Below are 72,089 nucleotides of genomic sequence, written 5' to 3' on the forward strand. Positions count from 1 at the left end.
CCTATATAGAGTATTTGATAGTAAAGCACTGAGGAATTCCATAAAGGGTAAAAACCAAGACACCCAAGGAAGGAAATCTGTGTTTATTTAAATTACAAACTATCCAGGTACGGTCCTGTCTTCCTACATCTCTAAAGCTCCTCACCCTTTTGGGTGTTATATAAATGATAATAGCAATACTATAAGCAATATTTAATAGGTGCAGTCAAGTGAAGACATGAAGCAGTGCTTTATTAACAGCCCTCATGAAGACCCAAAACCTGCCAATTGCCATCAGAAATATTGCCATGTGCCTGTCTATACCCACGCTGGTGAATCCCCAAACTGGAAGTTTCTCATAGCTAATACTGAAGAGTTGGTAGAAGTATGTCATTCACACCGGTTCACTGAGTTATGGAAACAGCTGAGCAAGGTGTGCAACCAGTGTCTTATGAAAGCTAAGCTACTGTCACTAACAGTTTAAAACAGAGTTTGGGGAAGCAAATCTTTAGTCACATCAGAGGCAGTATTTTTGTATAAGACAAACACAATCATTTCCATCCCTAATGAATTTTTGGAGATATGCCCAAACTAGAAGAGTAAATCAGAACCCTATTGAACTCTAGGACATTTCAGATTTTGATCTAGATCCAAACCTTCCCACACAGGTGTATCTCTACTAGATGGATCTAAAAAGGAACCCCTGGAAATCTGGGGAATTTGAGGCCTTGCTCTGACTCGCTATCTGAATTTCATGACTTTACACTCAGCTTTAAAGAACGTTAAAAGGCACGTTGATCACTTTGGTTAATAGAAGTCTGCAAACAGAGATTTTAGTGTGTACCTATTGCATTAGATTTCTAAGGCAGATGTTAGACATCAGTACAGCAGGCATTCTGGTTAAGAGTTATCTTTATTCTCAATAACATCCGTAAGTAACCTCTTGTATTCCTGACTTGAATGCTCTGCACTTCAGTTTGTGTTTTCTTGCTATAGAGTAGTTTGTTTCCAGATGCAAGGTTTTCTTTCAAAACATCCGTTTGAAGGCTGATGTGCCTCAGAGATCTGTCCCTTTGAGCTATTCCTACTTTGCATGTATATCTTTTGCCCCTTGTTCTGGATATTCAAAGACACAATGTCAGTTTTGCTGTTATGCTGATACAACACAAATACATGGCTTTTTAGCTATTGTCTCTTTAGGTTTCAGAGTTGGAAAGGGCAGGTTTGGTGTCTGCATGTGAGGTCTTTCCTCCGAGCTTTGTTAGAGCCATTCTCAGGGGATGAGTCCTACTGCAAGAGTCAGGACCAGGTTGTAGTCCCAAATCCATCTGAAGATGGATCTACCTCTGCCCGTATCCATTGCTGTTGATGACTCAACAAGTAGAGCAAAGAACTAATGAATGCAGCCCTGAAACCCAATGGGACCACTCATGAGCTTCAGTTAAGCACATGCATAAATTGAGGTAGAATGGGGGCCCAAGACAGCCACTGTCAATGATCCGGCTGTTGTGCATAGCCAGGTCTGTATTGCAGAGTCATTTACTAGAGTCGAGGTCAATTCACTGGGATGGATTTGGCCTTTTGCCATCATTTTTCATTCCATGCTGGAGGAGAGAGGCCTGAGTAGGAGGATGTAATAAAAATTCAGGGCAAAACACTCTACGTGAGGCTGAAACTTTCATAGCATAGGTCAACGCTATGAAAGAACAGCCCTTCTGCTGGAGTTGTACTAGCTAGCACCTTCTAACAGGAAGGGCTGATATGTCACACCACATTGAGTTATACAAACAGTTTTCACCTCAGCTCAGTAAGTTCTTGGCATCAATCACAACCGCCTCCTTCTTCACCTGAAGTGGTTTACACAAAACTGCCCATAATTCACACTTTGAGGCTCAGCAGCTCAGTGAACCAAATCAAACCAACCCTGTGCATTCCAGGAGGGAGTTATTGTTCCCTTCCTGGCTCAAAAGTGCAAGTGGAGAGGTAAGTGGGAAGTATACTGGACAGATGCAAGGTGCATATTTGAACTGAATATGTTCTTGATTTGACATTAAGTTCCTGGGTTCTCCTTTTTGTTGATCTCCTCCTCCTCCACTAGGCAGAAATCAGGGTCAGCTTTCCTTCCAGCAGGGCACAACAGATGTTGATGTGCTGCTTGCTTTTACAATGGTACCTCTACTACCCGCTGCACAAAGGGGATGAGGGCAGTGGTCCTAGTGTGTTTTTTATTCCAATCAAGACTTTCTTCCTATCTTTTTTCTCTGTGCAATTTAGTCTTCCCCTACCCCACCGTGCATATACCCACAGTGTGAAAGCCATCACAGTCTATAGATTAAATCCTGAAGTCCTCACTCAGGCTTTAAAACTCCTATAAAAATCAGAGTGAGGAATGAGTAAAGACCTCAGGATCAGGCCCTTGGAATGGTTTGCATAAGAAGTGAATTGCTGAACTGGCCAGGCATTTGCACGGTGAGGATTACAACTGACAGCTGCTGCAGGCAGGCATGAGAGAGCTCCAGAAAGCCCTATCGAGCCTCTCCCTTCAGTTGGGCTGCAAGTGGAGAAGCGTGGCACGTGGAATGGCTAAATCTGGGTCCTGATGCTTTCCAGCAATTGAACAAGATTTTCCGGAGCAAATTTAAAACTGAGAGGATCTAGCCGCAATGTAAGGGAGTGCAGAATAGTAAGACATTCTCTTCCTTTCTCCCTGCTGATGAGCTTTTAGTTGAATTGTAAAGTACTGAAATAACAGAAAACTATTTCAATTTGATGACTACCTTGGCCAGTACAATCAGCTTGGTGAGTAGAGTGGCAGGTACCTTCCGGCCTGAGAGGCAGCTTGAGGAGATCCATAGCAATTATCTTGACAAATTCTGGGGAAAGTAGGCTTTGACTCAGGGAGTACCAACATTCTTGTTCAGAGAGAAGTTCCCATTTCTTATCCCCCTCGCCCCCCGAAGACTCTCTTTGTGTATCTGGCTCTCAATAGGCAAAGCTTAGTAGCTCCCTGGGCTATTTCCCCACGGCCTCCTCCCAACACCTTCTTTATCTTCACCATAGGACCTTCCTCCTGGTGTCTGATAATGCTTGTACACCTCAGTCCTCCAACAGTCTGCATTCTCACACTCAGCAATTAGTGCCTCTTGCTCCCAGCTCCTTACACACACACCACAAAGTGAAGTGAGCTCCTTTTTAAAACCCAAGTGCCCTGATTAGCCTGCCTTAATTGATTCTAGCAGCTTCTTAATTGGCTGCAGGTGTTCTAATCAGCTGGTCTGTCTTAATTGTCTCCAGAAGGTTCCTGATTGTTCTGGAACCTTCCCTGTTACCTTACCCAAGGAAAAGGGACCTACTTAGCCTGGGGCTAATATATCTGCCTTCTATTACTCTCCTGTAGACACCTGGCCCGACCCTGTCACACAGGATAAAGGAGTTTTATACCTTTCCTTTGGACCATCTTCTTGCAAAAATTAGGCAACTCATTTCTTGAATGGGTACAGACTTTACATTTTGTTTTCTCTCATTATTTGACCCAAACGGCTAGATTCTGGCAGGGGCTACAGACTTGCACAAGGAGTAACAACCTCCCTTACATCTGATGTAGGCTACCCCGACTTTAGGTACAGGCACACAGAAGAAGGTGGGCAGGGAGGGGTTGGAGTCTTGGGTCCACCCCTCTACTCAGAGTATTCTTAGCTGCTATGGGAGGTATAATTTGCTGCTGCTATAGGGCACTAAATTCCTGTCTCCATTGGAAAGGAAGAAGTAGGGGAGGAACTGGCCCTCCAAAGGGTGTATGAAGCAAAATGCCATCTGTGGCCATTCCTCAGCTGATGCAGCTTCCATGCCACCCCTTTCTCAGGGGCTATGGCTAAGGTAAAAAACCAGTACAAACTAAATTGTGTGCATGCATAGCCTTAACGTTTGTCATCACCAACTCCCACATCAGTGAAACTTGATTGACCCAAATGGTTACAGAAAGCGATGATGAAAAAGGGACATGAGCACAGACCATGTTTCTCTTGAATGTGAACATGAGTTTGCAAGGGACATTCCTCCCCCCCCCCCCAGTACTCACCCAGCTCTAAACAAAATTTTGCAGGGCTAGACTTAAGGCTACTGCCAGAAATATGTTGCAAGAGCACTGAAAGGGTTGAAGAGGTGCTTGGGAGAGCTGTCTTGAGAAGACTGCACAGCACCTGAGTCTAGGGCTCTATAGTCAGGATAGTTCTATTAGGCTTAACTTTACATGAAATCCAAATTTAGCAGTCTAAACAATATGATAAAAGCATATGGAAAATCCTCAGCGGCCAGACACATGTAACATTATGCCCCAAGTGTGGTATTTTGAGGCAGCTGTTAGATATATGGGGTATGATATGCATGAAAATCCTTGAAGAACGTTTTATGGTGAGGAACACGTGCTCTATTTTTGCAGTTTCACCCTTTTGTCAAATTTTATTTCTTCCAGCCCTTCAGTTTCCAAAGAAAGCAAACATGTCCCATTTCCAGTTAAATGCTTATTCAGTGCCCATCTTCCCCACACTAATGACTTTCTCAGATGGAAGATATCGTGCTAGACAGAAACCAAATAAAAAATCCCAGCAATTAATGGGCAGGATTCATTGGGGTTGGTTTCCCCCCCCCTTCTTCATATTTAGCTCTCCAGATTGGCAGCACCAGGGGAAACCCTGCACTTGGATGAAGAGTGATGCAGATGGTGAACACAGTGGAATGAAGCTGTAAGTCAGGTAAGTGAGAGCTGAGCTCTTTTTTTTCTCTCCCCTTTCCTTGCCTCTTCTACCCACCCTTTTTCTGGCAGTGATTTTAAAGTACAGATCAGAGTATTAACACAGCCTCAGTGCTGGTGTTTTCCACCTGTGACACTCAGACTTAACAAATTGCATTTTAAAATCTTAGTTGTACAGATACAAGACCTCCATGTTTCCCTTGTGGACAAGTTTATTAAAACATTTAAAATATTTCTAATGAGTTATGAGTAAAAAACACCCATCAGCTGAAGGACTTAAAAAAAACAACCAAAAAACTGACCCCTAACTTTGCACCCAATTTTAATTATGAGCACAATTCATAGTAGCACAGATGCTATTAGTTTGCTTCTGAGGACATCACTGTAAGATCAGGGCCTAAATTTCTAACTACTTCACTGAGTCTGCAAATCAGGCATTTAAATGTCTAAATGCTACTGGTGTATGCAGTGTTGTGGTAGCCTTGTCGGTCCCAGGATGCTAGAGGTACCAGATGGATGAGGCAGTATCTTTTATTGGACCAACTTCTGTTGGTGAAAAGTTCAGGGTGGCTCGAAAGCTTGTCTCTCACCAACAGAGATATTATCTCACCCACCTTCTCTCTAGATGCTACTGTAGCATTTGTACCCATCAATTACCACTAGTTTTGGATCCACAACATTGGAGGGTAGGTTATGACCTCTTTAAAAAGGTCACCCTGAATAATTAAAATAAGAGCAGCTTAATTCCACAGTAGCATAGATTGGAAAGCTCCCTTCCAGCGGTTCCCAAAGTAGGTCACGACCCCATTTTAGTGGGTCTCCAGGGCAGGCATTAGACTTGCTGGGGCCCAAGGCTCAAGCCAAAGTCTGAGCCCCATTGCCCAGGACTGAAGCTGATGCCTAAGGGTTTCAGCCTTGGGCAGCCGGATTCAGGTTACAACCACTCCCCCAGTCCTGAAGCCCTCAAGCTTTGGCCCCACTCCAGGGTGGTGGGGCTGGGGCTTCAGCCTCTGCCAGGGCAGTGGGGCTCAGGCTTCAATCCCTCTTCACAGGGTTGTGTATTCATTTTTGTGATCTGAAGGGGGTCATAGTGCAATGAAGTTTGAGAAACCTGATCTAGCTTATCCTGCTGCCAGCACAGGATGGTTTCCTAAGCTATGGCATACAACAAGACAGTCCCAGTGAAGTCAGTGGCAAAAGTGCTACTGAATTTAATGCAAGAAGGAATGAGCCCTGTATTACCTTGCTTTGGCCAGTCCAATTTTAAAATGCCCAGCAATTAAACATGTGCTACTTCCAGTGAATTCTTCTACCCTCTAATAGACCTGATTATAATTTAGTTAATAAATCTTTGTTAAATATTAATTACTTACCCACTGCTAAATGCAATTTGAGGATTAACAAGTATCTAATAATGGATCCACATTTTATCACTGTAAAACATCAGTACTTTTAAAACACTCAAGTGGTATTTAATTAGCAATGTGATAACTAGATAGTTCCCATCAGATTTAGTCAAATCATTATTATATATTTAATAAGAATATACACTTGAGGATTTCAAGTTCTTAACAATAATAAATTAAGACCAATCTTCCTACTGGGATGGACAAATGCTCATTTTTACAGACAAGGAGTCTGTAGTACACATGGGTTCAATCCTGTTGTGAAGTGCTGACCACTCAAATCCCCATTGAAATTAGTGGGAGTGGCTTAGCCCCTTGATCCATCAAGGTGACTTGGTCAAGGTCACTTAATAAATCAGTAGTAGTGCCAGCTGTAGAACTGAGAACTCCTGGCCAGATGCTCAAACCACTAGATAATGCTGCCTTGAAACAAACAAGGACTATTGGCAACCACAGTTAATGGTTAGTTATGTAGCAAGAAAGTGATCTTTACATGGGTGTTCTTGATCAGCTGGTTATTTAGGTAAACCAACATTTTCAAAGTGCCCACTGTTTTAAGGGCCTAAATTTGAGTTGTGGCCCCACAGTACCTCTCGGAAAAAAAAATATCAAGCCCTACATATCTGAAGATGGGCACCCAAATATTAGAGGATCCTTAATTTTAGCCTCTTGCTGGGATGTTCAAAGGCACCTAATGGATTTAAGCACATTATCCCCATTGAAATCCAGTGGGGTATGGTCCCTCACTCCCTGAAGCTCCCCTGGAAAGCCCACTGTCCAGCAACGGGGTTGACTTAAAGCATATCCTTGTGATCCAGGGTAGCTGCTCCAACAGAGCCTAACCCAGCAGCAGCCACTTAATGTTCTATGCAAAGGCTAGTAGAGGAAGGCGGGAGAAGCTAACTGGGTGAGGACAGGGAAGTGGATCATAGAACCTGGGGGGTTGGGAGGAAGCGATGGGAAGGGAGGGATCCCAAGGTTTTTGACTCACTCCTGTCCCAAGTAGCTATAATCTCTGTACCTCCTGCCACACCATCTATCATACCGCAAATAAAACCAGAGTGGGATTTCAGATGAAGTTGCTGCATCCCCCTGAACCCATTGCTATGGGGCTCACACCAACACACAGTTTTGTTTTCTCCTGTGGGGAAAAAAGGAGACAGATCTATTAACTCCATAAGAAGCTGTGCCATAAAATGAAGCCACCTCGTTTTGTTCTGTGTGAATTAAGACTAAAGAGTTTAGCAGTTGGTGGGAGTGAGCATTCTCCCTCGTTTCTCCTCCAGACTGTCTAACATGACAGACTTGCCTTGCCTCAGACAACGTTCCGCACTGTCAGTAAACAGCTAGGGATCCTGCAGCTTTAATCACCGGAACAGAGAGGGAGGAGGGGCCAGTGGAGAGAAGCAGAATAAGAAAAGAGCAAAACTGACTTAGATTGATTGCATGGCTTGAGCCAGGCCCAGACTGTACACCTCAATCCAGCGCCGACACTAAATAATGGCAAGCCCGGAGATTATCAATAGACCGCAGAGTATGGGGTCTGGATATGGACTTTATCAGACAGAGACCTGGAGATTAACCCCTGGCCTCCTAATCGGGATTGTGCTCGTACACCATTTATTACAATGGCTGGGCGTGGGCCAGGCTGCTAAACAGAAAACATGCCAGCTGAGTGCTTAGCCAGTCCAGTCCTGCAACGTGCCACTTTGTCTCATGCTGAATATCTTTGTTTTCTTCATCAGATTCTAGTGTAAATTCTTGAGCCTTTATTGATTGTCGAGAGGAGCCGTGTGGGTCCGGAAATAGCTGTCACCTAATTAAATCATCTAGAGAGGAGCTTTGGAAAGAGCTCCCAACTCAGGCGCTTAATTTAGGCCAGGCCCATGCACAGGGGCTCCGTCTTATTATTAAATGGAATTTTAATCATTACAGATCCCCCTCTGAGTTTCTCTCTAGCCCCATCTCCTAACAACCTGAATCTGGCACAATTCCCTTCCCCTTTAACCCTCTGGAGCTAAAAATAATATCCTCTTGGAACCAGCCAATTTTTATTTATTTTTTAAAAAGTGGGATGAACCAAAAGGTGTTTAATTAGCAGGAGTGAGCTGGAGATGGGATCAGCAATCACATTTTACAGCAGTCTCTCTGGAGACAGGCCAAGCATGTTATGAAAAATTCAGGGTCACGTGCTCTAAGAGGAAGGAAGGTGTTTTATTATCCACATTCAGGGCTTATACACCTCAGACTTAGCAACCCCATTCTAAGCCTTCACATGTAAAGGCTATGTCTTTGGTCACATGGTGTGAGTTCCAGAATGCAGGCTGCCCTGTGCTGGCAAAGGAGAGCATGGTCTGAGAGCACAGCACTTGTGGCGTGCATATCTACATGCAATTTACAACTCTGACACTGAACAGATCATGGAGTAAGACAGTCCAGCTTTGTGCCTCAGTTTCCCCATAAGTAAAATACCCACCTACCTCACAGGCCTGTTGTGTAATACAAGTGTTAATTCATATTCATAATGCCTTTTGAAAGCCGTGGCCAGAAGCCACTAAAGATGTTTACAGTGTATAGATGGAGCTCTTTAGAGCGAGTGTTGCCTTTTTAATGTGTCCAAGGCCTAGAATAATGGAGTTCTGACCTCTGATCCTGCCCCCTAGGCTCTAGTGTAATAGAAAAGTTATACTAGCACCTCTGGCTCATAATAAAAGAAAAGTGCATTTACTATATTCAGTGGAATTACTCTGGATTTACACCAGTGTAATTGATCTTGATCTGGCCCTGGGTATTTTACATTGGAAATTAAGTGAAATCCTGATGCTTTCATTTTGACAGCAAACAGGGCTGCTGTGTAATACTGTTTCACCAGCAACATTGGAAAAGCCAAGGAAAGTCCTGGTAAGAAGTAAACAAACCCCCTGCTAAACTACAATAAAGCATGTTATCTCCCCCTCTCTGTCTCTGCAGCCATGATGCTCACATGCAGACTATTTGAGCATTATGCTTCAGGAGAACATCTTAATGTAGATTATGCAGGGCACACTGAGATCCAGCTGATTTGGTGCTTCCTGTCGCAGCTGATACGAGAGAGTTAAGGTACAAAAGCATATAGTAGCTTAGTTCTGTGAGCCTGGTGACATGCTTTTGTACTGTACATTGAAGGAAGAGACTCCAGGCATGTAACTGAAATTTGAGATTTCCTTCTTTTGAATGAACTCAGTCACCCCTCTTCCTATCTCATCAGCAGGACTTAGTCTGAATCCCCAGGGGTTCTCTGTAAGCAGAGGAGAGAATTTCTAATCTAATCTGGGGCTCAACTTGTAGGCAAAACACACTACCAGGCTTCTATCACATATCAACACAGCTTTTAAATCCATCGAGGGGAGGGGCAGGACAGCAGGCTAACTTATTGGCTTCTGTCTGGCATAGATAGCATATTTTTACTTATCTGCTTCCCTCATCCTCACCTCCGAGAAGGCAAACGCATTCATACCTGGAGGTGGGTCTAAACTGAACTCTCAGGTCCAGATTTCAAACTGTGGTGAGCCAAACCACAACCCTATACCTGAACACCCCCAGACTTCAAAGCATGTAAAATCTAGATGGTGATTAGGGCTGAATTTTCTACCCAGCACCCCATCTTCAGTTGGATCCTAAGGACAGGCCTTTGGCCAAGAGGGTTTGCTCATTTTGAATGGTCGTATTTCACATTTGTGCCCACCAGACAAGAAAGCAGAACTGACACTGTTGACCTCCTGTAACTTTTGATTTGTTTTTTATTTGGCTGTGTTCAGTACTGGCTGGCTGGCCTGCCAAGCCCATTAACTATCGGCCATTCGTTGTATCATTAGTGCCAAAATGACTTTCTAATTAAGTTTGTAATTGCAGCTAAAAGCACCTTTAGCACTGCCTCAAAGAAGCCTTCCTAGAGGCCTCCCTGCTTCCTGTCTTCCATCTACTGTCATTGGAACCTTAATGGAGACGCTATGTCGGGCTAGGAAACAGTATCAAATAGATCCTTTGCTTGTGCAGGATGTTGGTTTATTTTGCATTGAGTTTTGTTTGCTCTTCTGTTGCAGGGTTTAGCAAGTGACTAGCTGATGTCTGCGTATTAAGAGATATTTGTCTGATAAGTGTCTGGCTGTAGCTAAAACATCCCAATAGCAACACAAGGAATATGTTGCTAGTATGCTATGAAAAGCTCAGATTCTTAATTCCTTGTGCCAGTTTTTCTTGGGCAGTTCAAAATCCTAGTCAAGCTTTAAAAATAAATAAAAATCATGAACAATTACTACAATTACTGTGAAAAAGCTGCTGCTTTTATTAATGTTAGGGCCATGCTATTTCCATCTCTGCTTACTGGGCCTGATTCTGCTCCTAGGAGCAGGGCAGCAAATCAAGACACACTCCATAGAGGCAACGGAGCTGCCCCAATGGAAAAGCAACATGAGCAAGTAGAATCATGTCTCCAAGCTGATAAGCCAGGCATTTACCGTTTGCTTCTATTGCTGCTACTGAAGTGGATTGAAACAGAAGGGGGAGCTGCAAGGGAGCTCAGCTTATCTAAACCAGAGATAGAAGGCCAGCTATCCCTCTGCTATTATCAGAGGAAGAGGGCTGGCACTTTCCCCTTAGGATTAACCCCTGCAAGTATGGAAGACAGACTGTGCAACTATACTAAAGCAGAGAGGAAATGAACTTGTGTGAAAATTACACGTTGCTACATCAAAGGAAGGCAGTTTGGGGATGACTGAAGACTAGAGCTAATTTATTAAAAGCCATTGATAGGTCCGATTACTTTTAGACTTGAGCAGTAAACAATCAAGGCACAGGGCTTTTCATGGGGATTAAGGGCTGACTTGGAGGGGCTGACATCCTGAGGTTCAGCTAGGGACTATTAACCCCCGCTAGTCATTAGTCCTCAAAAAAAAAACCCACCCTCTACTGAGATCATTATTGGTATCATCAGATGACCATAAAATAAATACACTATTGATTTTGTTTAAATGGGTGACACTCTTTCAGTTAGTATTTGCAGGGAATTAATGCTGCTATGTATTGGCCAATTAGATTTCTAAGGGCATTATCTTGACAGGTCTCATCAGCTTCTGCTGAATGCTGAAGTAGATAGTCAACCACCACATAATGCTGTAGACTTGGGTTTTACTGTATGCTCAGGAGTGTCTGGCAGGCACAACCCCAATCAGCTGATTTGTAGCTTGTGAGATTCTCCCATCCTGTGGCTGCACTTGTACACAAGTGAGAGAAAGTGGCTAGTTCACCCAGCCCATGGCTGTAGCTCAGAACCCATCAGGAGAGATGGAGCCCAATTCTCCATTGACTTAAATAAATAGAGCTAGTCTCAATTCACACTAGGATGAACGGAAATCATGTGTACACTTTCTCCCTTGACCTTCCCCCCACTTTTATACCAACAGCCGGTCTGCTGCCCTATGGTATTTATATTCATCAGAACATCTCAAAGCACTTCGCAGTCCTTAAAGCATTTCTCCTCACAGTGCCCTTTTGAGAGGAGGCTAATAGCTCTCCCCTATTTTACAGAAAGGGAAGTGAGGCACAGAGAAGCTAAGTGACTTATCCACAGTCACACAGGAAGCTGGTGGCAACCAAGGAACTGAACCTAGATCTCCCAAGTTCTAGGCTGGTGCCCTAGCCCCTGGACCATCCTTCCTCTATAAAAAAAAAAAAAAGGCAGTGAAAACTTCACCATTAACCATTACTCTGAATCCACACCGACGCAGGTGATAACAGCTTTCATGCGAATGTCAACAGCTACTTTTTCACATCAGCATCGTGTTGGAACTACAAATTAGATAAAGCCATTGGTCAATCCCTGCCTGGTAAGGATGTCATAGTTCAGCTCTGTTCAAGACAGGCTACAAATCAATAAGTGCTCCAGGAAGCACAAGAGATGAGAAAAAGATCTTGCCATTTGGTATACAGTCCTGTGGCCTGCAAATACCCAGACTCAAGGAACTGAGGTCCAACCTTTCCATATCACACCCAGCTCTTTAAGACCTTGTGGAAAAAATTGTGCCTTATAGGAACAGATGATCCATGTGTGAAGTATTGGAATAGGCCAGTCAAATCAACAGCTGCAACAGAACACCAAGCACTGTTTCCTCCAAGCCTCAATTCATGACACTTGTACGCACATATTGCAATAAAAGACAAAAGCTTTATCTAAGCAGAGACTTAAAAATGGGGAAAACTCCAGCTCAGGCTCAACACTCTGGCAACTTCTCTTTTGCTTCCCAAGGAGCTATTTATGTTTCCTTGGCTCCCGACTGGGTCTTCAGTCTCCAACCTTGCCTGATGACACCACCCTGTACACGTTGGTAAGAGCTAAGCAGGGAGCTAACTTCCTGTGCACTGTTGATTAGCAGACATATGCAGGACCCAGTTCTACAACAGGTGCCTTGTGGCCAGCCCCCTTGACCTGGGCTTACTGTGGTGGGTGGGATTTCATTTTGCAACATTCTTGCACCATGGTTTCATTTGTGGGCAAAGCCTGTTGGCAACAGCTACATCTAAAATCTGAGGGAATAAGGCAGAGCGATTCAGATAAGGAACCTATAGCTTTACTTACAGTGTGCTCTGCATTGAAAAAGAACTGCAATAACCATTTATCCAACAGCACCTGACTAAACATTCAGGTAATCAGAATTTATAGCACCATCATCTGGTGACACCCAGTAGCATGACAGAAGTCGGGGGGTGGGGGGGAGGAGGGAAGAGAGAAGGAAGGAGGAAGAAAAACCTTACCGCAGTAGAAGGGCCATGCGCCATTTAAATAGGAGTTGAAAGAGAACTACGATTGGCCACAGGCCTTCTGCAAAGGGCTATTTTACCCAGAATGATTTGTGCGGGCCTGCTGACATGTTTAACAGACAGACAATCTTCTGATTTCTTTCAGAAATTTAAATTATCCGAATCCAGCTTCCCCATTGCCTCTCACCAGACAGAATTCTAAGCAAGTACTTTCCTTTGTTGTTTGGTTGTTTTTAATTGTGACCATTAAAAAACCCTCCCATTTGTCTGGGTTTAAGTTTGAAATAGGTCATTAGAACTTGAGGGCTACTTTCTGAGGAATCAACCTGAACACCTTTGCAAGGGATGTGTGGGGAGCGGAGGGGAATCAAAATGTATGTTTTGGATTCTAACCTTTCTAGTATAGAACTTTAAGATGCCATTATCTGTTCTTATAAGCACACTGTTAGGTTTGACACTTCTACAATTTTTGAAAATTCAGATTTGAGTTTGCCAACTCTGGTGATTTTATTGAGAGTCATGATATTTGATGTTTCTTACAGCTCCAGATCCTGGTTTCATGTGAGAATCTCAGCTCAATGTCACATTAACTTCACTGGCTTAGCTCTGCAGAGGCAAAAGGATCGACCCACACAGAGCTCAATGGAGGATCAGGGCCTAGGTGATGATTAGTCCCTGATCCTGCAGTGTTACAAGCTCAGGTGGAAACATGCACCCACCTGGAGTCCTAAATGACTTCAATGGGATATCAGCACTGGTGCAGGATCCATGTGCATTCATTCCCTGAAGCTCAGTCCTGTAATGACTTATCTACACTACAAAATTAGGTCAACTTAATTTAGGGTGACCTACAGCCACCGCAGTAATTAAAATCAGCTGTTATCCACAGTAGCCTTGTTCTGCTGGTGGAGCCTGACCTTACCAGGAGCGCTTGCACTGACTGAAATGGGGCATTATGGGGCACTGACAGCCACACAGGGCTCACAACTGGAGCTCCCTGCCATCTGCCCCAGGATGACAGCCCCATCTGTGATCTGGGCACAGAGTTCACAGCAGGGAACCTACCAGCCTTTCTTATCAATTTCCAGCTGATGTAAGTGTAGACGCTGTATCACCCTAACTACACCAACATAAGCTGTAAGCCTCTCCTGGAAGTGGAGTGCCTATGTCGGTGTAGTATGGCACTTACATCAATGGGAGCAAGACTTTTGTGCCGACACTGACATAGTTAGGTCGACATAAGCTGCCTTATTTTGACCTAACTCTGTAGTTTAGGCCAAGCCTCAGTTAGGAGTAATTATTTGAATAGGCACCTGCTCTATCTCATCCTATGTCACCATAAGAGAACGCATGTATGCAATTATCTGCCCACATTCAGACTTTGTTACAGTATACCTTTAAAATAGGAAGACATTTCTAATAGCTGGATTCATGCAAATATTTGCCATTATGCAAATGAATAATGGACTGCTCTTTGGTTGAAGGGTGCTAGCAGTTAGCAGCTTGTGTGGCAGGGCACACAACAATATAAGGCATCTTCATTATGAATGGACATTCCATTACAGAATAAACATCTACCCCTTCCCACCGGTAGTGGTAAGTGTGAGCTAATCCTCCCCCACACTATCTTTTTCTAGGAGGATTTCACACAAATCAATCTCCAAAATGAAAGTTGGTGAGAGTTTTCCAGTTTAACAAACTGGAAACCAAAAATCACTCAAATTGTTAAAAAAAAAAAAAAAAAAAAAAAGTTTGGTTTTTCAAACATTTTGCTTTAAAAAGTTTTGAAAGTAAAATTTCAGTTTTTAGTTTCAGGTTTGTTTTTAAAAAGTTAGATCTCTTGGGAAAAAATAGGCATTTTTGGACTAGCTGTACTAAAAAGCAAACATGATAAAACTCAACAGCTGTTAGGAATTTAAATGTTCATGAACATTGTTTTAGCAGCATCCGATGAGTGCTGCTTCCTGAGCAGCACTTGGCTTCCCAGAGCAGATATATCTTCCTCTTACTGTGACATTAGCAGACCCTAAATTTTACAATGTATTTTCAAAGTGTTACTTGTGTATTAACAGCACAGCTTCTGTATTTGGGAATCAGACAGAATGGGAACTGGGCAGCTCAAACCCACACATAGGGAGGGTATACGTTCAAAGCTAAGTTCACAACAAAAAACAAACAAAAAAACCCAACAGAATGTAGCCGTATGTGGGGGAATTGCGCAACATACTGTAAGCAGAACCAGTGAATGCTAGAAAAGGAAAAGATCACTGTGGGCCAGAAATAGAACAGTGTGAAAAGGGGAGGCAAAGTAGCATTTCAGTCACCATTCCTGTATAAATGACAGCCTGAGAAAGTTCTAAAACAGTCAAAGCTAGCCCTAGAATTTTTGAGAGAGAGAAGAACTCAGCCAGACTCCGCTCTAGATCAGAGCGGACCTGGCAATCCAGAGCTGCAACCACACACGGGTCAGAGTCAATCCACCACCCTGATTCAAACCTTTGTCAAAACTGACCCATCAGTCCAGGGCTATAATCAGACTTGGGTCAAAGCCAACCTGTGATCCAGGGATGGAACCAGTTAGCCTGTGCTCCACAGCTGGTCTCAGACTCAGCACTCCAAAGTTAGAATGAGAACTTGTCAGAGGTTGGCAATCCAGACCCACAAAATGCCCATATTTGTACTGATTTGGGTTCTGGATTGCTGGGTCAGTACTAATCTCACAATCCAGAGCTGGAATTGGACCTAGGTCACAGCTGATCTGAAAGGCCAGAAGAGGGATCACACTTATTCCAGAATTGAATGGCCATCCAGACCTAGAGTGAGACCAGGGGCCAGATTTATAAAGGTATTTAGGGGACTAGTAGAATTTAGAAAAAAGCTTAAGGCCAGGTCTACACTTAAAATACGGCCACAGCACAGCTGCACCGGCACAGCGGTAGCGCTTCAGTAAAGATGCTACTACGCCAACAAGGGAGCATCTTCCATTGTTCTAGTTATCTGGGATAGAGCAGGCAGGCCAGCTGTGTGTTCAAACTCCATGCAGTGTTTCACAAAATGTGAAAGTTCCACTTAACAGGACCTTCATTTTCCTTTGAGCCAGCTGAAGGGAAAGTGTTGTTAAACTGTGTTTTGCCAGCCTGGGAGTTTACACAGATGGACCAGTTAGCACAGACCACAGAACAAACACCAGCCACCAACCAGTTTCACACTTCTAAAGAAGGAAAGAAAGGAATGGCTGAGGCAGGCCAAAGCAAACAGGCCTTGGAAAACTCGAACCCGCTGCCTGGATTTTTCAGCTGTTACTATTCTTTTTACATTCAGGCTTTTTTGGAGGTCTCTCTATTCAGCAAAGCAGAGAGAGGGCTTCTGCATTCATACCAGAAGATTTAAGCCTCCTTGAGGAGCACTGTAGTCGGTCCCAACAGCCACAAAACATACATTGTTTGAAATTTTTATAAGTGTGGTTTCACCGAGAGCCACATGTTTAAAAAATAGAGTCTCTTTCCAGCAAATATGTTTTTGAATCATGACTCATTGCAGCACTGGGCTGTGTGTCATTTACCTTTTTCAATCCAGGAGCTAGTCCTATGACCTCAATAAAGCCCAAACAGGCTCTTCATTTCTCCCCCCTTCTCCCAACGCTATCCAGGCAAGATGGGCTGGGCTCCCTTTGGGACCTACCCATCCTGCCCCTTTATTCAATCAGAAGCGTCACTGCTGAGTATCAGACTGAAACCTCTAGAACACTCTGAGCTGCTGTTAGCCCTGAAAGCAAAGGACCAGAACAGAAATCAAAGGCTGGAAGTGGACGCATGAAGGCCACCTTGAATATATATTATTTTATTAAGATAAAGCAGTCATGATTCTCAATTCATACTACCCCAGCCTTGCAATCTTCCCCCTACAAAGAATTTGCTAAGGAATAAGAAACCCTTCTCAGACCCTGTGCGCACAGCTCCCCCCATCTCAACCACCATTAAGGATTTCACAGAGGGATTCCTAAGGGATGGCTAAATCCATTCAGATATGCCCAGTAACTTGGTTTCAAAACACCCACCTTAGTATGCAATCCAATCATCACACGTATTGTCTTCTCAACAAAGAGCCAGATTCTGCTCCCAGTTCCACTGATATAAATGGGAATACAAAACAGTGACTCGCCAGCCAGAAGCTCCCTCATGGCTGGGCCTTATGTAGCAGGATCTCTTCATCTGATACCCACTGATGACAGCCACTCCAGCCCTCCACTTCCTCTCATAGCTTTGTCCTCCAGCCAGGTCACTTTAAAGTCTCGCCCCTTCCAGGGTATAAAAATCAGTGTCTTAACTCTGAACATATCAACACAGCATCTTCCACCCATTCTGGGTTCCTCCACAGTCCTACGGTTCTTCAGCAAATCACGTTCCCAGGGTTCCTAAATGACATCCTCTAGCACAACACAGAAAAAGCCACACAAAACAAACCCAATTAAAGCAACCTCTGCTCACCCAGACTTTGACTTTTAGCCCTGCTCTAGAACACCAACCCTCAGGACCACTCCTCTAGAACCTCGTGTGTTTGTTCACCAGGAGAGACTCGTTCCTCTTCTGCAGCTTTACTCAGCTCCTTTCCCCCAATGAAAGGAGCTTAATCCTCCCCACCCCCAAGTAGCTTTCATTTCCCTCCAGTACGAAGAAGACCCAGCTGGGTCTGATAACAACTGGAGCCTGACACACTCTCCAGGTGCAGCCAGGTGAGTTAATTGCGCTCACAGACTCCTTTTAACCCTTTGTTCACCTATGTGTGGTTTATACCCCATCACATGGAGTAACTCCAGATTCTGCTCCTAGTTACTTGGGTGAAAATCCACAGTAACTCTGAGTTACTCTGGATTCATGTCAGTGTAACTGAGAGCAGAAGCTGGCCCTTAATCTTTTAATTAACACTGGGCACCACCTGCTAGTGGCCTCCATTTTGCTCAAGAGTGGGTTTCTGTACATCAGGGTTTGGTGAAATTATTCTCTATTTTGCTTTAATAACAGCTCAACGTTGGAAGGGCTTTACTACATAAATATGAAGAGTTGAATTATCCATCACTTTGCACTTTGTGAAGTCACTGAATCACAGCTCCTCAAAGGTATTTAAACTCCTAACATCCATAAATTTCAATGGGAGCTAGGAGCCTAAATACCTTTGAGGATGGGGGCCTACCCTGTGCAAAGTTGGTGTAAAACACTACCAAATCAGACTCCCCCACTCACTTACACCAGTGACTGTGTTTTACACATACTTTTCTCTGGTGTGAATGGCCACACAAGGCAATGGAGAATGGGGCCTGAAGGTTCTAATTCATTAGTGACATAAAAAGTGTGGCATGTCAAGTGCAACTTGAACTGATATGGCATTCAAGGGGTATGCAAAATACGTATAATTTACATACTAGGGAGGGGGAAAAGGAGGAACAGAAAAAGTCTGTAACTAGCATTCAAGACAAAGCAGCCCCCCTCTTCCATCTTGCACACTCCTGTTAATTGCTTTTCTGGCTACACGACTTCCTCTCACCTGCTTGCACACCCTCTGAGCATCAAGGACTTGATTCTCTGTTGCCCTGCGCCTTGTGAACTCATATACATCCGTGCAAAGTGAGTGCAACATGAGTGTAAAATGCCACCAAATCAGAATAGCATTATGCATCTCCTCTGCACTGGTGAAAACGACTACCCAAGGGGCAGGGCAAAGGAAAATAATGGTCACATTCTCCACTGGTGTAAACTAGTAGAGCTCCATTGACTGCAGTAGAGCTAAACCAGTTTACACTGACAGAAGTTGGTTCCAAATCAGTGTAGATTCTATTACTTTACCACCTGTGCTACCATTTACATCATGGCTGACTTTGGCCCAGGGATTTCCATGGGAGCTACCTCCACTTAAACTAGGCCTGAGTTTGACATTAAATAGTTGGAATATTTAAAGATTGAACCTGTGAATGGGATATAGAGGGTCCGTAAAGGGAAAAATAACTGACTTTCATTCTTCCCTGTAGTTCTCTGCTGTTATTACCTATGGTGACTAGTCCCTCCCTTTCAAACAACCTTTGCTGACAGCAGCCCACAATGATACATTGCAGGATGCACTAGAGTGCCGAGGAAGCCAGTGCAATATGACGCATTTACTGTACTACAATGTACTGTATCTCAGTACTAATGACGTCTGAGTATTGAACTAGCCTCCACAGGGAGCAACGCTGTAACACCTGCTCTTTGTGGATAACCTAGCCTTCATCCCCCTGCTGCAAAGGGAAAAAAAAGGAAAGGGGAAAAAAAGACCTTTTCAGAGAGGTTGCTGAAGTGGAATGTCACATTAGTGCATGCTTGTTAATGACAGCCCATTACAAGGTTGGCAAAGTGTTCCAAAAGCTGCCCCCAGAACCACAAGTACTGGAACATTTTATGTAGTGTTGAAGTATTCAAGTCTGAAGGTCTACATAATAAAATAAAATACAAACTTTTCATTTATTGATTTTAATAATTGTCTGTTAGTTATTTTGTGTACAATAACAATCCTATATCTGGAATCTACACTTCGTGGTCCAAGGGACTCTGAGATAGTAGTGAGCTGGTGAGAACTAAGGTCCAAATTCTGCCCTTTGTTACACCAGTGAAGCTCTATGTAAATAGTTAATGTTGCATTGGTGCAAACCGAGAGCCAGGTTTGCTACTAAGTATCTACATGAAGGCTGGTTGTGCATAGGAAGCTGGGGTTTTTTTTTACTATATTTATGAGATTGAAATGTGATTGTATGGTCTCCACCAGGGTGCATGCATTTTGCTGGCTGTACTGATATCTGGGAAATCTTTCATTCATGTAACAGGAGGTAAACATACATGTATTTCTCCGTCTCTCATTTCATCTTGCCATTTAGCACTGTAGTTTCAAACGAAAAGATGGTGGTGCTCTTCCAAGATCCTCCCACAAAGTACACTCTACTCACTGGAGATACATAAATGTGGTGCTGCTCTGAACACATGGTGCAGAGGTTCAGCATCTGATCATGCATGCCCCTCGGACTCCAGGGGGCTCTTTGGGGTTGGTTCCTGTCAAGGGATTTTGAATACATCGCCCATGGACAATGCTGGCTGCTTCTTGGGACTGACGTCTATTGATGAAACTCAGGTGGCCTTTTAAACTCTGATATGCTTCTTCTTGCTAGGAATAAAAATTAGTGGTGGTAATCCCTCAAGCACTGCCCACTCCAATGAGCTTTCACAGGCGCTTGTGATCTTCCCTGTCGTTCCTTACATGTTTTGATGAACGGTGAAATAGTTATCAATGGTGATTTTAAATTATCGTCATTGGATAACGAAATTAACACCTCACTGAGATAAATGGGGCATTTCATGCCTCTCAGAGCTACTTTTTCAGGCTCTTTACAAACTCAGGCAGACATCACTGCTTCACTCACACTTGGTTCACATTTTCAAGGTTTTTTTCATGGCCATAAGAGCTGTAGGTTTACTTTGTTTTTGTTTTATGAATGTTTAGATTCTGGGAGACCAGGAAGGCAGCTTGGGAGAGGTACTGCTGCAGGCAGTCCCAATTCAAGTTCTATTCACAGCCAAACAGAGATTTCCAGGACATTCCAACTGAATAGAATTGGAAAGTATGTGACAATGCATCCACTGACTTTGGGTTTCAGTGACTATCGTGATCTATGGTAATCCAGAGAAAATGTTGAGCTTAACTTCAACTTGGTCAATATTTTCCTTAGCAGACGTCAATATCTGCTTATGATTTCACTCTTCAACTGTATCTATGAAGCATTTTGTGGTGCATTTTGTACGAAAAAATATATAAAATAGAGTCATAATATACGGGTCAAATCATGTTGCTGAAAATATAGGCCTCAAGTGCCTTTTTAGCTCAGACATTTTTCTTAGCTGTTTTTCCCATTGCTAGCCTTTCTTGTTTTTATAAATATAGCATTTAGTTTTTGCTCTGTACTTACAATCACCTACTGAAATATAAACATTTAGTAACTTTTCTAAGCTGTATGCAGCACTGTCTATAAGATTTTTTTCTCTCTGGGGATGTAATAAATGCATTAAAATGTCGCTGTGACTTTGATTCTATATGTGTGAAGTTAAGAGTGTAATTTTCCTGTGTAGTTTAAAGCCATTTACAAATGATCCCTATTCATAGTATAGAGAATGCTCACTTCTCAATGCACTCACCTAATTCCCACTAGAATTAATTAACTTTAACTCTGGTTGCTCATATGACAACAGTGTCCCCAGAATGGGCAAAAGTTTCAAAAGGGTGATTTCCCTTTTGCGGTTGTAATTTGTGCTTCTGCACCCACGTTTGAATTGTGGGTGCAAATGCAAATTATTATACATGTCACTAGCAGAATGCAAGTCCAAATCAAGTAGTCAGAGGCACAAATACATTAATTTGCAAGTGCATAGCATTCTGTGGATGCAAGTATAGGTGCAAATTGCACCTGCAAAATGGTAGGCCAGGTCTCAAACATTTAAGTCAATGATTCTGCAAATTGCCTTCAACAAAGGTTAAGGTCTGTCTCAGCTCTTTCTCAACATACACCAGGAACCAGCTAAGATGAAATGTTCACAAATGTCACAAATATTCACTGGATTTCATGTTGATGGCTGTGACGGGAGTGTATACCACATCCTGGATTTAACAGGAGCTCAGTGCTCAATTAGGGCACCTGGTTCCATCTGGAAGGTAGGCCTTGCCCAATTAAAGATGAATCCTAGCTGTGGGAGAAGCAAAGTGGTTAGAGGTAGTCAAGAGTAAAAGGATGACTACAGAGAGAAAGGGAATTCTGTAATTCTTCTCTATATAATAAAGAGGCCCCTAGGCCAGGGAAGGTTCCAGAGCAATAGAGGGAGGAGAAAGCCCTCAGATGAGCTAGACTTGCGTGCTCCTTGGAGTTGAGAACTTTGGCAAGCGATTAGGAGAAAGATGGAGACCCTAGCAGGGTGGATTCTGCTTCAGGATTGAGCCCTGCCACAAGGGTTGGGATCAAACCACCCTGAAGGTGCTTGAAGGGGGAACCAGAATAAAGGGGAAAGTTAAGAGGGGTGAAAGCTTGAGCCTGGGGAGTGATAAAGGGGTTTGTTTGTGTTTTCATTTTGGATTTGTTTGGAGGAGTCCAAAGGAACCTTGTGAGCCCCTGCCCTAAAAGAAGGATGAATTGTGCAAGGCCATGGAGCCTGGAAAGATAAAGAATTTGTGAAGCCCTGAGGTGAGGGGCTAAAGATCACTGAGTTCAGAGTTTGAGGCTGAGAAGCTGACACAAGGTCTTAGAATTGTTTGCTGGATTTTCTGTTACCCCAGCAGGGGGTGGGACTAAATGAGCCCAGGCTGTAGGGCTGAGTCATGACAAGAGGAAGAACACTGCAGGGCTGGAGTGATTGTCACTAAGGGGCATTGGAGGAGAAGAGACTTCTATACCATGACCAACCAGAGGTGCATCCACTCTTCTGTAATGGCATTATTCTTTGCTTGGATGTCTTTCCATAGACTCCTGTTCTCCTCTCTAAGGAATTCCCTTGGAATGAGGTGTATTGTCTCTATGAGGCCTCTTATGTAAATGGGGTGATATGTGGTCTCCCCCTCTTCTCTACAGGCCTATCCAGTGATACTTGCAGCCATCCATTTTGTTCATGTGCAGGTTAGACAAGCAGTCTCCCAGTTTGTGCACAAGCAAATCCTGTGCAAGCACAGAACAGGCTTGTGTATCTGGACACTTAACTAGGTGCCTAAGTGGGAACTGAGCTCTTTTGAAAATCTGGGCCTATGGGAGATTGTTGTGATTCTTTATTGTATTGCAGTTCTGTACAATGAAATGTTCTTTCAGCAGCCTTAACTTTTTAAATGCAATGCTTTAAACACATAATGTAACCTACCAGATCTCACAGGCTAAGCGGAGTTAGGGGCCTCCTGTCTAAATACTGACCAGGTCTAAGGAAACGCAAGATCCTGTAGGAGGTAGGGGTGTGCATAAGAGGGGGAGGTTGTGATGGGGGCACAAACTCCTCTGGCTGTGGCAGGCAAACAGAACATGCCCCTCCAAAAGTGGTGGAATTTAAATTCCTGTGCATTCCCCTGGTAGGAGAGGAGGCTAGTCATTCAGTAGAAAGTGATCTTCCCAAGGCATCAACAAAGTCTTGTATTAAAGTGGGGCCTGACCACTGTGAATGAGGCATAAAACCATGGACCTAGGTCCTTGTGCCATGAGCTCTTTAATTACTATTTTGTATAAGAATTAGAGGCATTTGCTCCAATATCCTAGCCAGATTCCATTGTGGCTAATTCATCAATTTCTAAGGCTAGAAGGGGCGACAGTGGTCATCTAGTCTGACCTGTGTAACACAGGCCATGAAACTTCCCTGAATTAATTCTGGTTTGAACTAGAGCCAATTTTTTTTTAAAAAAAAGAAATCCAGTCTTCATTGTATGTATTGTCTTTTTTTAAAATCTCTCTGTAGTTTGAAGCTGAACATAAAATTTTGTTACACGTTGTGTCCTAAAGTACTGTGCAATGCTGGGTGTGTTAGCTACCATGTTTCAGCCCAGGGGTGGCTGCACTTCAGTGCTGGGTAAAGCATTTCCTTTATATGGACTGGAAAGCTCTTTGGGATAGTCTTGGAATACAAATTATTATTGCATTTAATTTTTGAAACTCCACTGGAAAAGTTAAGCCCTTAAAGAAATCCGTGCACTTACTACATTCAGCATTTTCCCTTGTAAGAAATGACTGGTGAGTTTGTGCTTTTAATTATTATCATTCTCCCTTGAAATTATAGGCAAAGCACTCAGTGATATTTGAAACATAAATTACTGGCCTGAAGCCTCATGCTACTGTTTCTCCATATCCCTGCCAGGGCTGCAAATCAATTTTCTGCATTTCTTTCAGATTTTCTGAGCAAAATTGTGGAAAATAGCTGTTGGCACATGGCATTTTTCCACAATGGTTAGTTATTGAGTTGTGCAGTAATGTGCTGCCATCGCGAAGCCAATCCAGTTAAAAATGCCAACCTCAGAAGGATCAGAACATTTTCTCAATCTGGATTTCATAACGTTTCCACAGGAAGAACAAAACAATCGGCTTGGGTTTTGCCTGTGGCCCTGTGTCATAGTAAAAAAGATAAAATAAAATTTAATTTCATTGCCCCTTAGTTTTCTTCTCCTCTTGGTTCTCCCCATTACGCCCCTTCCACCCTGTGTGGTTTCTTTCTTTCCCCTTAGGCTCCTGCTATGGCTTCCTCTGACTGCAGAAGATTTCAGGAGGGTTTTGTTTTGATCTATTTAGTCATTCTTTGGTATTTTTAATGGGAGACCTCAAACTTCATCTAGATGCTGTAGGGAGTAGCACTGATCACTGAATCAACTCCCCAGCATGGTGCTGTGACATTGGCGGTACCATCTTCTGAAGGAATGTGGTTCAAAAGAAGCTCCTGACCACTGGCAATTATAAACCTTTAGGATGCTGCCCAGTCCCGAGGAGCTTTACGCCTTCAAGGCTAGCCAATTTCCCAGGCCTTTGTGGCTACAGGTAAGATACTGTGCTGAGAAAAAGAGAAGGTGTTTACCCAGTGGAACAGGGATGGGTCTAGGACTCATAAAGGGAGCTACTGTAGTCCACCCCTATCTTTTGTAGAAGGAGCAGGAGGCAGCTGGACCTCAGCAGTGTGCCCACCAGAGCCATGGAACCAGGAAGTGGCTCCAGACTGAATAAGGAGTACTTAGTAAGAGGCAACACAGGCTTTCTGTCTGTGCAGGAAGTGGGTTACATTCAGTACTTGTGGGGGAAGTTCTAGGCAGGGCTTGAGTTCCCCTGCTGGGAGGGAATGGGAACCAGGTCCAGGTGGAACAAATAGATAAGAGCTGAGTTTCCTCCACTTAGAACCCTAATGATGAGACAACTTCATTTGTGGAGTTCTAAGGATTAAAGATGCCCTGGGACTCTGTATTGCAAGAGAATTGTTGTTAATCCTGGTGGCCAAATTCTAGAGCTGGTCAAATAAAGAGAGAAAGCTGATTTGAATTTGATTCAGTTAAAGCTTGAGGAACAAGGTCATAGCTCAGATTCTTACCTGCTGAAAAAAATGGTTCTTCCAAAACCTCTGGAGAAAGTCGGCATCTGGGTTTTTGATTATATGCTCTACTGCAAGAGAGTGATGTAATGTCAGACATGATAAAACAAGGGAACTGATCTTGAATTGGAGTTAATGGACGCTAACTACTTTAATCCAAGTTTGGGCACTTCAGATTTATCCAGCCATAATTTTAGGAGCAAATATTTTTGAGGTTGGAATAGTTTGAGTGACATAGGCTGTCGGCTGGTTTAGTCTGAATCTTATTTTGCCATGGCAGAAGGAAATGCTGCCACGTGGTTGTAAAAGTCATTTTAAAAGGGAAAACCAAGTTAACCTCTAGGTCCTTTGGCTAGTGTAAAGTAATGAATTGCTATCTTCGTTAACAGAGAGGATGCCAAATAAGCTACATGAGTCAAAACAGGCATAGAGACAATCTGGCAGCTCTTAATGAGTCAAACAGGACCTGATTTGTAATGTGAAGTTATTGATAATCCCTGAGTTTATATAACAGTGATTCTAGACTAAGGAGCAAAAAAACATTCTCATCCCACCCCTTCCCTGAAAACTGTTAGATGACAAACTCCTCTGAACAGATGGCCTGGGTTAAGCATCTGCAATCTGAAAAGGTGACATTGTCAGAGGTAAGGCTTTTCGTCTGCTCCTGTAGCAAGACACGTAGGGCAGATGCTGATTTTTCAGTTAACAGGTTTAAGGATCACTAGGAATGTTGTGGTACTTGATCAAAGTAATTCATCTCAAGAGAATCCGAGTTCGAAGACAATTTAAAAAAATAATTCTCGAAGATGTTGCTGCAGCTTGAGGAACATGCTGCTTCTTTTTCACACTAAATTCCTTCCCTGAATCGGAAATTCAATACGTTGGGTAGGAGAACCATTGTCAATAAAATAAACATTGAAGCGTAGGTCTGGTCTAAATGTAACTTTAGTACCGGTGTAACTATCACTTAGGGGTGTTTTTACCCATGTAGTTATACCAGTACAACTCTTAGTACTACTACTCTACAAAGTTTTGTTGACATAGCTATGAGGGTCGGGGTGTGTGTGCATGGGGTAGGGGAAACACAACCAGCCACCACAGCTGTGCTAGCAAATCCCCCAGTGTAGACACGGCTATGCTGACAGAGGGCTTCTGTCAAGTTAGCTAATGAAGTGTGGGGAGGTGCTGTTACTATGCGAGCAGAGAAATTTCCTTCCATTGGCATACGTTGTGTCTATATTAAGGGATCTGCTGGTATAATCCTACAAGTGCTTTGCTGATGGTGTAGACAAGACCTTAGTGTGGATGCAGTTATACCAGTGTATAGGTATTCCCTTTTCCATACAGGAATAAGCTATTCTGATATAAGCACCCTTACACCATTACAACTGCATGCATACTAGGGGCGGGGAGGAGGGTTGTACCACTATAGCAGCACACAGTATAACTAAAGCCGTGCAGATTTCTGGGTGTAGACAAGCCCTTGTAAGTGAGAAAAGGGAAAGGTCTATTGTGTCACCCACACCACCTCCTGCTAATGCAGGATTGTTCCCGACCCTGGGCCAGGAACTCAGCAGCTGTAAACAAGCTCATTTTCATTGGTTTCATTGTTACCAGCCGAGGATCTTGACCAATATGTCTCTTAGCATGTTGCCCGTTCTAGTTTTAAGTGTCCCAGTTCCACTTTTCTAACATCAGATTTTTCTGCCTGAGATTCAGGCATGCAGGGGATGAATCCACAGACCCTCGTGACTACCTACAAATTCTTAGAACTCTTGGTGACACAACAGCCATAGCTTCCAGAAATGCAAAGACTGTGGACTCTGAAACTATGAAAGTGGATTAAGCTAAACTGAATTAAGGCCACTTTTTGTGAATGTGCGTCTACACAGGAGGTTCATGCAGTTTAACTATTCCACTTCAAACTCACACTTTTCTAGTTCATTTGGATTATGTTTCCTGAGTGTCCCCATGTAAACTAACAGAATAGATTTGAAGGAGCTGGAGAGATGGGTCCTGTCCAGGAAGGCTGTAAAAGAGACATTCTTGAACCCAGGAAACCTGATCTTGTCCGAATTCATGCAAAGTTGGGAAATCTTTATTTTTAAATTCAGAGACCAACAGACATGTATGTGAAGCATGCATTTTCCCAAATGGCAAAGGAACTGGACAATGGGAAAGAGCAGAGGGAGGGGTTAGCCTAAAGGAAAAGGCATTGAGGCTGTTAGAGTAAAATGGGTGCCATTAAAGAACTAATGCTATTGATAAATATCCCAGTTTTAATTGGAGACACATGGAAACTGATAACAGGCTTGTATAAATGGACATTTAGATCATTATTGTTCATTAAGATGGTACCATCAGAAAAGTGCACACTGTGAACATCAGAGGCTAGACTAGGACTCTGGTGAGTAATATTTGCAGAAGCCAGAGACCAGCCGTGAAACGGGCAGGGGAAATGTCACAGTTGAAGATGGCTGCAGTGAAATGTGAAGGTGAAAATGTCAACACCTGTGCATGGTGCAGGCATTGGACTGCTCCAAGGGCGCACACAAGTGTAAGCGTGTTCAGGTGTTTGTGATGGCAAAGTTCAGGTATCCATTTGAGCATGCATGTATGAGTGAAGCCAGGCATTAGAAAGTGATCATTTAAAGAGTCTGCAACAATACCTTACATTGACAAGGTCTGCGATTCTGTTTACCCTAATGTACATTCCAGGCACCCTTTTTTTTTTTTTTTTTTTTTTTTTTTTTTTTTTTTAATTGTGTACTGCTTAATGAGCGCCAACTTCCGTGCCTTCACAGGAAGGGGCAGGGTGTGTCACTTTAATAATTTTGCCTCCTTCCATAACACTCCTGATTTATTTATTTTATTTTTTTTTTTGCTAAGTGATTCCTAGAAAGCATGGTGTTGAGCCAAAAATGCAGCTCAACTGGTGTCCTGTTGCATTGGCAAGAACAGTGATTGCATATCATATCGCTGAGCCTCCGCAGCCCTTAGTGCTGCAACAGAGTACAGGAGGAATTTATCTTCTTGGAAAAACTGGTACGCTCCCTACAGCTATAGGAAAGAACAATGAGGAAGATGATCAAGTGTTATAACTACACAATGCACAGTGTGTCCCCTTCATTTCAATATGTCTCCCTCACAATTAGACATGTAGGTAATTATTGCAGAAGGGACCATGCCACAAACTTCAGATCTCGATCTAACACATGCAGGGCTCCAGGGAATTGGTTTGGCCCACTAACAAGGAAGGGTTTGCTTGCAGAATTTGGGTCCTGATGTGGGTTCAGATTTCAAACACTCCAAAAGCTTTGAGGCATCTTGACTGAGTAGCCTGGTTCAGGCCTGTTTCTAGGGATGGGTGAAACTGACTTTTGTGCAGTAGACCTGTGTAGCACTGATGCCACGCCACCCTTTAAGCCGTTGGACGAGATAGTACATACGCTTTGTGCTGTCTCCCTTCACAGTGGGGCATAGCTGGTAACCCAGGGGAAAAATTGTATTTGCCTCTTCTACAAATATTTAAACAACTTCTGGTCTTGTCTCCAAATCTATCTTTATTCCCCACAAAAGTGAAGACAAGGCATTTTCGTTTTGAGATAAATAGCCATTTTCACAGGGAAAGTGGTACTATTTTAGCTGGTGTGAAAATTTGCTCTTTATTCCAAGATGGAAGTTCATCACTTTTTGGCAGAGAATTTTTTTTTCCTGGTGAGGAATTGAACCCCTGACCAAATTCACAAAGCTCCTAGTTCCCACAATCCAACTCTAAGACCGTCTCAACTGCAAAATGGCTGTGATCGTCTGTGGTATTTGAACTGTTCCTCTTGCTGGGGTAGAATATAATAGGATGCAGGACTGGACTGCCCCCTAAGAAGGGAGGCATCAAATTGACTATCCTGGGTCCAGAATTCAAAAGGCTCCCAGTATTTTGGATGACCCCTTCTCAGCACAAGTGTGTGCTGGGATAACCTTTCTCCTGTGGGCCGCTGCTACCTACCACTTCATGTTAGCTATTTCTCTCAACTTCTGGAGCTCCCCCTACTAATCTGAGTGGTGCAATGGGGTCCAGTTTTAAATTTGGCAATGAGATCTAGCATGATCAGGGTTGGACACCAGACCTTAGTGTGTGTCTGTGTAGAAAATAAATGACTGGTCATAGGGAGGGAGTGATATTAGATCCCAATAATATGTTACATAGAGTGCTTCAAGACCCAGGCCCTGCTGTCACCATTTCACTTTGCTCCTCCTTCTGCAGCACAAACACCCCCACACACCTGCAGTGTCACCTTTTATACAGTACAACAGTGATGGGGAATCAGGGCCACTGCATTGCACCAAAGTGAGAGGCTGAAATAGTTCAAATGAAAGTGTGTGGCAACAGAATGAGAAAAGTTACTGCTCTGATCCATTGTCAAGAGGTGAAAAGCTCAATTCAGGTAGCAGAGGAGGAGCAGGAATAATATGCTGGGGTGGGGGGAGAAGTTGTGGGGAGTATGTGTCTGCAGGCAACTTCTCTTGCTCCCTTTGTGTTTCAAAGGAACACTGTCAAGTGGCTTGGGTTCAAAATTAGTTTTGTCTGATCACACAGATCCCCCCACATCCAAGGGCAAGAATAGCTGCTAGGAGACCCATATAATTGTTTCATACCCTGTCCTTGCACGAAGGCGTTGATTCCTACCTGCTTACCTCCAGATAGTTCTCATACAAAGTCCATTTACTCTGAATTTCCTCCTATCAGAAAATATGTAGACTTCAAAACTACAAATATACTTCCCTTAGTAAACAACATATTTGAAAACCAGATCACCCTTTATTTATCTTCCATTGAGAGCATAAACCAGTCACTTGCTGTTGGGAGTTGAGGAGAAACTTTCCTTACCTTTCTTATCCCATCTCTGACAAGTGTACTGGAAAAGATGGGCCTCTGGTCTGACAATTTCTAAGTCCCTTTGAGAACTCTTGCGTTACAAGATGGGTGAGCAGGAACATGCTCTGGGTTCTTCTGGCCAAGATTCAGTAGGCATAGGTAGTAACGTATGATAAACCAACTACACAACGTGGAAAAATGAAGCTAACCTAGATTAGATTGTGTGTGCATATATAAACTGCATGGATTTAATGTATCAGTAAACCCCATGCAGATGGGTGTGACCTACAGATTTAGAATTGCTTCACACAGTGTATGTAAATTGTACTTAATCTGTCAGTTTTCACTGTTAATGTAACTGTGTGTAAATCTGTCACTTGCACAAGGTTACTTAGTTTTCCTGGCCGAGAATGCAGTCATTTACACTGCTGTGGAGATCACATGTGCCCTTATCTGTGCTTTTGAAACATTGATGCATCCAAGGTGTGTGTGTGTGTGTGTGTGTATGTGTGTAAACTGGGGAATTGGATCTCATTTCCAGGGCCTCTAGCTTACAAATATCAATTTCGCTTGTTCCGCAGTGACACCTTCTGTGCATTCTTCGTGCTTATCTGTATGTAGAATCTTAGCTGTTTAGCTGCCATAGAGTGGCGTTCCCTTCTGCTGCTCTACACCAGTCACTATTGAGACCACATCTTCAAACAGACACCTGCAACTGTCTGCATTTACACATGCAGTTACTGTGATTGCTTGTGCCTAGTGGGTTTGTGTATGCAAATAGTTATACAATTAATATTAGAGCCCAACAGTATATGTCTAATCACCCCATATGCAAAAGCTTGGTGGTAATGTTGCCTGCAAAATTACATGTCTTTTGGTGTTGTCAATGAAAGTCCCAGGTTTTCCAGGTAGGGTGGAACAGGAGAAGTGTGCAGGCTGCTGCTGCCAGTTCTTTTGATAAAGGCACTTCAGTCACCAGGGAAATAGCTTTTATGAAAGAAATGAATAGTAAATATAAACTCTCATGGGGGGGCTGGCCCCTTTTAAGGGAAGTCAGAGACAAGTCTACCTGTGTTGAGCTTCATTAAAGAGAATGAGCCCATCTCAGCCTCCCTGGAAGTAATTAACTGCCTAGGTGGCAGGTTGGTAGCTAATTGGCTAATGAGCACTTGACTTAGATAACAAGTCAGCCCTCACCAAAATCTATAACATCTTCTAAGTACCTCTAAGATACGGATGCTATATGGATAGTTTGATCCTAGCCCATAGTGGGCAAGGTTCACTGGTAAGCTCCAGCTACTTTTGTGGCACACCATAAACCTGATCAGCCAGTTAAATTAGACCAGGCTGACAATGGTCTTTCATTGTCAAAATGTTGCCTAGGAGGTAGAGTGCAACTGTAAATCTAGCCTAGTTAGGAGAAACTCTTTCTAAAACTAAAAAAAAGATTAATTCTAAGGAGGAGCCACTCCCGATCTGTCCCAGACAACTCTCCCTTGGTGGCTGCCTCCACCCCTGGGGCCAGGAACTGGTTCCCCATCTGCCCCCCCAGAATTCTCCCCTGCTGTCTTCCATTTGGACCCCCTCCCCCTGGAGTCATTCAGCTCAAACACAACTGCACTCTGGCATCCCCCCATGCTCCAAACCCTCCGCACTTCCAGCTCATGCCACCCAGCCTGGCCTTGGCATGCCACACCCTAGCCAATCCCAGCCTGTACACCCCACCTGGTCCCCCTACTCTGCCCCCTGCAGCCCTCCACATCTTTCTGGGTGAGCATTTTCCTGTTGAAGCGACAGCCACCATGCGAGTCTGGGGGTGGCCAAGACCAGGGCTGGGAGTTGTCTTGGCAGTAGGGGCCAAGACTGCAACAGCAGGTGTGGGTTGGGCACGGCTAAGAGCAGCCCTCGCTGGGGGCAGGGAGTGGCTAGGGAGGAGGTGGGAGCGATTCCCTGAGCAACCCGGTTAGCAAAGGGCTGCGTCCTGCTCCTCAGAGCCTTGTCTGCCTATAGGTAGGCTGTGGTGTAACTACAATGGTACTTAAGGAAGAGCAGCCCTGGTTGGTTGGGCCCCCATAACCTTGTAGGCCCATTGTAGCTATGCTCCTGGAAGGAGTTGCTCTATGAAAGGGGCCTGAAGGCCGCTGAAGATGGGAAGTGACCCAGGGAAACAGCAGCAAGTCTGAGTGAGCAGATCTTATCTGCTTAATACAGGGTCTGTGGGCTGGAATCCAGAACAGAGGGATTGTCTGGCTTCTCCTACTGACACCTTCCCTGAAGAAGGGGATGTAAAAGCCCCCCGATGTGACAGGAGACAAGGACTATCAATCACAGGCTGGGCAGAAGGCCAGAGATACAGTCATTAGACTTTGTTTTATTGGACACATTATTACCTCAGAAGCGATGGGACTAAGTGACCAGGCTGGAGGTCTCAGTCATGGAAAGGGGCAAGCCACCCTAGGCTTGGATGGTGGTTAACAGGGGAGCCAGAGTTGAAGAGGCTGCTACACCAGCTCAGCCCCAAGGGGGCACAATGGAGAAGTGACACAATCATGTATTTGTTCAGGGAAGTGTCCTCCATTTCTGAGGATGGAGGCTACTCAGAGCCTAAAGCTCTCGCAAAGACATACTAAGACATACCACATTTTCAGGCAAGCGTGTGGATAAGTGACTCTCTAGCAAGTGTGCCAGTCAGGGGGGCATGAATGCATACCTCTGTGCATGTGTCCATCCCCAGCTGCAGGAGATTTGTGCACCTACATAACAGGGGCACATACAAAAGTGTTTGCTCATTTAATGCACACCTGAAGGGGCTACTTCCAGCTGAACCTAGTTTGTTACAGTTGCTAGCTGAGCCAGAATAACACTTCCACTTCGCTTATTCTGTCCATATGCCACAGAGGCCTAGGTGCAGGGTCTCGGCAAATATATCATCTATACATGCCCAGCTATAAAACAGCGTGTGGGTGGACTGTCTGTGCTTTCAGAACTCCAGCCTGTAGAAAGATATGGCAGCTACTGTGCTTGTGGTGATGTATGTGTGTGGGTGGTTCAAGGTGTGGATCAATGTCTCCCTTCCAGTTAAAACATGCTGATCATGATGTCACATTGAGGAATCCCAGCTTGTAAAATGACTGGCAGATGAGTACTAGAGCAAAAGACAACAGCGTAGTTTGTGCATGTAAAATTTTAATGCTGGCCTTACAGTTCAGTGGTCTGAAGTCCTGGGCTTGCCCACAGAAAAAGGGACTCCATGCAACTCTGCTAACATTAGTCAACCTTGTTCAAGAGGGACCAACTTTAGGGGAAAGAGCCTTTTACTCTGTATTCCCATTTAAATCCTGGGTCTTCTGCTGACACTGCCAATGAGTATCCAAAATGCCAGTTGTTTGATGAGGCCATGTATCCACTAGAACCTGGACTGACACTACCAACTTACTTCTATACTGCCCTGTGGCCACTGGAGAGATGTCAGACAGAAACAACTGTAGGTCCCTATAAGTCTAAACCAGTTTCATATTGGCAGTTCATTTATTGTTATTACCACTCAAAAACTAGACTTCAAAGTTCTGGCACAGAAAATATTTCAACTTAAAAAAACAAAACAACAACAAAAAAACACCCCCAAACCCCAACCTTGTGAATATATGCGTTTCTCATAGGAATGCTGGCATCATTTTACTTTAACTGTGAACTGAAACACACATGCATAGTATACCCTGTACTGACAGTCTGCCCAGCCAGTAATATCTGCACATAGGGTTAGATATTAACCCTTGCTCTTGTTTGTTTATGATGGATGAGAGGCCTGGAGCTGTGTAAAGGGGCACTAAGGACCAAGTCCACCAAGGGACTTAGGTTCCTAAACTCCAACTAAGTCCCAGTCCTCTTGGCGCTTGTTTCTACCTCGAAGCATGCACACAGATTCCTCCCTCTAGGTGTCCGAATGCCTATCTCACGCCAAAGCTCCAGTGTGATCCTCTCCCTGGGAAAAGACAGGCATTCCTCTGCTTCTCTGGCCTGCAGGACTCGATCCAGTAGGCATATAACTCCACTCAAATAGCCAGAGGAAGCAGACTGCCTTACATCCTTTAGCCAGTGGTAAGGTCACTTACTTGGGATGTGGGAGACCCTGGTTCAGTTCATCCCTCCACCTCTCAGGTGAGTACCCTAACCACTGGGCTCTGGGATGTTCTGATGTAGTGCGCTCTCTCTCTCTGACTTGTGGAAATTATTCCATTTAATTAAATAGCTTAATAATTAAATATTGGGCCAAAAACAGTGAGATTCACTCTCTAGTCCAATGGCTAGGGCACGTACCTGAGGTGTGGCAGCTCCCTGTTCATATCCCTTCTAATCAATCAGCGGGGGGGAATTGAACTGGTGTCTCCCACCTCCCAGGACTGCCCTACCCACGGGCTAACGGTCATGAGATGCAGTTTCTGCAGCCTCCTTCACCCCTTTTCTCTGGCCATTTTGTATGGTGTTAACTCTTTCTCGCAAGAAATGGCTTAGTCACCTGCCTCCAGCAGAGGGTTCTCAGCTGTGGAATGTAAGCAGAGACGGGCACCTCCCTGCAGGCTGCAGTTACGTGCTGAACACCATGGACACACACCCCTGTCATCAGCCTCTCCCATTGGCTAGCTTAGGTGGCTTCCCACCTAGCATGCTGTTTTTTGTGGATTCCATTCTAAGGTGCCCGCCCCCATTCATTGTATAGGGAGCGTAGGGGTCTGGCTCAGGCTTTGTGAATTCCATTGTTGCTCCGGTGGCTTTCTGGGTTCCTAAAAGTTAGGTGTTGCGACACCTAAGCCCCTTTGTGGATCCAGGCCTAAAAGCCCTGTATCCAACTGGAGGAGGATTCCTTCAGTGCAGGACCTGAGGAAAGCAACCACGAGTCTTCCTTTGAAATATGTCATTGAAAGTCACGGTGTAAAGGGTGTGCTGGGTTGGGGCTTGGTGCAGGAGGGGCATGTCAGGCTAAGGCCATAGTCTGCAGCGCTGTGAAGATTCTGGGCAGCTCAGCAGCCCATAGGCAGCCATGGAAAGGCTGCTATAATTAGATAGACAGATCTGGGGGCCTATGTTACTAAAGGGAGACAGAGCAGCCCTAGATTGGGTGAGTGCACAAGTGGCTTAAAGGCACCTTAGCCCAGCTCCCCTAGGTTGTGAGTTCTGTGCTCCACCTCTGAGACAGTATAGAATCTCCCCTGTTGTATTCTACAGTGATTGACTCTAGCTGAGGATCTTTAGAGATTCTATGGGCCAGAAGTTAATCAGGGTGTGTGTGTGTGTGTATATATATATAATGTGTATGTATATAAGCAGTAAATGATCATTCTGATTTAGACCGTGATAATCAGCTCAATCCTGTGAGATATTGAGCACCTTCAGCTCCCAGTAGTGTCTATGGGAATCAGGACCTGTTGGGAGATGCTCAGCATTTTGCAGGATCAGGGCGCTAATATGACATAACAGCAATGGATTGCGACCACTGTTCCCTCTAAGCTTTGTGTGTGTGCGTGCGCACACAGATCCTAAACCCCGTGCACACGGCGAAACACCGTGCACACAAACATTTGCACAGAAGAAATTTGCACAGAAGAAAAGGCCTGTCAAAAAGTAGAGAGAACATTGACTGTGACTGTCCATTTTTGAACTCTCCAACATCTGTTGCATGGGGATTCTGGGAAATATCATGTCACGTAACTAAAGATGATTAAAACTCTGGATTTGAGTGACTAAACACTGGATGTGGACTTGAGTGGTGAAGTTCAGCACTGGACCTGGATCTAAAGTTCAGATGCAGTGTTCTAGTTTGATCCTCTACTGAAATTCCATTTTACTTGCATGCAAAAAGCTCTGTAATGCTGTACTAGTTTCATTCCCTGCTAGTGTAGCTGTCGTTTTAATAAGTGGTTAATTCATGTTAAAGTTCAACAACAACATTGGATTGATATAGTTTGAAAAAAACAACCCAAAAGCATGTTACAGAGAATGAAGTCGGCTTCAGCAAGTCTCCAGCTCTGCTTTTGTGGTTTGTGATGTCACCAGATCTCTTGGTGGAATGATTCCCTTGTAAATCACTAGACCCCCGTTTGTTGTTCTTGTTGCATTCCATCTGTCCATATGGCTCTGTCAGTTGCTTGGCAGAGCAGGTGACTAGGTGAGTGTGCGTGCCCAAACACTGAAGACATGGTCAGGAAGGACACTCACCCTCGAGCAAAATAACCACAAACATATGAATGATTCCTTCAATTCCCTAATCTTTCAATCAGATGTTTCTATCATGTGGGTAAGCACAACAATCATCTTTAAAGGGGAATCAACAGAGTTAGAGAAACTTTAATGGAGGTTCATTTGAGGTAAGGCAGTAAGCTAAAAGCCATATGTTGCTTTTATTGCAACTTTTCCCTCCTGCTTACCATTGGGAGCCAATAGCTCCCTTCGAGCCCTCAGTGCACACGCACATGGGCGCGCGTGCACACAACCAGTATAACAGGCTTCCTTGCTGAATGCACTTAATGTGCTGTCTGTGCTGGCATGCCTTCGTCTTGCTTCATAAAACTTGTTGAAAGCCAGTCAATTCACTAATCTTTTGCCAAGAAAAGTTCAATGCCAAAAGGAGGAAGATGATAGGGCCCAGTCCTGTGAGGTGCTGAGAACTGAAACCAGTGGGTGCTTAGCCTGCTGCAGGGTGGAGCTCTTGTATGTTTGCCCCCCTCCCCCTTTTTTTCTGCCTCTGAGATACGGCTGCTAAAATGAGTAAAGGAAGCAGCTTGGTGACTGGAGCCATGAGACACAGATACTGACTTTGCCAGCTCTTTGAGGAGGTCTCTATGCTAACCAGAGCAATGTTCCCCCCACCCCTCAGACAGCGCTAAGGATAGGAAAGTTAATAGGATCGCCTTTTCAAAACATGCGGAGGAGACATGGGGACAGTCTGGCCCCACGCCAATATCAATCCAGCATTTCTCCTCCCTTCCTGAACTAACTGACAGAAACTCCCTGGCAATGGAAACTTCAAACTGTTTGAAAAGAAATGAGTAATCACTTGAGTTGCCTAGTCCAGTTCTAAAGTGCACTATCATCAGACCATAGGGTTCTGGCAGTGCTGGTAGCTTTTGGTCAGCAGTGAGCTTGCCAACATTCCCGTCCAAGCTGTTCAGAGTGTGTGCGCGCTGGGGGCTCTAGGGGCTACCATAATACGACAAAAAATAATCGAATTTGCCACTCTCACTTATTGTGAATGGTAGGCTGGGACTCTCACTCCTTCCCACCCAGAGCAAGTCTGAAGGTGTCCTTTTAAATGCTACATTGATCACAAATATTTGCTTATGCTTTTAAGTCAGTGTAGGCTCCACCAAACATAAGTAGCCTTATTCCTGAATGGTTCAGATAAATGGTTATTAAATGGCCACTTTCTGTGAAAATGATCTCTTTCCAGATACTAAACCAGATTTTTATCTTGTCAATAATGTAAGATTACTTTCTTTCCTGCACTACAGTATAGCAAACAATCTGGGGCCAATTTCAGCGACATAGATCTAGTTGTGAGATGTGAAATGTGAGAATCAGGCCCCGAGTGTCTGATTCTGCTCTGCGCCTCATGCAGTCACTTAAACCTTCACACTGACTTGTACTTGCTTTGCACAATAGGCAGGGGTTTAGTCTGTGCAATTCACTCACTGGCCTGAGTCAAGGGTGGCTCAGCCTGCACAACCCCATGAGCAGCTCAAAGAAGGGTTGCGCATCAGGTTGTCACGAGCTTCCACCCACTCTGCCTTCAGGATGGTGCAGCTGGCTTCCAGAGCCTGTCCTCCTTGCTTCACTGGCCAGGGTAGAGGGAGTGGTAGGGACATATACAGTCCCTTCCCTGTCCCCTTTGCGGTGCTTGTGCCCCTGTGGGGGAGCACTGAAGAAGCAATCCCTATGTGCAGAGGGTTGCAGTTGGGACAGGTCCTTGAGTGGGTAGCCCACAGGCTGGGGGAGGGAAGAGGGGCAGGCTACCTGCATGCTCACCTCAAGCAGTCTGCCTGATAGGGAGCTGTCACAATCTGACCCTGCATATCCCTTGCCTTCAATGGGGGCAGGAGCAGGCCCAGGGCTCAGAACTCTCCCTGGTGAGCACATTCCTTGTCCTACAAACCCTCGTCAGTGAGATGGGGAATCATCATTGAGCGGGTGTGTTTCTAGTGGGGTCCCACAGGGATCGGCTCATGGCCCTGTGCTATTTAACACTTTTGTCAGTGACCTGGAAGAAAACCTAAAATCATCACAGAGCAAATTGGCAGAGTGGTAAATAATGTCACAGACAGGTCACTGATATAGAGACTAACTGTGAGCAAGCAAGCAACATTCATTTTAATACAGCTAAATGTAAATGTGTACATCTGGGAATAAAGAATATAGGCCATGCTACAGGATGGGGGGACTCTATCCTGCAAAGCTGTGATTCTCTGAAAAAGATTTGGGGATTGTGGTGGATAATCAACTGAACATGAGCTCCTGGTGTGATCCTGTGGCCAAAAGGGCTGATGTGATCCTGGGATGCATACACGGAAGAATCTTGAGTAGAAGGAGAAAGGTTATTTTTACCTTTCTATTTGGCACTGGTGAGACCGCTACCGGAATACTGTGTCCAGTTCTAGTGTCCACAACTCAATGAGGATGTTGATAAATTGGAGAGGTTCAGAGAAGAACAATGAGAATCATTAAAAGATTAGAAAACATGCCTTATAGTGATAGACTCAAGGAGCTCAATCTATTTAATTTAGCAAAAAGACGGTTAAGGGGTGACTTGATCAATCTGGGGAACAAATATTTAATAATGGGCTCTTCAATCTAGCAGAGAAAGGTATAACATGATCCAATGGCTGGACGTTGAAGCTAGACAAATTCAGACAGGAAATAAGGAGTACATTTTTGACACGGAGGGTAATTAACCATTGGAACAATTTATCAAGGGTCATGGTGGATTCTCCAATTCTGGCAATCTTTAAATCAAGATAGGATGTTCTTTCTAAAAGACCTGCTCTAGGGGAATTATTTGGGGGAAGTTCTCTGGCCTGTGTTAAACAGGAAGTCAGACTACAATGGTCCCTTCTGGTTTTAGAATCTCCATGATTCTAGCAAATCTGTTTGTTTTACAGCTAGACGAATCAGGAGACAGGGATTGGGGAATATCCAAAATCACCCATGGATGGGTACTTGTTCAAATTGAGGAGACAACCCAACAATACAGATAGTTTTCCCTCAGAAGGATATCCAGACTGTTAGGGTTACAACAGTTGTGAGGACAAGCTCCCCTGCTTGATTTTTCAGAACTACTTTGTCACTAGTCAGGCCAGAAGTACTGTATTTATGAAGAGGTTTTGCTGTAGAGTGACCTGATGTCCCGATTTTCATAGGGACAGTCCCGATATTTGGGGGTTTTTCATATATAGGCGCCTATTACCCCCCACACCCTGTCCCAATTTTTCACACTTGCTATCTGGTCACCCTATTTTGCTGTGCTAGTCAGCCATCTCTGCTGGAAACCAGAGCCAGGAAAGGAAGAAATACACTTGGGGTCTAGAGGAGCTAACAGGACGACTTGATGTTCGTTAGAGTTTCATGTGAACTATGGGTAAAGTTTGGGTCTCTTTCCTGTTTCTCCCCAACCAATTTGTCTGACCGACCCAAATGTTAACTTGATTCTCTTGCACAAGCCAGTGTTTCCCTGTGTCTTTTGTGAGAAGGTATTTCTCCCAGCTAAATGTGTTAAATCAACACTGAAAACGAGGCAAACCTTTATTCTGGGGGCACCATCCTCCCTGCATCTATATGGATATATGAGCATCCATGTCTCTGCTTTGAATTATTTGGGAAAACCTCTTTGGGTGTGGGGGAGGATGTACTGGAGGTCTGCCATGCAGGCTGTAATACTGTGGAGAAATGTGAATTTCCTGGATACACCCTTGTCTTCAAGCTATCTGTTGCTCACGAGTAATTGTATCAGCCAATCCTGGAGTCTTCTGAGTACGAAGCCTCAGCCAGGCCCCTTTCTGGCAGGCTTGTTTATCTGGGTGTTACGTTGCTTTAGGCCAAGGCTTAGTTTCTGTTGTACTTGTGCCAGTGTACACAACTCTGGCAGCCTTAGGCACATGGGAGGAGTGTCATTATACCCCAAGTCTCTTTCTGGAATTGATAACTGTTTGACTGCAGATCAAGGTGGGCACTGGGCTAGGGAGGGGTTCCAGGAGTGGGGTGGCGTATTCAGTTCAGCTAGACACTGAAAAAGAGCTGGACCTGGAGTATATAAAAAAACAAATCAAGATTGTTTTTATTTTGGTTGGCTTTAGACCAATTAATGAATCTCCTGCAAGTGTTTTACTTTGTCTAGATGTGGGGAAGACTGTATTATAAAGGGGGTGGGGAAGCACCACTTATCTGCGTGCTTTTATAGATCAGAGTTAAAAGGTGTAACCTGATGAGACCGCTTTCATTTCAGACAATGCCACCATAGCTGAGTCCCTCTGCTCTCTTAAACTGAGACCTAATAAGCAGGTTGGAGTCTCTCATGAAGACGCTGCATTTTGGAGAGTGGTATGAGCTAATTATGCAACTGCCAGAAGCAGCCAAAGTATCAGCGTTGAAACTGAAAGTTTTTGCACTAGAAGCAACACTGGGGAAGTTTGGCTTTTCATAGAGGTTTGCAAAAAGATGACACTCGTTGCCCTTTTCACTCTATAGCATGCAGATACTTCCACACAAACTGTCAGTGCAGTTTTGTAAAAATGTAAATCACAGGGAATTTTCACGCGCTTTTATGAAAACAGACACAAAGCAATGTTGCAATGACATCTGTGTAATCTGCAAAGACGCCAGTGGAAAATTGCAACAGGATTGCCCTTTGCAAAACTTTACCTTGGAGAAATGTGACACTTTTCATAAAGAATGATGGGGCCTGCTCCCTTTTGAAGTCAAGAGCAAAACTCCCACTGATTTAATTGATTGGGACCCAGGACTTTTCCACAACACCGCTCCCCCCATAAATGCAATTTTGGATCCTGGCCATATCAGCAAAGTGCTACGTGCAGACCGGGGAGACACAGCTGTTTAGCTTGCAACAGAGGTCTGGGGTTTTTTTTTTTTTTTTCCTTGAAGGCCTACTGTTGGGGATAGGGAGGGAGATGCCCTCCATAGCTGGAGAATTTCAGAGAAGTCTCCACCCTCTTCTGAGCACAGGTTACAGCTGTTTGAGATTCACATCTGCCAGCTGAACAATTAAAACCAAAAACCTGTTTTACAAGCTGTCAAGTCAAGTAAAACTTTCTGAAGCCCTTCATAAGGCAGCAGAGCTGACACACTATCGGCAATAGCTCTGGTTGGTTTTAAAAAAAAAACAACCACCCCACATAATGACATTACAGTTCCTACCTCTCTCTGAGGTTTATTTCACCCACTGCACTAGTATCCAAGTGCCAGGCTACCGACACTCTAGTTAAGATTGTGAAAGGGGTTTGTATACAGACCCTTAGTTTCAACCCATCGTACGTTTGAGAAACACTGCACTTACAGACTGAATTGTTCCATACTTGGGCCCTGTTTCTCCTCCAAATTTCTGGGCATGTGGTGAGTAGTCCCATCGAATTTATACAGGAACTACTCACATAGCATAAAGTTCAGCACATGCATACGGCTTCTCACCGTTTTATATTCCTGAGAATGGGGGGGATGAGAGGAAAACCTGTTTCTGTACAGTTTTGTATTGAGGGGAAAAAGAGAGAATTTCACCTTTACACTTCAGGTACCACAGTGGGTATGGTCTTAGGCCTGGATTTGTAAAAGTATTTAGGCATTTCAAAATTACATGAGCCAATCTCCTCAAAGGTGTTTAGACACCTAACTCCAATTAATGTGAGGATGTGGGTCTTAGCAGCCTAAGTCTTATAAACTTTCAGTGAGACTTAAGCTTCTAAGTCACTTTTGAAAATGAGATGTGAGGCTTCTAAGTCAGTTTGGCATAGCAATGCTGAGCAACCAATGGCTAAATACCTTTAAAAATCCAAGCCTAACGGCCTAGATATAGAGCTAGAATAGAGTAAATACCGTATCCACACCATGCACTAGAAGCTGGATCCCTTTCCTCTCATTCTTGGAGCATTTTGCTATTTTTCAGACATAACCAATTTAATGTTTATGCTCTGATGGGAGGTAGGAGCCAACATACAACCCCAGATGCTGCTACCGACCTCCTTGCACTTTGTTCCTGGGCATGCCCACCTGAAAATTACACTAGGGTTCTGGGAATGAGCTGGCAACACTGTGATGCTGATGAGAAGTCCGGGAATGCTGCCTCCAGGAAGGTACCTCTCCTTAAAATTCTGGCAGCCTCACCATGTTAGAAATGCCTAGATGATGATAATGTGAAAAGCTATCGCATCTCTTCCACCCAGAGGCGCACATCAACGCATCACTAGGATAGCCACCAGACAACACACCATGAGTGCAACTCTACCCCAGTAGGGCTTCCAGCACCCAAAACAGCTGACTTCCCGTCTAATGTCTGTGCTGCACAGTTCTGGAAAATCACACTCACTCATGTCTGGGGAAGAGGATGCTCCAAGCCTGGCATTAATTTATTAGAACTCAGGAACAAAATAACTGACTTTCTTGAAATGCCTCAGAAAATTCAAACTTTATTCAGAGATTGTGGTGAAAACTTGGGGCAGATACACTATTTTTCACGTAAAGCAGGCGTTCAACCTTTTCGTTTTTAATGCGAAAATTGAATTCAACCTTAAATAGGGCAGAGTAACAGTGCCGCCATGGTTATAGATAGTATAGTAGCACTTTCCGTCCCCAGCCAAGATCGGTGCCCCGCTGTGTTAGGTGCGATACAAGTGCATATTCAGAGACAGTCCGTGCCAGAAAGAACTTACAGTTGAAAGCTGTGTCTACATTGTACAGTTCACCCAGGTGGTTGGCACATCTATGTATTCTGTGCCTCTGAAAGTAACAGCCATCCTCAAATGCTGGGGACATAGACATAAGCAAATCACGGCAACAAAGAGGTTAATCCTTTGCCTGCAGGCCTTGCAAGGGACTGGACTGGTTTCATTCAGCAAGATTTGACAACAAAGTCCTCTGTTTCAAAAGAGCTCCAGATACAATATGTGCCTCTAAGCTCTTAACCTGCCAAAGCGTCAATGTGAGGCACAAATTATATGCAGACCCAAAATAAAGGCATGGCACCCAAGTGCTGAAGTGCAGGAGGGAACCTGGAATGGCATGCGGTTCATTTCTATAATGTAAGGGAAGCATTCTGCAAGTTCAAGTTCATGAAAATAATCACTTACAAAAATAGTGATGCAACAGTAGGGATGAGGAAGGGAAAGGACAGATGTGAATGAGGGGTCCTTGTAATGGGATGGTTGGAGTTGATTTTTCAGAGAGCGCCAGCTTCGATAGCAAAGAACCTTTGTCAAGAGCCCGGGAAATCCTGTACCAAAATACCACAGGTCAGATTCCTGGGTGTAACTTTATTGACTCCAGCGGAGTCACACCCAGGATGAACTTGGCCCTACAGTATGCCTGGGATTTTTAAATATGCCTACAGGAAATCTGGCCCAAAGTTCAATGGTCTCTCAATGTTCTTCATTGAAAAACCCTACATTTTAAGTCACACCAAGTTCAGCTTCAAGGCTCCTATTAAAATCAGTGGCAATGGCATGGGTAAATCCTGCGTGACTCTTTGAACCTCATCTGGCCAGGGGATCTTAGCAGATGAGCTGAGATAAATCCAGCTATTTCAATAGGCCAGGGGCACTATTCCTTTTATGGAAGGCACCGCACTGCTGGAGTGGAAGTGGGGGGTGGCATGAGAACACGCTTTGATATGATACAGAGTCCCTTCTCCAACACTGGGGAGTCCTGTCTCCTAATATTATTCTTTGTTCATTTTTTGATTCAAGCCAAAAGTGAAAACAGAAAATAACTATTTTTTTCTTTTCTCCCCTCACCCCCTTCCCATTGCTGCAATGGAAATGGTAGTGGGGGGAGGGGGCATGGAATGGGCTAGAGCCACTTAGACCAGTTTCATGCACAGGAGAAATAAGACAGGAATTATTTTTCTTGTTAGCCTTTTTGTAAGAAGACAGACAACCCTTTCAGCCCAAATACAATATTGTAATTGCTCATATTCAACTGACAGAGGTTCCCAGATGAGCTTCACTGAAGCGTCATTTACTAATCTGTCATGTTCTATAGCACCCGGCGCAGAGCGCTGTAAAAGTGTCTTCTTCTCTTTAAGTTATTTATATAGTTGGCTGAAAGCGCTTTGCTTGTACAAACTAGAAACTATTAGATTAGACCAGTGGAGACAGCCAGAGGCAATCTTTTTAACAAAGTGAGTGGGATTCAAAGTAGGGCTGGAAAGCAAATATTATTTCACTGGAAGTCTATTAGAGGTAGTTCCCTGGATAACAAATAAGTGCTTTGTTAGCTTAGCTTGGAGAAATGCACTGGTCAGATTGGCACCAGCTGGGTCTAATGGTAAACTGCTTGATAGCAGATGATAATTCTATGATCAGTGGGATGTATAAACCAATTTTGCTCCTTCTCCTCCACATCCCCAGGTTTACTTATTTAAAGTACATGTCAGAACTTAGCAGCTGGGGATGACTCAGTTTGTTTTAAAACTTCTCATCATTACACATACGCACAAAAATTATGTAAATTCAATGGATCAGAAAGCAAATATTCTCCTTGGGTAAGGCTAAAAGGTTGGCCATACCAGAATGTTTTAATAAAAATGTGACCTGGATATGAACTAAGTTATAGATGTAGAGCCAATAGGGACATGCAGGCATCTTTTTGTCCGCAAGTGTTAAATAAGTGTAAATCTTCATAAAAATGTGTAAAGCAATTCTTAGTTACTATTAGTTCCTGGCACTGGCAAAATGTAACTCTAATTCAACCCCTGAGATGGCTGCATTTCGGTGATGGATAAAGTACACTGTTGTGTACTATACTGGGCCAAATGTATCCCTTGGGTAACTTCTCTCACTACAAGAAAATGATGCCAAGGATGGAGTTGGAGCAATGTCTGTGAAACAGCTTGGGGTCTATTACCTTTCAATGAAAGGTGCTCTATACATGTAAGGGTTTTTTTATTATTAATAACCAGTTGCCTGCTCGATGGAAATTCCCTGTATGGAGCTCCCCAACCTGATAAGAGGGATCAGAAATAGCACTTAATATCTCCTACATATCTAGGTGGATAAAGAACACTCAGGCCACTGTATTAATCAAAGTGCTAATGAGGAGATTATGAATTTTTGCCCAGTATGGGCCAGACTTCATCTGACTACAGCTGGGTGTCTAAGACAGATGAGAGGGTGTAAGGATCCTTTCCCAGATCCCCTTGTGCCCTTGCATGGTCCCTGACCTTGTGTCCATGAAGTGCAAGGATGGGTCCAAGCTGGTGCCAACCGTGATGCTAGCTACCCAAAGGGAGCAGAGACGTCCGCACCCTCTGTCCTGCTCCACAGAAGCCAGCAGAGTTTGTCTTTCATGGGGCAAATACATGATTCACCCCTGTAAAGGAGTGGAGCAGCAGTCAGTCTGGCCACACTTGCTCAGCGTTTCTGAGCAAATTGTGCCTGCCAGTGGGCACTGTCACTAGCTCTGCACCTTTTCTAAGGGGGACTTGTGCATTAAATGCACAATCTAGGCACAAATGTGGGATCCTTATTTGTTTAATTTATTGTATTTTTAAACCATACTCAAATAGCTTAACTGATCCTTTCTGGCTCTTCATCCACCCATTAAATTGGAGGCAGGCAGTCGGGTGAGCAGACAGATAATGCCTTGCCACTTATGTTATATAAAGTGCCACATTTTAAACAAATATCAAAATTTATCAGTAGGGCTGTTTCCCAAAACTCTGTAGCTGAGAAATGCTGATGATTAGCAGGGTCCCTGTCATACTGCCAGCCAGCGATTGCCCAGGAGAGTAAATGCAGAACCATTGTGGTCTGCTCCCACTCCAGAAACTTTATGCAAATTCTCCGGAGTGTCATTTTGCTTTGACAATCCTGCTGTAAACCTAGGAAGCAAAAGTGAAAAACATAGCCAGCCAAAACCTTAAAGGAGATGGCACAAACTTGCTGTTCCCTACCAGGTGGAGAGAGAGAGACTTTGAGACCCAAATGAGTGGGAAATCCAGTCCATGGTTTGCCCATGGTGAAATCCAGTATCCACTCCTAAATGCTTCCAAGTGAGTTAGAAAAGTGAGGGTGTCCCAGGAACAAGCTTGGTTTCTAACTTGCCTGGGGAGGAGGAAGAACCTAGCTTCCCTCCCAAGCCTAGCTCTCTCCTACACAGTGGCATAGCCTCAATTCTTCTATCAGCCAGAGATCTTGCAGTTTACCTCTAACAGCGCTACTCCCTGGTAATGACGCTTCTAGCCTTTATGCTACTGGAAGGAGGAGGCTACACCGCTGCCCCCTTTGATCTTCCCTTTCACTCCTCCCGCAGGGCCATGTGTAAGGGAGAAGAAGGCGAGGGAGCAGACATGCCAACGGCTCCCTTCAGAACAAGCCAGACAAGTCTTTTATCTGCAGGGAGGTTTCACTCCATTTAGGAGGATTAAGGCTTCTCAAGTCTGACTAGAAGCCCTCGCTTGCTGATAACAAGGTACTTCAGTAGCTCAGCACTCCTGGCTCAATACATCATCAGTAGCTTCTTAAGCGGGCGGCATATTAAAAGCACCAGGCACAGCCCCTTCTGTGTCAGCAAGCCAAAAGGCAGATAATGGCTGAGTTTTGGGGAGGGTTGACTCAAATGAAAGCTCTTATGGGGCTGGTCATATTATTCATAATGAATAAAAGAAAAGGAGTACTTGTGGCACCTTAGAGACTAACCAATTTATTTGAGCATAAGCTTTCGTGAGCTACAGCTCACTTCATCGGATGCATACTGTGGAAACTGCAGAAGACGCCGCCTGGATTTGTGCTGGAAATGGCCCACCTTGATTATCATACACATTGTAAAGAGAGTGGTCACTTTGGATAGGCTATTACCAGCAGGAGAGTGAGTTTGTGTGGGGGGGGGCGGAGGGTGAGAAAACCTGGATTTGTGCTGGAAATGGCCCAACTTGATTATCATACACATTGTAAGGAGAGTGATCACTTTAGATAAGCTGTTACCAGCAGGAGAGTGGGATGGGAGGAGGTATTGTTTCATGGTCTCTGTGTATATAATGTCTTCTGCAGTTTCCACAGTATGCATCCGATGAAGTGAGCTGTAGCTCACGAAAGCTTATGCTCAGATAAATTGGTTAGTCTCTAAGGTGCCACAAGTACTCCTTTTCTTTTTGCGAATACAGACTAACACGGCTGTTACTCTGAAACCTGTCATAATGAATAAAGTAACTACCCGGCAGATTCAGCCCGTTTCTTCCATCTCTGAATTAACCACGAACAGGTCACGATTCTGGCTAATTTCTTTGCCATTCACACTTGTTCAAAGCAAAAAAAGATGCACCCTGTGATCAGTCCACCGTAATGGTCACTGTGCATGATTGGCTATTAGCACTGTGTCGTTGGATGCCCATATCACATCAAGGGATAACCGTGAATGCAGAGGGAAAAGCTTCTGATCATCTTGATGCTCAGTGGTGGTGTGAGGGGTCGGAGGGGGCAGAGGATTGCACTGGGAAAAGCATCTGTGAGTTGGACTTCAATACCTATTGGGCCAGATTGTCAGCCGGTGTAAATTGGTGCCACTCCATTAACTTCAGTGCAGCAACACTGATTTATATCCAGCGGGGATCTGGTCCATTATTTGTTCCATTGGCCTGAGTGCAGCACGTGGCTCACTTTCTCCAGCAGTTCACCTGAAGCTCCAGGCTCAATCCTGAAAGGGACTGAGCATGCTGCTTCTGATCCAGTACGCACGTGATTTACGTCAAGTGCCTAAGCGGTCTCATTAAATCCAATGAGACTATTAATAAGCTTAAAGTTAAGCGTATGCTCAAGTGCATTGCTCACCAGCTTACAGAGCTGAGCCCAAAGAGAGCATTTCATTGCCCTTATTTATTTACACCCAAGGTAATTGAGCACCTGCCCGTCTTTAAACGCAAAGAATCCGACTGAAGTCAGTGGCACTCCTCGTGTTTAGTTAGGCACACGCTCAAGCACTTTGCTGAATCAGGTCCTTAGGCTGGAAAATGCTTCCCCCTTTTAGCCACTTTCCTATATTATTTTTCTCTACCATCAGTAGAACTGACTAATTTGAGGAGTGGGAGGCAGGGTGGGGGATAGTCTGATGTAATGAGCGTGTGCAGTTCATTTGGAGTGGCTTACAGCAGGATGGAAATTCAAAGGCATTTGTCTTGGCTGGTAGAGGAGATTTTCTTGAGGGTGGGGGGTTGTTTTTGTTTATCAGCTGCTCCCCCACTTCCTACTGCTAGATTACTCAGTTCATATCAGTCTCAGACAGGCTGTAATGATCTTAACGCAGCTCTGATCTATACAGGCCAGCGGCCGAGTCTGATGATCTATTGCAATCTTTATTGCCCTGTTACTCCCATTCTCTCAAATGCTTCTCCAGATCGATGGTGAAATTCCTCTAGTCCAGTGGCTGTAAGTCTGCATGCCGCTAATGAGCAGAACTGTTCCAGGCTGGGCGGCAAACCTTAGAAATGCTTAGCCTACAAGAGACAGGCCATGTGGAGCAGGCTGCAAACCTGCAGGCACAGGACCCTGAAAGGGACAAGAAAGGAGTGATTTCCTGCTGATGCTATGCGCCCTGCTAACCGATTTTGGTGAGAATTATTTCTCCTCAGGAGGCCTGGATCTTTCGCTCACCTTCAGGCTGCTGCTAGTGCTGCAGAAACATGGGCTGTTAAAAGGAGGAACAGGAATAATGTGACTGTAGGGTAAGGAGTGGGTCCTGTTGGGTAAGAGGGAAACCTCAGTTAGAGGCAAGAAACTTTGTTCCCCAAGAAATGAGGCTAGGTGTTAAGCCTCAGGCACCGTATGCTAAAGCCTTGGGTCTCAGTTCTCAGAAAATCCCTGGTAAGGGAGGGCATGTATATCACAGGAGGAAAGCAAATATCCACTAGATCCATACTGCCATGTTAAAAAATCCTGAGTCAACCTCCCCGCCCAATAGTGAGATTGCTCCCCAAATTGAGCTTTTTTAAAAAAAGACTATTATGATTGTTGGTCTTTTGATTTTTGAACGCCCTTTGCTCATCACTTGTGTGTATGTTTGCATGTAGCAATTAATGTAGCCAACTTCCCCACACTTACACAGTAACGTGAAGCTGGCCCCCGCTGCATGAGCTCTCACTGACTGCGTGGTAATGCAGAGCTTTCAGGTTCTCTCCAAACCTCGACATTCTAGTTAATTCATCCTGGGGTAGATAGGTCTTGCAGTGCCTGAAGAGTCTGTGTCTCTGCCCCCAGGCTAGCACTAGGCACCTGGCCAGATTTACCTCCACTGGTGCAGGGAGGTAAAAATTGTAGTTCCCTGTGGCAAGAGAGATTGCTGTAACCACATGGTGTCCACACCCTCTCTCCCAAGGGTTTCTTTCAGGGCACAGGGAGCTTTACCTCCCCCCTGCCCTACTCAGCCAAACTAACCTTCTTTTGGAGCTGCACTGACTAGCCCTCACCCAGAAGAGATGTTGTGGATGCCTGGTACTGCCACAATCTGCACCTGATGGTAGATTTGATGGGGTCTTTGCTGAGCTCGGTTAAGACTTCTTCTAGTTCAGACCTGAATGAACAGGGCCCAGAAAGATTAGATTGTGTTTTCCAACTGAAATGTTGGAGGAGTAGTTATGGAACATGGATGCAGAGATGCTGTGAGACACATTTTCAAAGCCTACCTCTAATGTTGCACTCACAGTCATTCACATGTGGGGAAAAAATGCATTTGCATGTGCAAACTGTAGTGAGGAAGCTTGCATTTGTGAACAATCACATGTGTGAAACTGCAGGTGTAAAGAGAGGCCGGGTAGAAATCCATTGGAAAATTTGGTCTGGAAGGCTGAAAGTATGTTCATTGTGGAAATGAAATGAAAATCATGAATAAAATGTACCACCAGGGCCTAATCCAGCATCCACTGAAGTCGAGGAGAGTTTTGCCCCATTGACTTCAATGAAAGCAGGATCAAGCTCAGAGTGGACTCCTCTCTCATGAGCTAGTGAAATCATGGCTTTGCCAGAGAGAGCTGGTGATAAAATTGGGTGGCGGGGGTTCCACAGAGAATGTCAACTTTTCATTTTAAAAAAACTCCTGAAATTTAACTTTTTGGCCTTTCAGTGAAACATTGAAATTTTTCATAGAAAGCAGACACTTTTCCTAAAAAAAAATCACTCGTCAAAAACCCAATTTTCCACTGAAACAGTTTCAAGAGAGAATTTTTCACCAGTCCCATTACCAGAATCAACTCCAGCTACAACTACATGGTATACAAGAGGCATGGTTTATTCCTGTTTGCAATGCAGATTTGATGGCAAAGAGGACAAGAACTAGTGTAGTTTGCAACAACTAACAAGCATTTGATCAATGATACTCAAACTATGGTCCAAAACCCACAGCTGGGCCAAGAGCTTTTCCAGCTGGTCCATGGAACTGCTTCTGATGTGGCTTCTGACAGTCTTTTAGCATTGGCCCTTCTAACTATTTGTAGTCTAGTCTGGGGACCCTCAAAAATTCTACGAGCTTTTCTGACCAACTATACTGAATCAAAAACACCCAAACCAAAGCAGCTCTGGGCACCCTGCCTGGGGGCTTCTGATCTTTGTTTGTCAGGGGTTCACTATAAAATCAACTGTGATCACACTTCCTGATGAAACCAACACTAAAGCAGTAGCAAGCACACAGGACACAGATGGGAAACGTGACTTAGACAGATTACAGCAGAGGAGGCTGAAGGGGAGATTTGTTATCACTAAATGTAAAGTCCTTCACCTAGGAAGAGGGAATAAAGGGCATGGATACAAAATTGGGAGGTTATAACTAGAGCTAGTTAAAATTTTTCGGACAGAACAGTTTTCCATTAGAAAATGCTGATTTGACAAAAGCAGTGCTCCTCTGGGAACGTGTCAGTTTTGTCAAAACTTCCTGTGGAAATTGGGTGCACAGGCATACTGGAAATGCAGAATTTCTCATGGGATGGAAATTCCAGTTCCTCCACAGCTCTAGCTGTAATCGATCAGCTGCAATTGCATGGAAGGCACTTCGATATGACAATGATTGAGGACAGTACAAAATCCCAAGATAGAGAGCTGCATTCATCTCATTTAAATGAGTTTGTTTTCATCTTGTTTCTTTACCATTGTCTTACGTTACATCTTATTAAACACAGTACTACAGGTGACGTGGGGAAGCTGTAGGTTTGGGCCTGGGAGGCTAAAAAGAGGTATATGCAAGAGTCCCACTGAATGAAGTTATCCCCAGTCTGAGCAAATTTGAAAGCCAGCGTACAAGAGAGTCCCCAGTAGAGTTGATGACGCTGTGTGTTGGGAGAGCTTCAATTACTTAATGAAGGAAATTATGATGCTGGGAGAGTAGCTTAGAAGAGGAAATCTCTCTCATCTGGATGCATTTCATTTATTTATTTATTTTTTTATTTAGTGAAAGATGGAAATAAAAATGGAAGACGACGTAACATTTAATAATGTTATTGCTAGGAACTAAAATGGGGGAAATACTTGGAATTAATTAAAACAAAAGCATGAAACGATTAAAAATAAAAGAGAAAGAAATAGCAGTGGTCAGGCAGAAAACAAAATAATCCATTTATTCCCAGCACTGGAAGAGCCAATCAGCGTTAAGAAGAGGGGTGGGGATGTAGTGATTACAGCAGTGGAGTGGGAGTCAGGTTCGACTCTCCTTAATGCAACTCATTCTATCACCCTGAACAAGTCACTCCGCCTCTTTGTGCTTGTTTATTCATTTATAAAACGTGGATAATAGACCCCTGCATCACAGTGGTGTTGTGGGGCCTAATTCACTAATGTCTGTATAATGCCTCGAGACCATTACATGGAAAATGCTCTGTACGTGCAAATTATTGCTATGGAGTGGAAGAAGTCACTCCATGGTTAAGATTGAAGTTATATTCCCATTATAAGCCCTCCCCCTCCAACTTCCCCAAAGAGAATCCCTTGAAATTTCACATGCCACATTTTATCCCAGGTTAGATGGTGTGATGTTTGTAACCTGACATCATTCTTTCGCTCTCTGGTGTGTGTGGGGATGCATCAGAGTAATCAGTCTGAAATGGCTCTCTTAGAATCACAGAATCTCAGGGTTGGAAGGGACCTCAGGAGGTCATCTAGTCCAACCCCTTGCTCAAAGCAGGACCAATCCCCTGAGCCCTAAACGGCCCACTCAAGGATTGAACTCAAAACCCTGGGTTTAGAAGGCGAATACTCAAACCACTGAGCTATCCCTCCTCTCTTCATGAAGTTGAATTAGTCCTCTTAATTAAGTCAAATGTTATTTTTCTCATTTACCTTCAGACTCCTCTTAAGGAACATCAAATTCAGGGGTCCTAGGACTTCTCAGCTCAGGGCATCACACACTATTAATCCAAATATACTTTACAATCACTGCAGTAAAGATATCTGTATACCATTTAAAACATCACATTTGTGGTCAGTCTCTGAACTGTTTTCTTAATGTCATCTTTGGGAAGTGCTGGTGAGGTTTCCTGTTTGCTGACACTGCATTCCAAATTTTCGGATGTGTGTGCGTCTAAAATTTGCATGAGTATTGGTTTGTGTTCAAGGCAGGGAGTTGGTTACAAGGTAGCAGACTTTGAAGTAAAAATGCCAAATTGCTTATGTAAATGCAGGATCTGCTCATGCAGAAAAAGAGAGGTCATCTGAAAAGGTGGTTGTGCCTGCTTATGAAGGACTAGTGACCCAAACCAAGAGGATCCTGCCGTCTGATAGGTAAAAAGTGGTCTGTGGCACACATGTTTTTCCAGCTCAGCTGCTGCAGCTGGGCTCAAGTTGCTAAACTGAGTATTAAAAAAAAAAGTTGTTTTCAAAAGCTGCAGAACATGGTTTATGTCGATGGACAAACCTCAAAGTTTGGAGGTTTCCAGTTTTCCCCAAACATTTGACTTTATCCAAACTATCAAAAAGCCGCAAAATTCAACTGGTAATCTCAAGAGAACAAGCGGTTTCACAAGATTTCTGATGTTTCCTGATTCAGTTTGGGCCAGAAATACTGGAAGAATTGTCTTTCATGTGATATTTTTGCACTTTCAGATATTAGTGGTGGTGGTGGCGGCAGGGTTTTATTATGACAGTGTCTACAGGCCTCATCTGAGACTGACGCTTCTTCATTGTACCAGGTGCTGTACAATCATATAGTAAGAGATCCTGCCCCAAACAGTTTATAATCTAAATAGACAAGACAGACAAAAGGTGGGAGAAGGAGCTTATTTTGATTCCTCAGCTAGGGGATGTGAGAAACAGAGAGATGAAGATGCCATGGTCACACAGGAAGTCTCTGAGAAAGCCAGGAATTGAACTCAGTTCTCTTGCGTCCTAGCTGGTGTCTTATCCATAAGACCATCCTTCTTCTCACTTGGTCAGCCACCTCTGGAAACCCAGACGTGCAGCAATGCATGCAAATAAATGATACACAGTTAACTACATTTTTAAACATCAAAACAAGTATGATTTGAATTTCTACCAACAACTCGGGTAATTTCCAATTGTACATGAACTGCTTTGACTATCCCTAGTTTATAATAGCAAGCATCAGCAGAGCATTGGCAATTAACCAATTTGTTAACAACTCCTTTGTTGAAGTGGGGCTGGGGCAGTTGTGTGGCTGAGAGGGGGGTTTTCATTACAAATTTCACTGAGCAGACTTCAGTCTTCTGATAAATGGTTTCTTGAGGATTTTTGCCGGTGTTCCTGGGACTCCAAGGAGAGAACACGTTTCTCAAACCAGATGCTGTGAGCCAGAGTATCCGAGTGACAAAACCAGATGTCTAAGTAGGATGATGAAGGGGAATTGTAGTTCGTACAGAGCATGAAAATCTGGAGCTCTGTAAAAGTGCTGCGTTTCTTTGCAAGTATTTGTATTTCAAACATGAATGTGGGACAAAATATCACCACTTCTGGGTGTGTGTGTTTGTGTGTTTTCAGAGACCTGCCTTTTTAAAGACTGAGCCCCCAGATTACAAGGACAAATTATTATCTGGATTTTCAAATCAGTATTTAGACATCTAACCTAGGTATTTGGCAAAAATGAGTACATGTAAGTGCTGATTTGAACACCCAAATGACGAACTCAGGTGCACAGCTTGGATGGCTATGTCTGAAAATTAAACCTGCGTGTAGAGAGAAGCAGAATTTCAGCCACTGGGAAAATTTAGGAAAATTTGCAGCAAGAGAAAACTTTCATCTTTTCTTTTTTGGTAACATCGACAAACTTTTTTGTTCAGGACTCTTTTTCCATTCTCCCAACACACAGAGACACTTCTTGCTTATCTTCTCCCCCCTATTACCCCCATGAGCTGGGCTGTTGTTTTCACTGGATTTACTGAGGGGTTTTCTACATGGGAAAGTTATAGGGTAAGGTATGAATTTAAGCCACTATAGTAATACCAGTATAACTGTCCATGTTAGCGCTTAGGCCTGGTCTACACTTAAAATTCTGGTTGGCATAGCTACATCACACCCCTTGAGTGATGTAGCTGTGCTGACCAAAGCTCTGAGATGCAGCTAGGTTGACAGAAGGAATCCTCCTTCCATCACTTTAAGAAGTGTCAACACTGTAGTTGTGACACTGTAATGCCCATAGTGTCAAAACGGCCTCATTCTGGTTTGGCTTATGTCGCTTTGAAAGTAGTTTAAACTAAATCCCTGCCTTCCCCCCTTACCCCCCCCCCCCCAAAGTAAGTGTTCACATGGGGAGTTATAACAATAATAGTAGTAGTTAAACTATAGTAGTTTAACTTTACTTGTATAACAGGAATATTTTCTGTGTCGACAAACCCTCAGTAAGAATTTGACCCACGTGTCTCTGTCTGTCTGGATGAATAGTTCCTAGTTGTCTCTGTGAAAACAACCACTTAACATGTTCACAGAAGAAGTGGAAAAAATTTGTTGAAGCTCTTAAGTATCTCCTTTCTTCATTAATGGTTGGCATTTTTTCAGAAAGCCCTGAACAGTTTTTTAACTTTCCATTACTGATCTAACCCTCCCCTCAACAAACTTAATTTGAACATTTGCAAGGTATATCTGTGAATTCTAAATATTTCAGATGGTCTTACTTCTGTCTGTTCAAATATGGCCCTGGTGCCTTATTGCCTTATTGCCTTATTGCCTGATGAAATACATGCATATCACCTGATATTTATTTTTACTGGACAATTACAAATCAAATTGACTAATTCAACCTAGAGGAATATTTAGGACACAGTCCCACTTTGACACCTTTGGTTCTAACGTAAGGTATTGTACTGCAATATCCCTAAACACTTCAGGAACACTCTTGTAAGTTTAAGTCTAACCCTTTCCTTCCTCCCCCATTCACTCCCCTTGCATGGTCACCCCTCTTAATATAGCATGGGCTAGATCCTCCGAGATACTGAACTTGTGCTTGATACAGCTGGTAAGGGAGTTGGCTCTGTTACCTCTTCATTCCCCTGATTCTAGACCCCACGGGAATCTCTCAATTAACCAGAGCACATACTGCTTCCTCCTGTCTGGCATATCCACTACGCCAAAAGGGTGGGGACAGATGATCTGGGAGAATCCCCAGTTGCCTTTATACTGTAGCAGCACTAACGGGACTTAAGAGTTAGGTCTACATCTAGGTTCAAGCTTTTCAGAAAAGGGACTGTCATTCTGTTTCTATTGTAAAACATTTACCCATCGACTGATCAAAAATGCACTGTGATGTGTACCATGTTCTTATTAGATTGTTAACTCTTTGGGGCAGGAATCATTTCTTGGTTCTGTGTTTGTACAGTGCCTAGCACAGTGGGGTCCTGATATATGACTGGGGCTCCTAGGTGCTACCGTAATTTTCTATGAAATAATAATGGAAAATAAGCTACTCTCATTGCCTGATGAATTATATTTAAGAGAATCTGTGCATGTTACTTTGTACTTGCCATGCAGTTTTGCTTTAGGTGCATGCTCATCGCCCAGAAAAACCGAGCAAAACCAAAATTTTCCAGGCAGACGCACAGTATGCTATCCTGTCAACGTGTGTGCTGTTGCCAATTACTAAATGAATAACAATATCCTGAATGCCAGATGCCTTCATTAAAAGGTGTGTTTGGGAATATTCTGGGATTCTGCTCCCTCTGCAGTTCTTGAATAGACTCCAGCCTCCTGCTAGTCAGCAGTGAGCAGCGGGGAGCTACGGTTTTAATAACAAATTGTGACTAGTTGCTACTGGCTGCAAAGCAGTTCTCGCTGCAGTACACAGACCCTGGAGGTTGTGGGAGAGCACATGAGTGTTTAGTTTAATAGACAGCCGTTCGAGTGAAAGGCACCACAGTATAAGCAGAATCTTTGCCTTTGGTGATATTACCCTAGGCGGGAAACTAGGAATAGGATTTTTGACTTTGGGCAAACCCAACAGGTCTCAGCAAAATACATCAGCATTAAAAAGGAGGGGAGAGTAGGCAGCTAAAATCAATTCAGATTTTAAAGTGGTAGTGATATGCAGCCACTCCTCAAAGATAAGCTTCTTATTAGCATAGAGGGCTTGAGTTGAAGCAGAGGCAAAGCTCCTATTGACTTTATTGATGCAGGATCAGAGCCATAACTGACAGCTACATATACTTAGATATTGTCAGGGCAGATTATCATCATTTATTATTTACAGAGGAGAAGATTTTTCTAATGCACCAAGAACAGTTAGGTGCCCAACTCCCATTGAAAATCAATGGGAGTTAGGTGCCTAAATCCATTTGTGTCTGTTGAAAATCTCCCACAATGTTCACAGCACAGCTGATGGTTTTGACCCGTTTATTATAGTATCTATTGTATAAGATTTATTTCTGCAGAATTTGCTCGGATTTCCAAGGCTTAAGTGCCAGAAAAGCAAATTCTCTATTCAGTTCAACTAGGCACTCCAATGTATTTTGTTTGCATTAGCTTCACTCTGTTGCATTAGTAATGTCCCATCATGTCATATTAGTAGTCTGCTTCGCTTATACAGGAAAAGTTGTTCAGGCAATACTGAAGTCTCCTTGTATTAGCAGTTGTTTTCCATTGTATTTCATTACATACAGATGCATTGAACCTTGTGGGGGAATTTCTTTGATACCTGGGGCTGGATTAATCCAAGGGGATAATAGGGAGATGTTTTGGGTTCATTTGGATTGAACAGAAAAAATGAAGTTCCCTTTCCTTCTTTATCTCTTTCCAAATGTGAATGAATAGATCTAGTGATGATTTCATACCCTGATTTTCAGAGGGGCTTTGTTGGGCTGGTAGAGATTTTTCAGATTTAGAAACTTCAACCGTTTGCAGTTTTTGGTTCAATTTCAAATCTTCAACAAAAAAATTCACCAAAAAGTTCACTTCTTTTCTGCTCACCACTTTCTCAACCAGCTCTACTGCTGACAACTGTAGCTTCCATTAATTTCAATGGCTGGGTTACGCTGCACTATGGAAAGTCAAGCCAAGATTAATTTTGAAATTTATAGGAAAATGGCTTCTGGATAGACATCAGGACAAATCAATATAGACACTGATTTTAAACTACATCCCTGCATTGCCTGTGGTGTACCTCATCCAGTGCACTAAATGCCCCAATAACTGTGTGTGTGAAACCAGACAATTGCTACGCTCTCGAATGAATCACAGAAAAATGATAAACAACAAAAAGACCATATCCCCCGTGGGCAAACACTTTTCACAAAACCATCACTCCATATCTGACCTCTCAGTCCCTGTCCTCAAAGGAAACCTGCACAACACCTTCAAAAGACTAGCCTGGGAGCTTAAATTTATAACTTTGCTAGACACTAAAAAAATTATGGTCTTAATCAAGATGCTGGATTTATGGCTTATTACAACAATCTGTAACCCACTAACCTCCCCTTTTTTGTCTTATGACTGCAGGGGTGTTAACAAGCCACTTCATCTTGAATGGTCCTTTAGAACGTGTTAACTTTTTATACTGAACGCTCTGTTCCACCTTGTGTTTAGCTGTGACACTGAGAACTTTCCAAGACCTGAAGAACTCTGTGTAGCTTGAAAGCTTGTCATTTTACTAGCAGAAGTTGGTCCAATAAAAGATATTCCCTCACCTACTTTGTCTTTATATAGGGTCTGGGCATTCCCTTTTCAGTGCATGCCTTCTGAAGGCTAATGCATTTGCCAGGTCACCTTTATTTCCATACAGGCAGGAACAGATGAGAGCTGTTTTCACCATCCTCCTCTTCCCTCTTTCTTGGCCCCAAAATCACCTGAAAAGTTTTACAACAGTGGTGCCTAAAGAGTAGCCCAAGAGTTCATACAACCCATGCAGAGCCAAAATTCACCACCTGGCTACACTTGCCCTGGATCCAGGTGAGTTCAAAGTTGATCAACTGCAGATAGTATTTATTTTATTTCTGGTGAACACAAACAGGAAATGTCTAGTCATTTATCAACCGCCTAATATAGCTGGCTGGATTAGGACAGACGCTCCCCTGGTGTAAATCACCATAGCTTCACTGCAGCTTTTGGAGCTACATCCATTTACACCAGCGGAGGATCAGGTCCATTGTTTTTTGATAAACTATGTGCATTTCTATACAAACTGAAACAACAAAGTATTTTCTAATATGAATTTAACCCAGAGCACCATTACTGAGCATGGATTGTCGTTTTTTTCCAAACAGTAGTGCGGGGCTCCGCTCAGATGATTATAAGTTGATAATATGCTCTGTGAAACTCGGTGCATCCTTAGGTTAATGTTTTGTGGTTTGGACACTCGTTCCATCTTCTGGCATAAAATGCACTGCTGAACAATGAACTTCTTGTGAGCAGGGGAGTCTTTCTTTAAAAAAAAATGTTTTAATAAACTAATGGGAGAGAAGAACTCCAGGCACATTCCTGTGTCAGATTTGATGTGTGCTGCGAGATTGCATATGCACAGAGAGATCCCTCTGATGAGAGAGTGAAACTGTCCCAAATGGGTGCCTATAAAGCTTTAGTGTCACCATGCTAAGCATTCTGCATTTGTCACAAATCTGAGAGAAAAGCTATTTGAGAGATGTTTTAGATGCCTACGTGTAATCATTTGTAACCCTCCTGACTTGTGCCAACACCATAGGCCAAATTTATTATTTTATTTGTATTGCAGTAGCACATAGGGATCCTGGTCCATGACTGGAATTCCATTGTGCTAGGTGCTGTACAAACACAGAACATAAAGATGGTCCATGCCTCAGGAGTGGTCTGCATCCACAATCAGGGTGCATAAAAGACTGGGTACACTAGATGCTGAGCTCTTTTGAAAATCTCCCCCCCCCCCACATATAGATGCTTAAATAGGAGCTGGTCACATATGGAAATCTCGCCTCATAAACAGAAGCGTGCTAAGAGGAAGCTAAAAATGAGAACGAATACATTTTATCCACAGTTACTGATTTATCTGAGAGAGCTCTTTCTAGATTTTGAGAAGTCCACACAAGCATATTACATTGAGGGACTGGGGCCAAAGAGCGGAAGCTTCCCTTCACAGTTCAGTCAGCACACCTCAGTGTTCACATTCAGTATCATACTTTAGTGGTGGCCCGGTATGGTTTACTAGGTACCAGAATTAGACCATCCATCACAATTTCATCCGTAACAAGAAAAGGAGTACTTGTGGCACCTGAGAGACTAACAATACTCTGAAACCGGAATTTCATCCGTGTGTCCTGTGGTGACAGGAGTAGAGCAGCCACTTTCTGCACCACTTTAACCAACCCTCCACCCTGCTAAATAAAGCCCCTTTATTAGTGTAAACAAACATCCATTCCAAAATGTGTCAGTTTAAAGACTTGATAGTCCTGTCACTCTGATGTAAATCAGAAGTAACTGAGGTTACACCAGTGTAAAAATTAGTATAAGCGAGATCAAAATCAAACTCCCCTTGACTTCAGTGGAGACAGGATTTCACCCTAAAGGTAAGTCTATACTAGAGCTGCAAGGTGTAATTTCCAGCTCAATGAGACATACCTGTATTAGCTGTGATTGAGCTAGTATGTTAAAAATATTAGCTGTGGTGGCATGAGCAATACAAGGGGCTAGCTGCCCCGAGCACGAACCAATGGTCTCAGATGAGATTGTACACAGGCTGGCTAGCCCTGCCTGCTGGTTATGGCTACACTTCTGTTTTTAGCACACTAACTTGATCAAAGCTAGCATGGGTATGTCTCCTGGAATTGGAATTTTCACCTTCCAGCTCTAGTGTAAACATATCCTAAGTGTTTAAAGTGGTGATCAATAAATTTTGCTAAGTGCAGAAGAGTTGACCTTGAAACAAACTCTTCAGGGTCTTAACTCATCCTGGGTTCCCAAGACCTAGACAACCCCTGTAAAGTAATATCAATTAACACAGTTAAGGTGCCAGCTTAATATGTTTGTCCTTGTGGAGGAGAAGTATGGAGAAAACTGGGCTGGGTGGGTTTGTTAGACTGTGTTCTGGATTTGATGGTGGCTCTATTTGCTAATGTCGAAGACTTCAGTGTGATATAGAATTAATATGGTCTCCCATGTCATGTAATGCAAATAAAGTAAATTGCTAACAGTGTGAACATGGGTTGAAGATGAGCTCTGTGACATCCGTTATTGTAGAAGCAAATCTCACCTTACTTCATGAGGGAAGGCAGTTTGAAGGCTAAATTTAATGAGCCTAATTCTGATCTTGCTTATACTGGGGCAAATCAAGATTGACTTCATTGAAGGCAATAGAAATATTGTTGTAAGGCAAGAGGTGAGTCCGATGTATTAATATATCCATCTATGCTTCATGTAAAACCCTAGTGCTTGCTGGTGTATGTTTGCTGTTCATTACTCTGATTTTGACAGTAGGTGCTGTTAGAGAACCACCAGGAGTTTCTAATTTGATATACAAATTAAAAATAATCCTCTGGTACCTTTACAAGTACCATAAATTGTGTTTTTTGGCACTGGTGTCTTTTGAGCTAAGGAAGGGGGACTCACAGTTCAATTCAGATAGTTAGCAGGGTGCTGACAGTGACATGTTGGTACAAGACTGTACTCCTTTGTTTGGTTTTGTTTTAATTAAAGCAGCATTTATTTTTTTAAAGCAGGTCATAAAGCTTTACTCAGACAACACAGAATTGCATTATAAAAATCATTCCTTATAATAATTATAAACCTCTACTAAAGCAAAGTGAAATGGAATGAAAATACTCGCATAAGTTACCTCTCTTTGTGATAGGATCAAAATCACTACTGAATGTTCCAAAATGTTGTTTTTTGGAATATATTCCTACAGTAAGTCTGGGAATCTTCAGATTCTTGTCTCTCCAAATATGATGAGAGACCCTTTAAAAACAGTCTTCCGTTTAAATTAAATGCTAAGCAGCTAAATCTTCTCTGGGCCATACCTTCAGCCTGCGTTAGGTTGTGTAGCTCCATTGGCTAAGAATGTGAATCAAATCATTCAGTATCTTCTGTTGTGGAATGAGAATTTTTGGAATCGCAACTTCAGCGTCTAGTGAGATGGTTTAATGAAAATCATTTGTCAGCAGTTCCAAATGAGATGGAAGAACTGATGGGGGGATTTCAGTAGGTTTGTAATCTCGCGTCAAATTACACAGGTGATACAAGCATCTGAAGTGGGAAAAGGGTGGAATTCCCATGAGGGTTTTTTTGGCACTTCAGTTCTGTTCTGAGCTAGAAATCCTGAGAGGACAATCTCTTACATGGTATTTCAGTACTTCCAGATTGGAAACCAGGGCCCAGATCCTCAGCTGCTATAAACTAGTGTAATTCTATTGATTGTAAATGGACTCACATCAGTTTACCCAATATGAGTGACGATCTCAGTCCAGAAATCTAAAAAAAAAATCTGTCCAAACATTTCAAAATCTCAAACTGTCTGGTTCAAGTTTCCTTAGAAGGAGGAAGGGGATTATTGCATTTGAATCCATTTCTTGCAATAGCCTATCTGCACTCACCTATTTCCAACTGATGGTGAACCTACGTGCTCAACATCAGAGAGGAGGCCATTGTCTGACTTCTCAGGCTCTCCATCCCTCATTGTGTCCACACTTTTGGAATTTATTAGGAGTATTCTCAATGCCTCACTAATTCAAGAAACATGGGAAGTCAGAAAGAAAATAGAGTTTATGATTAGTAAATAACTTGCAGGAATTCAAAGCCTAGTATAGGGGATTGCAAGGGATTCCCTTTGGATATGAAAATGCCAATGGTATACTTGGGGTTGCATGTATAGTAGAGTCCATTTAGTATTTCAGGCAGAAGACTGCTAGAATTGGGAAAAGGTATTGCACTGAAATACAAAATAAATCAGACTTCAATACACTCCAACTGAAACTACCCATGAAGACAAGAACAGATGAGAAAATTTTCATTGGAACATTTTTTAGTTGGAAAATGCCATTTTGACAGAACTGAAATTTGTCATGAAATCTGGTTTTGACTTAAAATAAAAATTGAAAAATTGGGAAAAATATTTCAACATTTTTGGAACTAAAAGCTTCAATTTTTTGTTTCAGAATGACATTTTGTTTTGAAATATACTTAATTTATATATATATATAAGAGGGTTGAAAGTGAAGTGAAATGTTTTGAATTTGATCAAAATGAAATATTTCAATTGACTTAAAACAAATAACGTTTGGAAATTTTGTTTCTTAAAACACTTCAAAGTTTTGGCTCTTTGGGATGATTTTTTTTTTAATCTTGAATTTTTTTATGGGGTGGAAAATGCTTTTCCCAATCAAATCTAACACTTTCATCAGAAAGTTTAGCTAATGCAGAGCTTAGCAGCCCACTTAGGTACTGGTAAAAACATATGGAGCATGTCACATCTGTGTGGCTCATAAGGCTGCCTGGCGATCAATCCATTTCCAGTTGTAATTTAAGCTCTTGATTTGGATCTACCAGAATAAAACAGTACATGGCCTGGATCTTGCTTATGTTAGAGATCAGCTCTTTGTCCTCCTTCATTTTTGCAGCTGTCCAGATTAGCTGCTATGTTGTGTCTAACAGATATAAATAGGGCCCTACCAAATTCACGTCCATTTTGATCAATTTCACAGTCATAGGATTTTTAAAATCGTACGTTTCATTATTTCAGATATTTAAGCCTGAAATTTCATGGTGGTGTAATTGTAGGGGTCCTGACCCAAAAAGAAACTGTGGGGCGGTTTCCCCAACTCCAGCAGCAGTACGGAAGTGAGGATGGCATAGCATGGTATGGTATTGCCACCCTTACTTCTACACTGCTGCCTTCACTCTTACTTCTGCACTGCCCTTGGTCAGCAGCTGCCACACTGTGGCCGCCCAGCTCTGAAAGCAGCAACACAGAAGTAAGGGTGGCATGGTATGGCATTGCCACCCTTACTTCTGCGCTGCTGGCTAGGTGCCCGGCCAACAGCCACCACTCTCAGCCGCCCAGCTCTGAAGGCAGCACAGAAGTAAGATGGGCAATACTGTGACCCCCTTAAAACAACCTTGTGACCCCCCCCCCTGCAATTCCCTTTTGGGTCAGGACCCCCAGTTTGAGAAACACTGGTCTCCCCTGTGAAATTTGTATAGTACAGAGTAAAAGCACACAAAAGACCAGATTTCATGGAGGGAAACCAGATTTCATGGGCTGTGACACATTTTTCATGGCTGTGAATTTGGTGTGGCCCTAGATATAAACTCTGGAAGTGTGTGTATGGATGCAGGCACTTCCCAGTCATGGACACCCAGCGCTGCAATTCACTTTCCCCACTGATGTGCAAAACCAGATTGTACTGGCCTTCAAAACACAGTGAAAGCCCTATCTATTTACTCAGGCTTTTCCTGAGAACGCTTCCTAGGGAAGTTGAAACAGGGATTGGGGACGGGGAAAGTTTATTTCTTTATTTATATCTGAAATTGTGATGGGTTTTCACTGTTTTGTGCATGCCGCAGCAATCATGATGATGGCATAGTTTGAAACTGAAAAACAAACACCGCTGATAAATAAAAATCAAGCCAATCCTTTTTAGGCCACAGCAATGCAGTGACAACTGTTGCTCATATTATCCTCTTTCAAGCGTGTGATTCCTTCACATGGCAAGGGGGGAGGATGCAAATATTAAAAAAAATAAACAGCCTTTTTAATTCTAAGGAATTGTGGGTAATATGTAAGAGTTTCTCTGCTTCCATGAAATGGAGGTGTTTATTCTGCTCTAGTGTGTGAACTCTTTGTTGGGAGTGGCAGTAGTATCTAGTTGCTAAGGCACGGGACTGGGATCTACTCCTGGGTTCTACTCCTGACTCTGCTACCGAGTTTGCACATGTCACTTCACTTCCCTATGTCCCCTCCCACCTCTTGTCTGTTATGTCTATTTAGATGATAAGCTCTGCTGTGCAGGAACTCTCTCTAACTATGTGTATGTACAGGTGCCAGCATAATGGAGCCCTGATCTTGGTTGGATCCTGTAGCTGCTGTCCTAGCACAAATAACAATGGGAGAGGAGATTAAAGCATCCCGGGCTCTAGGCCCATTTACTCACCGCTCCGTGAAAGTTAATATATTAATTACCATTTGCATCTCCTTTTTTAAAGTGAGCTGCATGATGGCTCTGGTGTATATGAATGCACAAAAGCCAATGCTTGTCACAGATGTTAGATAAGACTTTTATTACCTGTGTTGTTATTACAACTAGGCCATTCCAGCAGCTGAAAGAAGGGGCTAGCTATGGCAAAGCACAATAGAGGGCTCCATAAACCATCAGTAAAGGAAATTCCTTTATGAAAAAGAAGCACTCCTCAGAGGCACATTTCCAATGTAATATGATGGGTTGCAGTTTGGCTGCAGTTTCCCACTAGCCAGAGTGTGTGGTAAATTCCTGTGCATTGCACTGAAAATAAACCAGGATAAGAACCATGGCATTTATTATTCATGCAATCTGGACATTTAAAATTAGATATATTCAGGACAATGGTCATGCAAGAATGCATGAGCCATCATATGCCTAATCAGTGCAGAAATGGCCGATTCTATATTTGACTACTTGTATGTGCAGTTATGACAATTGCATATGAAGTCGAGGTATATGAGCATGAAAATTAGGTACACAATTCTATGCACATTTTTGTGCATGTGCATTTGCTGAAAATCTGATTATTCTTTTCCCTTAGTATGAACCCAGTTCAATCAACACTTGATCTGGACTCTCCGAATCACAGAAGATCAAAATATTTAATTTTTTCGAGCTGGTGTAGAAACCTGATGGATTATTTTTTTAAATTGAAGCTCACCCTATGTTTGTATACAACAAAGACACACTAGTAACTCACAAGTAGATATTGATCTATAGCATAGAGCAGAATTCTGATTGAATCATACAAGAATCAGGGGTTCTCAAACTGGGAGTCGGAACCCCTCAGGGAGTCACGAGGTTATTACATGGGGGGTCGTGAGCAGTCAGCCTCCACCCCAAACCCCGCTTTGCCTCCAGCATTTATAATGGTGTTAAATATATTAAAAGTGTTTTTAATGTATAAGGGGGGTCGCACTCAGAGGCTTGCTGTGTGAAAGGGGTCACCAGTACAAAAGTCTGAGAACCCCTGTGCAAGATGCATCTTACAAAGCATTTTTTCCAATTATTGTAATGTCTGTAAGATAGTGTGATGAACTCTTTGATAATGCATTTGCTTTATACCACCATGGAAATACTTTTAGTAAGTGCTGGAAATGAGACACCTTTAATGTTGAAATTAGTAACCAGACCACATTTCCTGTTTGATTTGTGGTTGGAAAGCCCTAGGGTGACCAAATGTCCTGATTTTATAGGGACAGTCCTGATTTTGGGGTCTTTTTCTTACATAGGCTCCTATTGCCCCCCACCCCTTGTGCCGATTTTTCACATTTGCTGTCCGGTCACCCTAGAAAGCCCAATGGTAAGCCAAAAAAATCAGTAAAGATTGAGTAGAAGATAAGGGAGATTATTCAAATTCAAACCTTCAGCAAATTATATTGCTTTCTTTTTACATTTAAATGTATATTAATAGTAAATATTCAGGGCCAACTGTGATCCTCTTGCACACGTTGAGTAGTACCTTACTCCATGAGTAGTCCCATTGATTTCTGTGGGCCTACTTGTAGAGGAAGGTCCCACACAGTGCGAGCAAAAAGATCAGAATCTGGCCCCCTGTAAATATTTATTCGCTAAACATGGAGAAAGATCCATTTACAGCCTCAGGCCCTGGGCTTCCAAATTACACATAGGCTTCACTTTTTGCATGTGAGTAGCCCCATTGATTTGAATGGGACTACTCATATTTGCAAAGATAAGCATGTGCATAAGGGTTTGCAGGGCAGGGACTTGGTGAAAACAAATTGCTTTATTAATTGTACCTAACTGTGCTACTGTACTTTTCATACACTCAGTCACACACTCCACTTTCCAGGTCTTAGAACAAAGCTTAGGGAGGATTTCTCACTTTTTTTTTTTTTTTTTTTTTAAGGAAGTTCTGGTGAAATACTTCTGTTGAAAATCCAGTTCCATTGCTTTTAGCATTTTAACTGCAAGGCAATTACTCAGTCTGTCAGGCTAATCATCGTAAATATTGCTGTCCACAGTATTTCTGCAAGCTAATAGGATTTGGGCTGGTCAGTTCAGCTGCAGCCAGCGACCTTACAGGAAAGAGTTGCACCCACTAGTGTTTGTTGCCGAAACTATGGATTAGAGTGACTGTAAAAATGGTCCATTGTTAGTGTATTGATCTCTTCCCCGTGACTCTTGAGTCATATTTACTGACAAAAGTGCATTTTCCCGACTCTGTCCAGTATACCTGCTGAAGATCAAGCAGGATTCTATGGAGCCTCATGCATCTGCAATAAAATTGTCTGCTAAGCTCTGATTCCAAGTATCTCTTCTGTTGAGGTCTATGGATAAAGCAAAAACAAAAAAGCTTGATTTCCACATACCAGCTTGAGAAATATTGATTTCATTGATAAGCCAAGCAAACTGGAACTGGAAGCCATTGACAGGGAACAAAGAATGCCAGAAAAGAAACACTTTGGCAGATGTCAGAGGTGATCCTTGTGTGGTAAAGGGACACATCCCCAGATCCAATGTATATTGGCCTAGCTTCATGGAAGTCAATAGCACTATGCTGATTTACAACAGTGGAGTATCTGGCGCTCAGAGTTTAAGGATCCTAAATGTGTTTCTGTCTATACAGTTATACAGTCCTATCACCATAGCATCTGACAAGTTCCCATATATTTAAAAATATAAATAACAATAGAAATCACTCCATCTTCCTTGTGTGTGTTGTGTAGATGGCAGCTTGTTCTAAACGAGAGAGAGAAGGCAAGCTCAGAATACTGTATTATAATACTAACAGTACTTTGTTACATAGCCTCTTATCCTAATCTCAAAGCATTCTATGCACATTAATTCCTTTATAGCACTGTGCAATGTGGAAAGTGTCCATATTTTACAGATAGGTAAACTGAGGCATGGAGTGGCTGTAACTAGCTGTAACTAGCTCAAGTTCAAACAGTGAGTTAATGGTGTAATCAAGAATAGACTCCAGGAGTCAGCTGCTCTAATCACATATGCCTTTAACCTAGGTTCACCGGGGAAAGGAGACCAAAGGCCTGAGGTAAATGGGGAAGTGGGATACCGGGAGGAAGCACGAGCAGGAGCACGCGAGAGGGGAGGGCTCCTGCCTCATACTGAGAAAGAGGGACGATCAGCGAGTTATCTCAAGTGCCTATACACAAATGCAAGAAGCCTGGGAAACAAGCAGGGAGAACTGAAAGTCCTGGCACAGTCAAGGAATTATGATGTGATCGGAATAAGATGGTGGGATAACTCACATGACTGGAGTACTGTCATGGATGGATATAAACTGTTCAGGAAGGACAGGCAGGGCAGAAAAGGTGGGGGAGTTGCATTGTATGTAAGGAAGCAGTATGACTGCTCAGAGCTCAAGTATGAAACTGCAGAAAAACCTGAGAGTCTCTGGATTAAGTTTAGAAGTGTGAGCAACAAGGGTGATGTCGTGGTGGGAGTCTGCAATAGACCACCGGACCAGGGGTATGAGGTGGACAAGGCTTTCTTCCGGCAACTCACAGAAGGTACTAGATCACAGGCCCTGGTTCTCATGGGAGACTTCAATCACCCTGATATCTGCTGGGAGAGCAATACAGCGGTGCACAGACAATCCAGGAAGTTTTTGGAAAGTGTAGGGGACAATTTCCTGGTGCAAGTACTGGAGGAACCAACTAGGGGCAGAGCTCTTCTTGACCTGCTGCTCACAAACCGGGAAGAATTAGTAGGGAAGCAAAAGTGGATGGGAATCTGGGAGGCAGTGACCATGAGATGGTCTAGTTCCTGATCCTGACACAGGGAAGAAAGGAGAGCAGCAGAATACGGACCCTGGACTTCAGAAAAGCAGACTTTGACTCCCTCAGGGAACTGATGGGCAGGATCCCCTGGGAGAATAGCTTGAGGGGGAAAGGAGCCCAGGAGAGCTGGCTGTATTTTAAAGAATCCTTATTGAGGTTACAGGGACAAATCATCCCGATGTGTAGAAAGAATAGTAAATATGGCAGACTTAACAGTGAAATCCTTGCTGATATTAAACACAAAAAAGAAGCTTACAAGAAGTGGAAGATTGGACAAATGACCAGGGAAGAGTATAAATATATTGCTCAGGCATGCAGGAGTGAAATCAGGAAGGCCAAATCAAACCTGGAGTTGCAGCTAGCAAGAGATGTTAAGAGTAACAAGAAGGGTTTCTTCAGGTATGTTAGCAACAAGAAGAAGGTCAAGGAAAGTGTGGGCCCCTTACTGAATGAGGGAGGCAACCTAGTGACAGAGAATGTGGAAAAAGCTAATTACTCAATCCTTTTTTTGCCTCTGTCTTCATGATCAAGGTCAGCTCCCAGACTACTGCACTGGGCAGCACAGCATGGGGAGGAGGTGACCAGCCCTCTGTGGAGAAATAAGTGGTTCGGGACTATTTAGAAAAGCTGGACGAGCACAAGTCCATGGGGCTGGATGTGCTGCATCCGAGAGTGCTAAAGGAGTTGGCGGATGTGATTGCAGAGCCATTGGCCATTATCTTTGAAAACTCATGGCGATCGGGGGAAGTCCCGGACGACTGGAAAAAGGCTAATGTAGTGCCAATCTTTAAAAAAGGGAAGAAGGAGGATCTTGGGAACTACAGGCCAGTCAGCCTCACCTCAGTCCCTGGAAAAATCATGGAGCAGGTCCTCAAGGAATCAATTCTGAAGCACTTAGAGGAGAGGAAAGTGATCAGGAACAGTCAGCATGGATTCACCAAGGGCAAGTCATGCCTGACTAATCTAATTGCCTTCTATGATGAGATAACTGGCTCTGTGGATGATGGGAAAGCAGTGGACGTGTTGTTACTTGACTTTAGCAAAGCTTTTGACACGGTCTCCCACAGTATTCTTGTCAGCAAGTTAAAGAAGTATGGGCTGGATGAATGGACTATAAGGTGGATAGAAAGCTGGCTAGATTGTCGGGCTGAACGGGTAGTGATCAATGGCTCCATGTCTAGTTGGCAGCCTCTATCAAGTGGACTGCCCCAAGGGTCGGTCCTCGGGCCGGTTTTGTTCAATAGCTTCATAAACGATCTGGAGGATGGTGTGGATTGCACCCTCAGCAAGTTTGCAGATGACACTAAACTGGGAGGAGAGGTAGATACACTGGAGGGTAGGGATAGGATACAGAGAGCCCTCGACAAATTAGAGGATTGGGCCAAAAGAAATCTGATGAGGTTCAACAAGGACAACTGCAGAGTCCTGCACTTAGGACGGAAGAATCCCATGCACCGCTACAGACTAGGGACCGAATGGTTAGGCAGCAGTTCTGCAGAAAAGGACCTAGGGGTTACAGTGGACAAGAAGCTGGATACGAGTCAACAGTGTGCCCTTGTTGCCAAGAAGGCCAATTTCATTTTGGGCTGTATAAGTAGGGGCATTACCAGCAGATCGAGGGACGTGATCGTTCCCCTCTATTTGACATTGGTGAGGCCTCATCTGGAGTACTGTGTCCAGTTTTGGGCCCCACACTACAAGAAGGATGTGGATAAATTGGAGAGAGTCCAGCGAAGGGCAACAAAAATGATTAGGGGTCTGGAACACATGACTTACGAGGAGAGGCTGAGGAAACTGGGATTGTTTAGTCTGCAGACGAGAAGAATGAGGGGGGATTTGATAGCTGCTTTCAACTACCTGAGAGGTGGTTCCAGAGAGGATGGTTCTAGACTATTCTCAGTGGTAGAAGAGGACAGGACAAGGAGTAGTGGTCTCAAGTTGCAGTGGGGGAGGTTTAGGTTGGATATTAGGAAAAACTTTTTCACTAGGAGGGTGGTGAAACACTGGAATGCGTTACCTAGGGAGGTGGTGGAATCTCCTTCCTTAGAAGTTTTTAAGGTCAGGCTTGACAAAGCCCTGGCTGGGATGACTTAGTTGGGGATTGGTCCTGCTTTGAGCAGGGGGTTGGACTAGATGACCTCCTGAGGTCCCTTCCAACCCTGATATTCTGTGATTCTATGCCATCCCTCCAATTGGCCTATAAAGTTTAAAAAAAAGGGTGTTTGGAGTCCTCCATTCCTCATTATTAGCTTTTCAGATGAGTTTTGCCTAAAGGGAGTGAGTTAATCAGCTCTGTTGTTGCATCAGTATGTGTCACTATGGCTGAAGTAGGTGTCACTTCACGGAGTAGTTGTCTTCATTTTGTCTTGGCTATGCTTGGGAAGATCTTGGCTAACATCTTGTTTGACAAATTTTGCACCACCCCACATAATGACACTCAGGCAAACTTAGAAAAGTATCAGAGTAGCAGCCATGTTAGTCTGTATTCGCAAAAAGAAGAGGAGTACTTGTGGCACCTTAGAGACTAACCAGTTTATTTGAGCATAAGCTTTCGTGAGCTACAGCTCTAAGGTGCCACAAGTACTCCTCTTCTTTTTAGAAAAGTATGAAATTTGACCAAAACCACTTTTGTCTCTTGTGGCTCTTTTCTGTGCTATCTTTCTTGTCACTTTTAAATGGAAGATACGTGATATGTGATCTAGTGGTTAAAGAACAACAGTGGCGATAAGTAGGTCTAAGTTCTCTACTCCTGGCTCTGCTGTTGGTTTGTTGTGCTGGTTGAGAAATCTTTTTTGTTTGGTTGTTTCTCATGAAAAACATCAACAAATTCAGAAAAAAAATTGTTTCCATTAACATTTTTCTTCAGTCGTTTTTTGGGTTTTCATCAAAACCCCCCAACCTGAAAATCTGTTTTTTAGCTTCTAGCTTCGAAATACCAAAATATATTAGCCCCAGATCAAAATATTTTCAGGTTTTTGATAAAAAGTGGAAGAAAAAATCACCTAAAACAGGCATTTCCCACAGAAATGTCTATTTCAATGAAAAATATTTTTGGGGGGTGGGGGAAGATGGAAAATTTTCAGCCATCTCTGAACATCACTCTTCTGTGCCTCAGTTTCTCCATCTGTCAAATAGAGGTAATACCTACTTCACTAGGTGTGGGGAGAGAGTGGGAAGTTTAACATTTTAAATCACTTTGATCTTCTTGGATAGAAGGGCTATAATCATGTAAAGTATTTACATTATTACTCCAGCAATATCGCAGCATCAGATACATCTGGTCCTGATACAGTCGGTTCAATCTATGATGCCACAAACATTCCAGATGGTAGGGACTAGTTACCTCACAATCACTGGATTGTGATATTGTATAACTTATACCTAGACGATGTTTCTGATGATATGTGGAATTGATTGTGTTATTTAGATAAGTTAAAACAGATGACAGTGAATTAACTGTTTATTTTCCTTGGGAATTTTCATGCATACAGAAGTGAGGCCACAAAAGCATTGGCTTAAACCTGGCATAATGTGGTGGCCAGGGGCGATGTGAACTTCCCTTCCCACACTTCTGCAAATGCATCTTAATCCTGACCTGCAGG

At 43.4% G+C, this 72,089-nt stretch overlaps 1 long non-coding RNA gene across 1 annotated transcript; it reads left to right on the top strand.

The window, feature by feature from the left end:
* Positions 1-21,721: 21,721 nt before the first annotated feature.
* Positions 21,722-29,408, top strand: LOC122462681. The gene is made up of 3 exons (XR_006285394.1): positions 21,722-21,947; positions 25,555-25,675; positions 27,921-29,408. It is a non-coding gene; the product is annotated as an uncharacterized LOC122462681 (long non-coding RNA).
* The last annotated feature ends 42,681 nt before the right edge of the window (positions 29,409-72,089 follow it).

The sequence above is a fragment of the Chelonia mydas genome, chromosome 13 (genome assembly GCF_015237465.2).
Source record: "Chelonia mydas isolate rCheMyd1 chromosome 13, rCheMyd1.pri.v2, whole genome shotgun sequence".
Lineage (NCBI taxonomy): Eukaryota > Metazoa > Chordata > Testudines > Cheloniidae > Chelonia > Chelonia mydas.